We start from the raw sequence: 70,744 nt of genomic DNA on the forward strand, positions 1-70,744 counted from the left end.
TATGAGTATGCACACAGCTGTGTGCAATTTCACATGTTTCCTTATAATTTTTTTTTTTTTTTTTTTTTTTAATTTCCTTATACATCATCAGGCTTGACACAGACAGTGTGACATCATTCAACCCGGAAGTGGGGCCAACTGTCATAAACACTGACTCCATCTCTTGATATGATTTATCCTCAAACAGTGAGTGTGCAAATTACATTACAGTAAGTGCCCTGATGATGTGCGATGATGACATCACCGTCTGCCTACCTGACTCATATGTTTTCTCTCAGACACAGGCACACGCACTTATTGGCTGCTGTTGATGTTACGAGTCAGCAGGTTTTAGTAATTAGTTGGTAATCGACTAGTTGTGTTTGACTTTGATGAGAGTGTTATGTAATGTCAAAGTCTGACCCATAATGATAGAAGAACAGCTTTACTGTCCACATGTGATTCCAGCTTCACTTTCATTCATAAAACTGTGTTTACATACACATCCATTCCTTACTGGTGCAGTTAGCTGGAAGAAGGAAGTGGCTCTGTGGGACCGACCAATCACCATGCATATGTCACCAAATCGTAAAAGCTCTGATTGGTCGGGGACTCGACCTAGTCACAGCAAGAATATCTGACTCTACCAGCTCCTGATCTGACACAACGAGCATCACAAATAATGTGTATCTGATACCAGCATGACACCACTCGCATGTTTCCATATATACATACTTATAAAGTTTTAATATGAGAATATTGAAACAACTAGGCTGAAATAATATAGCTTTTAGGATTTTTTAAGTTTTAAGAGTACAATGAAAGTCTGATGCTGCTGGACACAATCAAATTGTTTGCAAGTTCAAACTACTCAGGGAAAGCCCCAGCACACACACACACACACACACACACACACACACACACACACACACACACACACACACACACACCTGACACTGAACAGTTAGTGAAGTTTAAATGAAACTCAATCACATTTGAACACTTTAAATTGCAGCTAACGTGTTTCCACCAAACACAGTCACTCATTCACTCATTCATTCATTCACTCATTCTCTCACTCTCAAACCGAGGCTAAAAATGAGAGTAAAGACCACGTGCAATAAAGCCCCCGTCCTCCATACACACACACACACACACACACACACACACACACACACACACACACACACACACTCTTCTAAACACACACACACACCTTCACTCACTCCCTAAAAGTATCATAAACAAACTTACATTTCATTTTTTCTGCTCCCGTTGTAGTAAACAAACCTCCTTCTGAGTCCAGTGTGTGCACTGTACGTGTGTGTGTTTGTGTGTGTGTGGACAAAATGTAAAAGTTCCCTTTTTATAGCATAGCAGCATGACACATCACCTGAGTCATCAGCCATCGTCGCCATTCAAGCATCAACGCCCACGCTGGACAGCCAAACCCCCCCTTCCCCCCCACCCCCCCCCACCCAACCCCCGACCCCACTCCACTAACCCTCCTCATCTCAAAACAAACTGTTGTGATTCTGAAAGAAATCCATTAGACATAAAATGCAAAAGAATAGTCAGAAAATACCAAATTGAGCAATTCCTCCTCCCCTCCTCCTTCTGTAGTCTGATGTCATCACCTCACTTTCTTCTTTTGTTTCACTTCCTGTGTCTCTTCTTCACACATAACATTGGGATAGATGCCAGAAAGTGAATAAAATAAAAACTTAACACGGTAGAAAGTGACAAGAAGAATAAAAGATATGATAGAGTTTTGTACACTAGAAAATCATAAAACTGAAAGGAAAAAAAGGAAAAGTCCAATGTGCTGAGGAAGTGATGACATCACAGCAGCACATTCCATTAATATGAAATGAAGGATAGATGATGAAATAAAGTAAACAAAGCTGCTTGCTCCTGTCAAGGGCATGAGAAAAACTCTCAACCACAATGAATGTGCTCTTGACCCCCAGCTGCTCCATCAGTTACAAGTCTGTGGTTACCCGTACACTTTCACTGTTAAAGTGAATGCAGTATAGAGGTGGATGAATAATGTCTTTGTCATCATGTATTTTTGTTTTGTTTTGTTTGTTTGTTTTGTCAATGTATTATCACCATTATGTGTACCTTTTTAATTTATAGTGAATGAATGCTGTATGACTGCTGGCTGTCTTTATATTAGTCCTATGTCACCTGCCTAGGGACTGCAGATGTTTTTTATACAACAATGTTCATAAATATGCATGGTCCCTCATCAAATAAACCAAAAAAATAAAAAATAATACTGCGCAGCTCCCAGGGTGGCTTACTGCCATGTAACAACACTAATAAAAACGATGACAGGAAATGAAACTCAATAAGACTGAAATTTTGTGATTTAATAACATCACTCACCAACTTTTTTGGCTCCTTAAGTGCATATTTGCACTTACGGAATTTCTGCAGTTTCGAAAAACAGTGATTTTTGAAAAGTGTTTTTACATTTTATAACTTAATGGCTTCACAATATCCTTGCCAAAGAATGAGAAAACATACAGGAAACAGCATAAATTATTAATCCTGTTTTTCTGGAAATTGAGGTTATACTTCTGCAGTTGATATTTTACTCATCAAAGTTTTTGCGTGTTGCATCTTTAGGATCACGTCAATTCCCCCAGTGAAAGTCATCTCTGTAGATGAGGGAAATGTTCTGTTCCAGTCATGTATTTGTTTTGGCTTGATTGTGGATGAAGCCAGATTAAAGTGGCTATAATCAATATTATTATACGAACAACGTATGAAATGACAATGTGAAAACATTACAATGTGAAAGATGTCGCTCATGTGAACCCGTCAGAGAGTTACCAGCTCTCCTCGGCTTTACAGACCGCAGTAGTGAGTTTCAGCTTGTTTAGCTGTCCATCCACAACTTTAAGCCATATTTATAAGACACCATGCGGGCCTCCACAGATGCTACAAAGGCGTTCATGCTCAACACGATTTTCTTTGCACTATTCTCCAAAACGCCACGAGGTGTTTAGTCTCGCATTGCCAGACCTACCTCTACAGCGCTGTGGAGGAAGGTCTGGCTAGTCCACACAGCTTTCTGGGATAGGGAGCGCTAAGCACTGGGCGCAATAACGATGGCTCTGCACATAGGCGGCGCTAGGCATTTTTTAGGAGTGCTGAATCATGAAATGAAAATCATCTCAGCACCCCATAAAAATAAAGTCCTTATCATTGTGATTTTGTGAAATTGTTTAGTGGTCAAACGTTATTACTTTTGCAAACCTCATTTTAGCGATGGAATAGGATAAATGACGACAGGCTCAGCTCAGTTGTAGCCTAAAGTCAACAGCCTATCTGCGATTCCCTGAACGAGCCTACTGTTCAGTCTGCGCAGATAACTTTGGGGAATTCGGTCGTCAGAGTATGGCTACTTTCAACCACTGAAAATGTATGGCTAATGGAGTGAAAATCTAAATCTAATCGAATGAACGATTTGATTCGATCTGTGATTCCCTGATCACTAATGATGGCAATCATATCTGAATTAGCCTAGCTTATTCACCACGGACTCCAATTTTTTTGTGCAACGTTAGACAAAATTGCTAACTGTAGGCAAATGTAGTTTAGAAGTAGCCTACAAGTTTTTAAAGTGTGCTATTAATAGCCTGCCGTAACGGCTTGAGCACCGCTAAAAATAGCCTAGCGCCGCCACTGCAGTTACCTCCCTACCAGACACTTTCTTATTTTTAACTGTCAATGCCAATGAAAAATAAATAATTCAACCTTACGGATCATCAGACTCATTCATATCAGAATTAAAACACTGGAAGAACAAACCCTGATTCACAGTCTGTTTCCCCATAGATGGATATACGTTTCTTTTTTTTAAAGAAAACAGCCAGGTTCAGGTGATAAAGTATAAGATAAGCCTTTAACATTATCCCACTGCACTGAACAGCAACCCCATATTCACATATGTTATAAATAGGTGATAACCTTTGGTAGCCTACACGATACATTCTCTGTTGATTAGTTGATTACATTTGCCTTCTGGTTGACAGCACAAAGGATTGAGGAGAATAGAGAGGGAGAAGGGCAGAGAGAGCAGGATGAACAAGGTGAGAAAATGGCTAGGTAGCCTATAAGACATATATATATATATATATATATATATATATATATATATATATATATATATATATATAGAAGGACTACTGTGTTTTGTTTTCTCTTTTATTTGAAGATTATTTTCTAGTTGATTACAAAATGTTTTGTATGTGATTGTCAGTGATATGACGGAGGAAGGGGGATAGATGGAGAGAGAATGATGGATAGAGAGAGAGAGAGCAGGATGGAGAGAGAGTGGACAAAGAGAGGGACCTGGAAGAACCAGGTGAGAAAGTGGACATATATTGTACAGGCAAAAACACTTAAAATATTCCATTCACATTATATTTACATATGCATTTCATGGATTTTTGCTATATACATCATATTCCTGTATTGCATAATATTGTTTTGTGGCTCATCATTAAAGTTGGTCTTCTCAGATTTATTGATGTCTTACTTATCATATAATGTAGTTGTTGTATTAGAGTAAATGTGTTTATTATCAGGCCCAGGCTCTTAAGAAAAAGAGATGTTGGATTTTCCCCATCTGGTTCAGAGGCATTATTAGATTAGATTATTCATCTTTTAGCTGTATAACCATATCAGTTTCTATCACTGATGTAAATGAAAAAGTTGAAAATTAACAGCAGAAAAAACATGCATAATCCTGTCTAAAAATATGTTAAGGCTTATTTTACCAGTTCAAGGTATGTGCAGGGGCGTGGCTCAAAATTCTGGGCCCTGTAGAAAGGCATTTTCTATGGGCCCCTCCCTGCATCCACAGCTATTCATTCTAGCATCTTTTTGGGCCCTCCTCACATGAGGGCCCTGGGTACTAAGTCCCCTTTCCCCCCCTAGTCCGACGCCCCTGGGTATGTGTGCTGCAATAATCATGCTTTGTAGTTGCCATCTTTTTTCACAGCAGATGCCTTGAATCTGTTGATAGTTTGTCATAATTGCATGTCTCAATCTGTCTATTTCTTTCCCCAAAACTCACCAGAAGTCATGATTTAAGGGTTTAAAACGTACGGGGGCATGCCCCGGACCACCCTAGCTTAACTGCTATCAACTGTTCATTAGGGGCTGAGCCCCCCCCAAAGGACAGATCCTAGAATCGCCCCTGGCTCTGCAAAATAGCCTCAGGAAGGAACTTATTTTGGTGGAACGTGCTAGTTCAAAAGTTGTGACGGACATCCAGCTAAAAATGAGGGACATCCGGCAGATCTTCTGGTGGCACCAAAGCAATCCCCTAAATGAATCGTCGTCAATATTTAGACTAGGGGGTGTGAAACCAAAATATTCTGTAAAAAGCAAGAAGTTAAAGGTGCCGTAGGTAGGATTGTGAAGATCCAGAACTTAGCCAAAGAATTTGAACATCGACAACTTCTCAGTCCCTCCCCCTTTGACGCTAAAGCCCAAAACAGTCTCCTAAGCCCTTCCCCCAACAAGGGAGAATGAATGCGTGTGCATGAGCAGTGATTGACACGCAGTTAGACACGCCCCCTGTCTAACTGGTGCATCTGAACAGGGAGCGGTGGATTTTTGCAAATCGCACTACAGGCTGTAGGTGGTGCCAGAGGAGCCGGATATTTTTTTTAAGTGACCTGCTTCATGTAGTTCTACCTGAACATAGGGTCAGTTTCAGCAAATATGACAGAAAGTTAGTTTTATAAGGCTTACCTACTGCATCTTTAACGAGTGTTACTGGAAAAAAGCCATAGATCAAACATACAACTTTTTCAATGTATGTAATGTCTTCACTGTTGTTTTTTTTTAATTGTTACCACCTCAGTCAAGGTCCCAATTGAGCTGAGCCGATACAAGAAGGTGGAGTTAATAAAACACTGCAGACCACTGATTGGTTAGAGAGACCTGTAACCAGCGTGACACAGGAAATCCTGCAAAATCCTGCCATTTTTAAATAGCCAAGATACCGTCAATAAATGGCAGACGGCAAAACTATGGCGCACTATGCTGTACACCATGTACACTATGATGTTCAAGTGCAGACATTCCTCTGTTTGGTTGCCAATGAAAGGATCCAATTACTGTCGCGTTGAAGATGATGCCATGGCAGTTTCACTAGGCGATCAGCTCAAGTCTGTTTCCACGGCAATTTGTCGCATTTTTCTTTTATCGAAACAGCAGTTTTTCCACCTCAGCCAAGCATTAAAACTTATTTGTGATATTTCAACTTTTATTTTTAAAATCACTCACATTACATTCAGGTTTTTTTTGTTTTGGCATTGTAATGAAACAATCCGATCAAGACTGTTTTGTGGTTCGTATCCTATCATCTACTGGCTTGACATCTGTGAGTTGATTCTGAAAGCAGTTACGAGATCTCGGAGAACAAAACGACACGAAGCAGGGTTCAGTTCACAATGTTCTAAAGGTTTACAAGAATACATATGTGTTCTTACAACTGCTACGTTCACGTGGGAGTGGATAGATAAGAAAGAGGCTTCATAGAAAAGGAGGATTGGTTCAAAGTAGCTTCACGCAGATAAATATCCAGAAAGGATAACAGTGTTATAATTCATAATACAAATTCATGACACCAATTAAAACAGATGAGAGAGGCTTTGTTCAGAGTTTTAAGAAAATACAATGTAAAAGGATTCACAAAAGGCATGCACATATTGGGACAAGATTGGGGTGGATGGTTGGATGCACCACAGGTTTTAGGCTATTTACACAAAGAAAGTCTTATTGTCTCATGCTTCAAGTCAGCGAAGACTCTTTCAATAATTAACCAAGATCACAATCTTTCCTTAACTCTAACCAAGTGCTTTAATTCCCTGAACATAAAAATGTTTTTAACATGGTTCAGTTACAGTACCTGTACCAAGTGTAGATATTGTAGGAAAACTACAAAAAATGTGTTGACAGTAATATTTTGCAGATGTATTCCATATGTAGGCTACATTTTGCAGTGGCAGTCATTCATGTCCTATGTTGAAACAAATCCATAATCCAGCTGGTGCTTTTCCTACTATTACGTTTGCTACTGCAAATTAGTTGTATGAATGGACATTTTTCAGAGACCAACTGCTGAATAAGTCACAATTTACTCACCCAGTTTAATCATCTCTGGGTGAAAGTGTCAGCTAAAAAAGCTAAATTGTAGCATCATTATGTTACTCACTTAACTTGGCTTGTTTCAATGCTGCATTGTCAGTGGTTTCAAATTGCATCCGAGGAATGACGTTGCAGAGTTTCCAAGAAGCTACTAGTTTCCTGCTTCTAATGAAATGTTTGTGTTAAATAAATTACCGCCCACCAGGATACAGAAACTTGAGAGCTGCATCCTGCATCCTCAAACCTCCCCAAAACCCACCCCCCATTTTTTGTTTTTAAATGTATACGTTACTGTTATCGGATCACAGATGGTGTTTGCCATCAAATGCTGAACTGCTGAACTTTGGGCCAGTGAAAGTGATGCACGGAAACCTACGTCATAACGGTTGCAGAGATGACTCGCTCGCCCTCCTTTTGTCATCAAAGATAATGCCATATGGGGTAGTGGAGCGGCCGTGTGTGTGTGTGTGTGTGTGTGTGTGTGTTGGGGGGGGGGAGCTTGTCTTCAATAGTGGTTTTCACAGGCCCACTAATCATTTCCCCAACCACCCACGTTCCGGATATCATCCACTTTGTATCAATGTTTTTTCTCTCTCTCTTTCCTGACCTCTGTTGAATGGAGGAATGTGAGGAATGCAGCAGTGAATGGGCGAGTGGGGGAGGCTGCATACAAATAACTGACGGATCAAGTTTTCCTTTTTTTTTTTTTTTTTGCTCTGTGAATCTGATATGAGCACACAGAAAGTTAAAAAAATATATATCTGATGGTGTTTCTTATTACATTTATTACTGGCAACAACGGAGCAAAAAAAAACATGAAATGATGCAAGCTGCCACTTGCATTACAACCTTTAGCGAAGGCATGAAAAGACACGTTTTGGCATTTGGCCTATGGACGCTTTGACACAGATTGTCTATTTTTAGGGATCAAACACACACACACACAGACTAAACTGCCACCAATTTAATCACATTAGGCAGGCATTCAGCATGACAGCCAGACAACAGTCAGACAGGCACCATAGAAAATAAATGAAGCGTGAATTGAAAGCAAAGATTGAAGTAACCGGCGTGGCAGTGCTTCCTGTGATATTTCTTGAGGATGTGGGAGTTTGGTGTGCTGTCGGAGACTCGGACATGACTCTGATCTCATTCTGGGTTCTGTGCGAGGGGGATTAGATCATCATATATGGACAGTTATGTTATGCAGCTGTTACATTTTCCAACCAAGACATACGTTTATGTTGTCACTGTGTGCTGCTTGTTACCAAGGTAGCTCAAAAAGCTACAGCTTCGCATCACACGGCTTCAAAGAATGTTAAAAAAAATAAGTAGAAGGAATATATATAGTAGATACATTTGACATGTACGGACACATAACCTGTTATGTTTATTTAAAACTAAAGCTTTAACATACACATTTAGACTCCTTTAAGGAACGTTTCAACCCAATTCTTCAGGTCAACTTAGGCAGCGGTTGATCTTTGAAATTTGCTTCCAGGGCGATGGTATTCTCATAGTCGGAAACGTCAGGAGAGGGCATCGTTTTAGGCTTTTGAGGCTAGTTGGTAAAAACAAAAACACGCACACATTAGAGTACAGGAACACACAGATAAGTATATACTGTTGCTAATTTAAATGTTCGTATAATGACAAAAAAAACTCCAAAACAAAACAAGAACTTTTAAAAGAAAATCAGTTGCAGTATTTATGCAGTTTATTTTATGACACTCATTGGTAATTAATGCCATGATTGCCATTATTAAGATCTGTATGTCAGAGAAGTTAATACAACTGAAAAAAAACATTTAAGCTCTAGTACAAGTATTGTGATATTATAGTAGGTGTGATGCATCTCTCGCGTTTCTCTTACTTCTACCTTTTTGACCATTTAACACAAGGACCTCATTAATTAAACACACTGCCAACCAATCAGAGCATTCATTGCTCATCAAGTCTTAAATTGCAAAGTAGAACAACAAACAAATATTGTGTCAAAATTTCAGCTAATTTCTAGCTTCACAATCTCCTTGGCTGTATTCAAAACCGCTTGCTACATACGACGAACGCAGTCATACTGCATACTGGGTTCGTCTGTAGTATGTGGTATAAAACGGTTAAATTGATCAATTTTTGCAGCGTGCTAGGCTACGCTTTGCCATTTTCCGGTTTTTGAAAGTGGAAGTAATGACGGGTTTTTGTGACCAGCACTTTGCATTGTGGGTTAGGGTTTGTACCGAGGTAGACTGGTTTGATGCATTTTGGAGATTTTTTTCAGAATCTGTATGACATCCTCTTTATTTTTTTGGCATACTGCCGATTTTTACTTTTTTTTGCATACTACATGCTACATTTTGGCCATCTCAGTAAGTACTGAGGGGGTTTTGAAAATGGTCCTTGTCTGCTTTTTCCCTGCCATGAACTAACTCACTGCCACCTGCAGTAACACCTGGAACCTGTTCCACTTCCCTATCGGCTCAGTAACACCAAGGTTGGGTTGGTAACACAGATACCGGCCCGCTTCCATTCATTGACTGGGTTTACATGCACATAATATTCCGGTTTTTGCCCTTATTCCAAAAAAGCCGATATTCTGACTGAGCTGTTTACATGGCTAATGAAAGTGACTATTCCACTAATATTCCCGTTTAAATGTAGCCGTGCAAAACAGGATTTTTTCAAAGTTTACCACTGGTAGCGGACTTGTTGGACCATGCGAACACAGCGTCCCTCTTTCATTCCTTCAACCAGCTGGAGCATGGAGCATGTTCACACATGTCACAACATGTTCCAACATGACTGGAGATGGATAAATATATGCTACATCACCCTGTTCTTCGGCTTTCTCTCAATTTATTTTTAAACTTAACTGTTGGTTAGATATCTCATAGTGTTGTCTGATTTTAACACAGGTGGAAAATAAGATGATTTATCACCATGAATATGTATATAAGGTTTGCAGATACCTGGAGACGGTCGTAGTCAGCGGTGACACTGCAGGTCCTCAGATCAGAGTAGGTTTGTTCCCCCTTCAGCTCAATCTGCTGAGAAAATGAAAGAAATCCTATTAATCCAGTTAACATCTGTCTTCATATTCATAAACACATTTAAACTTGCCTGGAAGCCAAAACTGATTTGACATCAACCACCCACATAGAGTGAAATGTATTTAAAGTTACATAAATGTTGACTCTAACTTTGGGAAAGTTGAAAAAAAAGTTCTTTGAACAACTCTAACTGCAGCATTGGATGTTTACATTGAGCATGTTTTCAGTATTTCAGGATGTGAGAGCAATACCACGACTGAATTTCACTACTCTGTATAATGTCGTTAGAGGAGCTATAAAAAGAGGAAGTAATCTTTAGCAATCTTACAATCTACTTTATGCATGCAACAGCATTGTGGTTGTCTGCCAGAAGCTGTCATAAACAGACTTTTTATCCAGTTTTTTAGATCTTGGTCATTTTTTACCTCTATATTTTCACCAGATGAAAGATTTAGTCTTCGAACATCTGGATCTTAAGTTATCAGAGAAACAAGATGAGCAAACGTTAGCGGCAGCTCGGCTCACAGCCTCTCCACTAATGAGCCCGGCAGCGTTGTTGTGTGTCTTTCATCATTGTTTTACTGGTTGTAATCACCAGGTCCATTTATTTTGGAGAGGAGGAGACCTCTGCGAATAATTTGGAGAATGAATTTGGAGAAGCTAACTGCAATGACAGCAACGGCTTAAGTGTGTTTTATGGTTCTGCGGAGGCTCCACGCAGAGCTTTCGCCGTAGCCTATATAAGTGGCCTGATGTTCATACTTGTGCGCTGGTGTGTGTGTCGAGCCGGCCTGTGTGTGTGTGTGGGGAGTGGGTGATAGAGTGAGGGAGAAGTGAGAGAGTGACGGCGATTAGCTTCGGAGCGAGTACTGACTCTAGAGTAGAGAAACAAAGTGTCTCCCCTGTGTTTTCTGACCAAGGTGGGAAATCTGTAGCAGGAAAAGTTAACCCTCTCCTTGAGGAGAACCAGGAAATGAGTCGGGGGAAATGCAACGCTACCAAGCCACGGCCGAGCTACATGCGTCGCTGCGACGTGTAGTTACATTTTTCGAGAGGTGCACGTCGTTTATCAACGGCGTACCCCCGCAGACTCCTCTGTGTCCATGCCGGAGCCTACGCCGTAGCCTGACGTGCACGCTCAGTGGTGTTTTAAGCCCCCAACGTCTCCTTCCAGGCAGCGCTGCCTGGAAGGCACTTGGATTAGGGTATGGTTATGGTTATGGTTATGGTTATGGTCAGGGTTAGGTGCCTTGAGGTCAACGGTTGCAGCGCTGCCTTGAAGTCGATTAGGCAATGGTTATGGTTATGGTTATGGTTATGGTTAGGGTTAAGGTTAGGTGCCTTGAGGTCAACGGTCGCAGCGCTGCCTTGAAGTCGATTAGGCAATGGTTATGGTTATGGTTATGGTTAGGGTTAAGGTTAAGGTTAGGTGCCTTGAAGTCAACGGTCGCAGCGCTGCCTGGAAGGAGACGTTGGGGGCTTAAAACACCATCAAGCGTGCACATCAGGCTACGGCGTAGGCTACGGTGTAGACGCAGAGGGGTCTGTGGGGGTACGCCGTTGATTTGACGCAGAAGCATAAAACGGCCTTTAGGGTTAGGGTTGTTAATAGAGCTGAAGATCTTTGCCCGAACCCGACGGGACCCGGCGGGACCCGACGGGTTTGGTCGGGTTCGGTCTTCATTTCTATCATGTTACACGGGCTCGGGCTGGGCTCGGGCTTGCGCTCCTGGTTGCGCAGTAAACGAGCGGTCAGGTGAAGCGTTTCGATTGGCGTGTAAATGGATGCTGAGGAGGTGAAACAGAGGCTGGCTTCTGGAGGACTTATTTTATTTCTTTGTTCCAACTTCCAACTGGCCGATAGCCTCCGTTAGTCATGAATAAATTATGTTAAAAAATGTATAAATTACTCTTTTTTACATTAAATTACATTCTTGACGGAAAACAGCTGTGTGCGTGCGGCGCAGTCTCTTTTTTCTTTCTCTCCCTTTTCTGCCGAGTGGTGCGTGTGCCTGCTTGCGGTGTGAAGAGCTATTTTTCGACATGCACTCTAATCAATGCTGATAGACGGCCTTTTGTACAGTCGGGCTGTAAACGGGTTCGGGCTTTTAAAAATCTGTCAATCAAAATGTACTGGTCGGGCTCGGGCCGAATTCTGTCGGGCTCGGGCCTTGTCGGGCCGAACTTTTAAGGCCCGATTACAGCTCTAGTTGTTAAGACAACAACTTGCATGATCCCACAATACTTCACGATGTCACCAAATTGCGTCTTTTGTTATTGTTTTGATTGAGAGACCTCTAACAGCATAAATGAAAGATTGTATGTTTATGACGTGGTACTCATATACTTGTATATTTTGAAAATGAATTAGACCAAGATTGTTTATTTTGTAAATGCTGCAGGGAAGAGACTCACTTTTTCAAAGGACAAAAAAAAAAACGTATTACATATTTGAAGATTAGTCACCCCGACTTCCTGCTTCGGTCAAACAGAGAGGGCGAAGGATGTCAGCTAGACGAGACAGTGACTAGATCTTGTTTTGCAGATGATGTCAAAACTCCTTATCAGATCTACTAGTATTAGTGCTGTGCGGGGGCTCATTTTTCACTGTCTCTTGTCTGGCTACCTGCCACTTTCTCTAATTAAGGTGAACAGTTTCTGCTTACCTTCAGCCTCCTGGAAATACTTGGGACGAGAAGAAAAACAAAATGAGAAGGAATGTTAACCCAAATTACTATAGTTATTACTATAGACAGATTTTTTTTTTGGCAGAGCACCAAGATGAACATAAATTGTGTAATAAATTACAGCATGTCTGATTTTCAAGAACTGGGAGTGCCTTATAATTCAACTACAACATCTTGATATAATATTACAGTAAGAAAACTCTAACCCTCTAAAACAGTGTTTCTGATATGGGGGTACATGTACCCATTGGGGTTCTTTCAGACTGATCTTATGAAGTGGCGTATCTATGACACGCCAATTTGTATGCCATTGTTGGCATGTTATCAAGACGCATACTTGCTTTTTAGCGTGTTTATCAACGCTGTTTAGCCTCCATTGACTTACATTACCTTGCGATTGCGTGTGAATTGACGCCGTAGCGGCCGTTAATCCGTGTAGGGAGGTTGGTCAGGGTCGAGGATGGGTAAAACACAGGACTTTCACCCAGGAGAGCGGGAATCGTGTCCTGCGTGTCACGTTTCCTTTCCACGTTTGTTCTTTTCCTAAACCCAACCAGTTCTGGCATGTGACGTTTCCTTTTCACATTTTTTCTTTTCCTAAACCCAACCCACGTGTGACGTTTCCTAAACCAAACCGTAGCCTCGCGATAACGCGTAGCCTCGTGATAACATGCCACGTGGCTTTAGCAAGTGGCGTGTATGTTTACTCTGTGACGTTGCAGATTGCCGTCCGCTGTATACAGCGTAGATATACACGCGGATAGCTCAAAATGCGTACAGATAACACGCCACTTGGCTTTAGGAAAGTGCTGTGTATGTTTACGCGAAGTCATGGTGTCATGTTGGTTCTTTGGAGTACTGCAGGGTAATTGAAATTTTTTTGAAAAATGGTAATTAAAAAAAAACAATCAGTCATGCATACTTCCCTGAAATAATTATACTATAATAATACATTTATTTAGTTATGGTTTCTAAACATTTATAGTAGCATTTAAGTGTTTTTCAGTTACAAGGTCTTTGTTTAGTAAATCAGACACTGATGGTGCAGCGACGTAATGTACCTCTTTACATATGCTTCTTTTTCTACCAAAAATGCTCTTCGCTCATCACGGGGTACTAAAAAAAATATTTCAAAGGGGTACATTATTGAAAAGGTTTGAGAACCACTGCTCTAAAACAGTGGAAGATGTGGAAGAGGGAAATGAGAAGGTGGAAATGGCAAACACTACATTCTTACCTTTGATACTTGTACACATCCACAGCGACAGTCATAATGCAGAGGACCAGCAACACTCCACATATAATGTAGGGAATCATCACAAGACTCTCGCTGCTGCCTGAACAACAGAATTAAAACACAACTGAACAACAAGACAACAGGTTATTAAGAGTTGGAAAAATAAAAATAAAAAATTTTTTTATCAGTAGAAATGAGGTGGAAGGGGGTAGCATAGGCCAAGGAATAACCCATTTAATTTTGGAGCGGATCCAAATCATGGGGCACTTTCACTTTTGTTAACATTGCGATTCATTTGGTGTCGGAATAATCTGAAAAATAAGTTCTAGACAGAACATTCTGTGAAATAGGGCATGCCTTGGCAGAGGTCTGCACTTCAGTTTAATATGCTTCTGTTCATGTTGCTTGTTGCTGTATCCATGTATTGAGTTAACCTGTTATGAAATGTGTTGTTTACTTTGTAGCTTTACTTTGCAGCTTTACTTTACTTTGTAGCTTTACTTAAAGGTGCAGTAGGTAAGACTTATAAAACTAACTTTCTGTCATATTTGCTGCAACTGACCGTATGTTCCAGTAGAACTACATGAAGCAGGTCATTTAAAACAAAATCCGGCTCCTCTGGCACCACCTACAGCCTGTAGTGAGATTTGCAAAAATCCACCGCTCCCTGTTCAGATGCACCAATCAGGGCCAGGGGGCGTGTCTAACTGCGTGTCAATCACTGCTCATGCACACACATTCATTCTCCCTTGTGGGGGGAGGGGCTTAGGAGACTGTTTTGGGCTTTTGCGGAAAGGGGAGAGGGACTGAGAAGTTGTCGATGTTCAAATTTTTTGGCTAAATCCTGGATCTTCACAATCCTACCTATAGCACCTTTAACTTTGTTGCTTTACTTTACGTTACTTTGTAGCTTTACTCTGTAGCTTTACTTCATCTCACTTCACTTTACTTTGTAACTTTACTTCATCTCACTTCACTTTACTTTGTAACTTTACTTTAACTCACTTCACTTTACTTTGTGGCTTTAATTTGTAGCCTTACTTTACTTCCCTTTACTTTGTAGCTTTACATTTCCTCACTTTACTTTGTAGCTTCACTTCACCTCACCTCACTTCACTTTACTTTTGTAGCTTTACTTTACCTTTCCTTACTTCACTTCACTTTACTACTCTTTACTAAGTAAATGCACTTTGTAGCTTTACTTTATGTCAGCCCACTTTACTTTACTAAGTGGCTTTACTTTGTAGCTTTGTCATGTAACGTCAAGTTTGTCTGTTATTGACAAAAATACTACCAAAAAAAAAAAAATGCTCTTTTGCCAGTTTGTGTGTATTTTACTGTAGATTTAATCTCGTTCACATTCTTTTTCCTTTATCAGCGGGTGGTGAATCCTTATCTAGTGAATTGGATTACGCTCACTTATGAATCAGTATTCACAAGATATTCCCTGATTCACTGGCTGCTGACTGAATCATAAGACACAATTCCAAGGCAGTGCTTGTGCCGATGAGCCAGAGTAAGAGCATTAGCATGATGAAGCAGTTATAGTGTTGCTTTGTGTCATGAATCTAACCTGTCGTGGCGTTGACCTCCAGAGACACAGGTCGGGACCTCTGAGAGCCCATCGGGCTTTGAGCTTCACACAGATACACCCCGCTGTCGTTCTGATGGACCTGCAGGACCAGCATTTCTCCTTCCCCCTTCTTAGTCAACTGATATGAGGAGAGATGATACATGTTTCAGTTACATGTCAAAGCTAGAGAGAGGCAATGTTTTTAGGGAAATCCAACAGGAAAACTAAAGTACAGCTTTTGAGAGAATCTGGATTTTATACTGCATACTGAATAGGATGTGCTGGGATCTCTTATTGAAGTATAACAATACTCTGACAGTATGTATGGCCAATTTCCAATATTACAAGAAATCAAACATGGACTAAAGAAATTCATAGGCTGCATCTCATAACCCTTATTTGATAGCTCCTCGACTCTTCGGTCCTCGGCTTGGAATTTGTTCTGTCACTCTTCGGTGAAGGTCGTCTCAAAGCTCTTATTTCTGCCCTGAGGACCGAGGAGGGATCACCGAGGAGCCATCAGCGAGGATGCACGAGAGCAGCCTTCCCGTAAGCCGTGCAGCTGAAGGAGTTGCTAACTCCGCCCATACAGCTGACTAATTCATTGACGCTTCAGAGGAAAGGACGTCTCATCACTCTAAAACACATTTGCCCGTTGCCTCTCTTCTCCCATGATGTCCTCGCGTCTCACCTGTGCCTTCTCTGTGGGAGGTTCTAAGACGCGAGGAAGGGAGGCAAGTGGAGGACTCGAGGAGGCAATTTAAGGGTTATGAGATGCAGCCTTAGTCGACTAACACACACATACGATTTTGTCGACTAATCAATTATCGACAGATCTGTAAAAATGAGTTTCTCCACAAAGAATCATGCAAAAGCACCACTTTAAATATTGTGTTCACCAGAGATGTGCTCATAAGTCTATTGGAAATAAGTAATTTAGGATGAAAAAAGCATAAAAAGTGACTTATCGACTAAAGAAATCTTAGTCAACTAAGACCAAAACCACAAGCCACACTTTTTCTGATGTTATTGTCCCTTTTTTCGACACTTGAGGTGCTTTTTTCAATGTTTTTGGCGTTTTTGTGTTGTTGCCGTTTTACACTTCTATTCACTACCATGTATAAACACCACTAACACCAATTTATTACTAGTTTTACACTTATTTTTGGAATTCATGGTCAATGAACCTCATTTATAGGAAATTATACCTAATCTAATTGAGTTAAAAAAAGCAGAAATTATGAACTATTTAGACTAATATTAAAGGAAGGATAATCACAGACTGGTATATGTCAACGTTCAGTTGGGATACTCTTTCGAAACGTTTCAATTTATTTTTCAAATGCTAAAAAATGTAACAAAACACCCCAAATTATGAATTTAATGAAATTAAGAGAGCCAATCTTTTGTTGTACTTGCGAAGCACATTGTATGGAATCATCCATGTTATTTTTGGTTAATTAAAATTAGGAAGTTAAAAAGAAACCCATATTTCTGATATAGACATTTAGAAAATGGGTCAAATTTGACCCGAAGACAACAACAAGGGTTAAAGATCCATGAAAGTATCAGAAGAGCATTGTCCACATACTTTTGTCCACATAGAGCAGGTGAAAAAAAATGAGTTTCTGAAAGATTGTCTCTTACCTTTCCACTGTCGGCCCTGTACCAGGTGTAGAGGCTCACGGGAGGGTTAGCATCACTCCAACATGTAAACGTCACAGCCCTGCCATCAGAAACAGGACCAGACGTCACCAGTGTTGCCACGGGGACTCTAGGTGCATCTGTTGGAAAACAGACAGTGATATCTGTTGTTAAATGGACTATATGCAGCATTCAGAACATTAATATTGCAGCAAACAAATATTTGCAATGTAAAGATATAATGGAGTAAAGGCATCAGAGCTTCTCGGTTCTTTGTTTTGGTAGCCGTGAGTGCATGTAAGTGCATGTGAGTGCATGTGAGTCTTTCCCTATTAAACTGTTAATTAATGATACAAAACACAACCAACAAATAAATTGTGACCTATTGTTACATTAAGATAAGACTTACACTACCCAGCAGTGTTTAAAGTAATTACAATTTTGGATCCACCTTGAGTGAGTGAAATCGATTAATGCATCGATAATTATAATTTATTTATTTAATTGTTTTCAAATAGTCCATTCTGCATAATAGGTACGTTTACTTTTTGGTACTTTAAGTACATTTTGATGTTAACGCTTTTGTAAATTTTTAATGCATGACTTTTACTTGTCAAAGAGTATTTCTACTTTTTCTTAAGTAAAAGATCTGAGTACTTCTTCCACCACTGTCACAAAGTATACAGTACCACTGCCTGCAATGCAGTAACAAAGGCACCTTGTGTCATGCAGCCATATACTTGAGTGGTTCATTACTTCTGTCAACACCAAGTTATGACAAGTTCAGCTCTTCAAAGACTGACTGGTTTAGGAAAAACTTCCGTCTGTTCAAGAAAAAGAAAAATCCCCTTCAGGTCAAGTGAGACGAAGTCATGTTGAAACACGTCAGCGTTGTTTTGTGTCTAACACATTTACATTACATTACATGTCATTTAGCTGACGCTTTTATCCAAAACAACCTACAATTGCTATATATGTCAGCAGTTGCACGCCTCTGGAGCAACTAGGGGTTAAGTGTCTTGCTCAGGGACACATTGATGTATCGCACCATCAAACTCGGGTCTCCCGCACCAAAGGCATGTGTCAAATCCATTGCGCCATCACCACCACCCCCTTTATCAACCTAATGGGCAATAAATCAGGATCATTGTGTTCTTCATAATGAAGGAAGAAGAAGTGTTGCTAAGTGAGTGACTTTTTAGAGTTACATTGTTTCCTCAATAAAGCGTTCAGTGATCATTTGGTCTAAGGAAGTGGTTACCAAACTTTTTTGACATTTAATCAAGTACTGTACTTCATTTTTACTTCTACTCTACTACAATTTAGTACTTGTAATTTATGTACGTTTTACACCACTACATTTATTTTGATAACTTTAGTTACTAGCTACTTTACAGATTCAGATTATTAATACAACATATATTCAACAAATACAAGCATGTATTATTATAGATTAAGCTACGCCGCAGTATATGAAGTAGTAGCGCCACGTTTTTATACATTGTTGAAATTGGCCATTCTGTGTAACGAGAGCTTTTACTTTTGGTACTTAAAGTACATTTTGATGCTAAGGAATTGTCAGCAATGGAGAGAAAACTTTTCAGAGGTCTTTAAACTCTTCTTTTACTTTCACTCTCTCCATATTTTAAATAAAAGCTATTGTAGTCGCTCAAACGTATTTGGATATCAGGGCTTTTGTTTCCACATGAGTAAAACATCCTGTACTACCGCAGCAGAGGCCACTGTGGTACTCTTTCTACCACTGCATGGTTCATACAAACACTGAGTGTCTCACACAGGACGTCGAGACTCTGAGTCGCTGAAGATAGCTGACTGCTGCCCCCTTTTGTCAGCGGGTAGGAGACAGAGCACGAGATGTTCTGCTTGTGATGCTCGGCTGAGGCGATGAAGGTCAGTGTGGATGTCATGATCATCTGTCCATCCTCCACACTCTGCTTTTGCAAAAAGAGATAGGAAAACAAATAAATTACTGAAAAGTTGATGAAATAAAGCGCAGTGTATATCACAAAGCTACCAAGAAAATAATGACAATGATACTCAAGAAACTATAATATGAATGAGTTAGGGAACAGTGGAGGAAGAAGTTTGTTTAAGTAAATGTGGCAATACAAATAGTGCATTAAATGTCCGACATCACAAAGTTAAGTGAAAGTATCATCAGCAAAATGTATATAAGATGTAAAAATAAAATTATGCTCTATCATACTATTAATGACATTATAAGACTCAGTGAAGCTCATTTGAAATCCGTTATAAAGTTGGGTAGTTTAATCTAAAATAATTCTATGTGATATGATATGATCATATGTCGTTAAAGCAACTTGTGACCATAGCTGTAAAATAAATGTAGTGAAGTAAAAACCATGCAATATTTCCTTCCTAAATGTAGTGGAGTAGAAGTATAAAGTAGCATAAAATGGAAGTAAATGACAAAAACCTCAAACTTGTACTCAAACAATACGGCTTACATGACTCTTTATTTTCCTTTTCTTTTTTAAAAACCCTGGTATATTTTATATTTCTGTTGCAGAATTTTTTTTTTTTTTTATACGAGAGACAAATAAGGGATTCAAAAATCATGATCCTTCCCCAGCTGAGCTGTCAGGACCTCGCTCCATGAATGATCCACACTACATGATGTTTCTCCATTACCATGAACACAACACACTGTAGTTTATGCATTTTATTATTATTCTGCAGCAGAAAATAGTACCCAATAAATGCACTATTTCGTCCAGTAACGTGTGGTAGTTTTAGGAGATGATTTAGCTATTTTAAAAATGAAATTATATATTTGTGAACTGTTTTTAAAGCTTTACATCTTCAGCCAATGGGCTCGAAGCTGAGAGCAATATGAAAAGGAGGGGACTCGGAAAACATTTCAAGGAATTTGTTGACGATGAGAAAAATCTAGAATGAAGTCAGCCTCATCATGAGTACAATAATTGAGTAACCTGCATCTATAACGTCCTCTGTAAATGAATGAAAAAATGAATTAATGAATGAATGAGTGATTTATCACCTGCTGCATTTGTGTCTGCTCCTGGCCGGAGTCTCGGGGGAGCCAGGTGACGGAGGGGGGCAGGGTGGAGCAAGGCACTGGGAGTGAACACTGCAGCCTGACCTGGGCCCCCTCTGACACCTGAGTCACAGCGGTCAGCAGGGGAGGAGGCAGCTCTGGTAAGGAGGAACCAGATATCACATCACAGAGATCACAAAGAGACATTCACAGACCTGATATTTAGCTCAGGTTTAAACTCCACCGACTCCTGAGAAAAAATATCTGTCTATTTAGCTGCTAAATGCTCCACATATGTTCCCCAGCTGGTCGCTAACTGTGTCTGTCTGCTGTTTGGTGCTGAGTAGACAGTGTTTTTCTTCTGCTGCTCAGCCAAACAAACACTCAAACAATCTAAGAGTTAGTGACAGATTGGTCTATATCCACGACGTTCCACTTCCTGTATTGCTCTGGTGCCGCTTGAAATTCTGCCGGATCACGCTCTTTTCACCCGGATGTCCGTTACTGTCTGCTTTCTTTGTGTTGATTTTATGAGGACTATGGTTAACTGCTCCTCAGATCTCTGCAGCGTAAATCCAGACAGCTAGCTAGACTATCTGTCCAATCTGAGTTTTCTGTTGCACTATTGAAACAACCTTTCAACGTATACACGTTCCACCAAAACAAGCTCCTTCCTGAGGCTATTTTTCCTCTGTTGGGCACTTAGTGACAATTGTGATTGGTTTAAAGTGGGCTGTCAATCGATTAAAAAAATTAATCTAATTAATTACATACTCTGTAATTAATTAATCGAAATTAATCGCAGACATAATTAACGGTGCCTGAACCGATACTTTTTAAGGAAGTAAAAAAAGAAAAGAAAAAAAAAGGGTACTAAACAACAGTTGGTGACATTAAAGAACGGCTTGTTTATTGCTAAGGCCATATGGTCAAAATTAAATGATTTAATAATAATGTATAAAAATAACAATAACTTATTTCACTAGTAAATTGCTGTTGAACGACAAAAACAACCACCAGGTGGGAAAAGGACATTTACAATAACTTAAACTGTAGTTTACCAGTTTCATTGAACGCACCGTCTGTGTTGTTTTTCCGACGGCTAAAACACAGTCAAACTTTACACCGTTTAGCGTTAGCTGTCAGCATTGTAACCGTGTTTAATCCAGCTACTAGCTAGCGGTAGGCTAACGTTAGCTGCTGTCTAGTATAGTGTTAACTAGCTAGCGGTAGGCTAACGTTAGCTGCTGTCTAGTATAATGTTAACTAGCTAGCGGTAGGCTAACGTTAGCTGCTGTCGAGTATAGTGTTGACTAGCGTCACATGCAGCGGAGTTTGTGTTGCCGTCTGTTTCAGAGCATCAGAGAGAAGTGCAGACATATCAGTGGCACCATATTTCGGTAGCCAGGGTTGGCAGGAAGAAGATTTTTACAAGTAAATGTTCCAGTTAATGATCCAGGCAGCGCATTCTCGTCTCCCTCCTTCATTTTACAGTCCAATGGTGGCTAGAATGGCTGGAATGGATGAATCTGCGTTATTATTTTTTTTTTATTTTGACAGCCCTAGTTTAAAGAAATGGCAATAAACCAGTGCACGTTTTTCTCCAATCCCAGAATGCTGTGTGGACTCGCCAGACCCTCCTCCGCAGCGCTGTGGAGGAAGGTCTGGTAAAGTGAGACTAGTGACAGATTAATAAGTTATGGTCAATCATTTTGCAATTAGTCATGAATATGAGACAGAATCAGTTACCTTTTTAAAAAAAATATATTTTTTGTCTTTGATCACTTCATCCATTCATACCTGGTAGGGAGGTAATGATGACTCCATCACCGAAATTGTACTTGACGTGGTTTGAACAGTCCAGCCTGAAGAAGTACACATCGCTGTAGTTTTTGGAGAAACTGTGGAACATTGTAGTGCAATCCTTCTTCGTTAAGTCCCCGAGTATTTGCCCCTAAAAGTATAAAACTTTTCATTTGAAGATCAGAAGTTTCCAAACATACAAAATATGTTGTAATTTCCTGTTTCTTAAACAATTAAACAAGTGAAATTACTAATGAAAACAGCACTGATGCCTTTCATAATTTAGGCCCAATAAATCTTTAGCAGTAAGCGAACATTTTTTTTATCTTTTTAATTGTAAAGATTGATAAAATTGATAAGATTGTAATTGTTTTGCTTAATCCGTACACAAACAGTCTCAGTTTTATCAGAAGTCACCAAAGTAAGACATTTTCAAACGCTACACATGGCGGCTTTAATGCGTGTCAAATTGCTTGAGTGTTGCTTCAGAGGTGGCGGTTCACTTAAATGATTACTCGTGAGTTTTGTGTCACAAAGGACCACCTACTTGTATGGTGTTAGAGTGAGGAGTGCGTGCATTGAAGACGAAAGGACCGGTCAGGCTTCCTTTCCTCCAAATCCCACCGTCTGAGCAGTTTAGGATGTTTGCTTCCTCATTGTTGGGGATCTTGAAGCGACATGGAACTGTGACACAGGAGTCACTGAGGCCCATGATGCTTTTGGGCAGCGTCACACCCCAAATTTGACAAAAGACACCTGAAGGGGCAACATTGAAGTATTTAAAATGCAGATGTATGTGACGAAACAACGGCAATACTCTCTCTACCACAATCCTTCTACTTTTACTGGAAAAAAACAACAACAAAACGACACTTCCACCTCTTGAAATACCCATTACATGTGCAATCGGGAACTACCGACCTTGCATCAGAGCGATGAGCAAAATGACAACTGCCAGACCAACACCCATCCCTGCTAGAGGAGATGAAGAGATTAAATCAAGATGTACCACTGAACATTTAAACAAAAATAAAGAGAGAGAAAAGGCAATAATTAAATCATTCACAAAATTATTTCTGCTAATGATGCAAAACAATTACAATTTATTTACTCAGACAATGGATCGAAGAGAATTGCCTTCAGGGAAGCAATTAAAATTTAATGTGGCATTTTGTGGATGCTGTTGTTTAATGTAACTAATAACTCTGCTTTAAGTGTAAAATAAGTCTGAGATAAATCAACACTAATTTCCCACGAGAGACTTCATTTTACGTTAATTTCCAAACCCAATATGTTGACTTAATCAACAGACGTTTAAGTTTACATGACAGAAAATATTAAAGTTAAATAAGTCATTTAGGAAACCCTCATTTTCACTTTTTCCTCATACAAAAACATTTCTGTGATTTTAGACAACACACACATTGATATACTTGATCTTACCTGTGAAATGATGATCAGCAGAGTTTAATGTGTTTGTTCAGTGAATGAGGAAGAAGAAAGTTAGCAGTGAGCTTCTGTTTTTTGTGTCTGTGGTGGAATCTTGACTCTCTGTGTGTGTGTGTGTGTGTGTGTGTGTGTGTGTGTGTGTGTGTGTGTGTGTGTGTGTTCTTGTCCCTAGTTTTTTTTTTCTTCTCCATTTTAAGCACTATACTTATTTATTATAATTTTTCTTCTAAAAACAAGAATCTACAGCCATAGCGTTTTTTACCAAATTGACCAAAAGCTAAATTCCATTAACCCCAATTGTTTTGGTGTCAATGCTAAAATCATGGAGACAGAAACAAAACTCTTTACAGGACTAAAGGTGAGTGAACAATTATGTTTTTATAGTTTAGGGGAGTTGATCCCTTAAATGTAATCAAACCTGATGTAGTGCTACACGTTGTCTTTCTGCGCACTTGTAAATATTTAGCAAGGCTTCAAAAACTGGGGAATGACAATGGAACTATTTCGCTTTCTGCCACCAGAGGGCAGCATAGCAGCAGAATCAGATGTTAGCACAGTGCACATTCCCAACCCATACCAAATGTTTGTGATTAAATACTTGTGAGGGCTATCGTTTACATCACATCAACCTTTACCGTAATCTTAATATAAACTTTAATCTAACGTTAATCCTAACCCTCAAACAGCCTATTGAAGAAGTGACTGATGTCCTCATTCTAAAGGTCTAAAACTCTATCGGTCCTGACAAAGTAGAAGGACGAGAACGCACACACACACACACACACACACACACACACACACACACACACACACACACACACACACACACACACACACACACACACACACACAGAGAGAGAGAGAATTGGTCTTTACTTGAATGTGTTTAAAGGAAATCTGAAATGTTGAATGACTGTGTGTGATGATATAGTGTCATGAGCCCTGTTTAGAGTGACCTGATTGGTCGATGGCGCCAACGAGAGAAGGAAGTGATTGCACATTGAAACATTTTTCAGAGGCAGTAGATAGTAAGAAGGGAAAAAAATATATGAACTGGCTGAACTTTGGGCTTTACATTGTCCACTGCAGGGCTTTATTATGTTATTTAACTTTTTTAACGTGCTATGTTCAACAGCTGAAGATTGGTGAAAAATAACCAAAATCCAGTTTGACAATAGAACAGACACTTTTACTTTTACCACCTATTTGTGTCTTTTTTTTTTATTCCCCAGCTCAGCAGCTCTTTTGCAGTTTCTTCTTTTTTTTCTTCTTTACTTTCTATTACAGGGATCCAACTGTGACCCTGTTTAATATCAACAGCAATGAACAGTTTATGATTAGAGGGAACATAAAATTATGTTGCAAAAAAGTTGAAATACTTCTACTTCAATTGCAATCACTTTGAAATCAGTGTGGAAACCCCCCTAAACTGTGAGAAGTTGTTTGTAAGAAAAATAAAAGTTTGTATAACTTAAAGTCCAACAACACCATGATGGATTATTTGCTTTTTCCTGTGAAATAATAACACAAGGTCATCGGCCCTGCTTAGAGGAATGTGATTGGCAGAGAAGACCGTCTGATTAACGCAAGACGAACATCCACTCTTTGTGTTTATGCGTGTGTGTTTATGCGTGTGTGTTTATGCATGTGTGTGTGTGTGTGTGTGTGTGTGTGTGTGTGTGTGTGTGTGTGTGTGTGTGTGACAGGGAGACAAAGTGAGTGTGACTCTGAGAAAAACAGAAGTAGTAACATTGGAAGACGCAGCCAGACACACATGACATAAAGCGAGAGAGAGAGAAAGAGGAAGGGTTTGTAAGTGCGTGTGTGTGTGTGTGTGTGTGTGTGTGTGTGTGTGTGTGTGTGTGTGTGTGTGTATGTGTATGTGTGCGCGCTTGCGCATGTGCATGTGTGGCAGACATGTCCAGCTTTGGGCAATAAAACCACTTGAGGAACAGTGACACAGGGGAACTTCACTGTGCATGAACACACACACACAGAGACAGCTCACAAATATACGTCTTCACTTCTGCCTCTGAACACTGACACTGAAGCAGCTGACCTCATCGCTTCAACATCAGTTAAACATCTGCAGGTAAGAAATAATGACATTTCCGGAGTGAGTTTTTCTAATTTTACAGATGTGCTATATATATATATATACACACACACACACACACACACAAAAACATTACCCATTGTCCTCAGATTGTTCTTATTATCAATTTTTATCAGCATAATATGGAAACGTTGCTGTGAGATATATATAGTGGCATCAACTGCACAATCGGATAATAAAACATGGTTCACTTTCCATTCTGATAATGGTGATGTAGCTAGGAATTAATAAATACACATGCTTTTGCATATAGCAGAAGAGTGGTGCAATTATTTTGATTAGTATCTGCAGCTAATGTGTATTCAGACTGAGCTCATCTCTGTGTTTGCTCTGACAGTGTGCAGCCACTGAAGAGTCCATCACTTTTACACTTCATCTAATCACTTAAAAGGGACCATGCACAACATGTAAAATCATAATCAAATGATTCACTGCAAATCTGACAGACTTAGCTAAAAGGTTATGGCCAGGTCAGGCAGATGCTGGAGAAAAGAAAATACCAAGGGAATGACAAAGTATTTGTGATGTATAAGTTTTATGTTGTGTTTTACTTTATTAAAAGATTGCTAAGGAAGTTGTTCCCTTCTCAGATTGGTTTAATATTGGACATTTTCAGTGGTATCTTCTGCATTTCAGAAAAGAAAAACAAAACAAGAAAGAAGTCTGACGAAATAAACCCAAACTGTGTAGCAGTGATGTTTTTGTTTCTTTCTTATATTATCTATCTCAGATTGGCCTTTAGGAGGTCCATACCCCCATGTTTGGAACCTCTGATTTATTGTATTGAGTGAAGTAGCCAGATAATGGCAAACAGAAAGCATCAGTTAGATTGATGTTTACTTAAATTCACTTAAAGCACTAATCTGGAGGTGGTTACAGGTAACTGTTCAGGCTGTTCTCATCCACTGTTCGCACTCATACCTCCAAAAAGTAACGCATCATTTCATTTGTATATAACCAACGTAATTAGGCGTCCAGGACTGCGTCAAGGAGAAAATCAGACGACGTAGACATTGCGCCTCATATTGACATTCTGCATACCTGGTAATTATCTCCTTTGTGATAGAGATAATTGTACACATTAGAGCTAAGAAACCAGAACTGGTTAGGGACTTGGATCTGGTCCACACAGTGTTTCATAACATCTTTCACATGTAGGCAACACATGCTGATCCAACCCATCATATACGCACGCTTGGTCAGGACCCCTCGGTGTCACTTTTTAAACGCACTGGGTAGCCTACCCCTTAAGCGCCCTATGCAGGGCAGGGCTGCCTCTAAGGAGGAAGTCAGGTGACGTAGTATAAAGAGCAACAAAGTACACTTAGGGACGAGGTCGGGGTGGATGGATGGGTCAAACAAACACATAACTTTCACCCAGAAGGCCGCTGTTTGTGTTCCATGTGAAAGAAAACGTCAACGTTAGCAAATTATAATTGACTTGTTATACTTAACTAACGTTGGGTACTTATGTTACGTAACAAATGCGCTTATTTTAACCCAAACCGCAATCTTTTTTTAAACCTAACCAAAGGGCTAAGGGAACTGTTAGCCCCTGGCTAAGAAAGCGTTGACACTGGCACAATCCTGGCCAGTCCAAGTGGGCTAACCCCGACTTTAGCCCAGGGCTTGCTGGCCCTGTTCTGATGCAGGGTTAGGCAAAACGTTGACAGTGTGAAACGGGGAAAAGTAAATGTGTTCGTGTTCCATCTGACATTTAACCTCGGGCTAGTAAAAGTGCAGTGTGAATCTTATAGCGCTGGGCTTAGGTTAACCCGTGGTTAACAATGTGTGTGTAAGCCCAGGGTCAAATCTTAGCCCAGGGCTAAAAGAGGCAGTGTGAAAAGCATTTAACAGGGTTTTTACAGCAGGGATCGCTCATGTTGCTGGAGATTCATACTTTGTAAAATATATCATACTAAAACTGTTTTAACAGCATTTAGATGGCTATATTTTCAACATGTAGTGAGGAGCTGCTTCACCAGAACAGTTATGTAACTTAGACTTCTAAAAGACTTTCACTTTTCAACCAAATCTAGCAGTTTTAATCTTAGATGCCTACCTGCAAATCACTAATATTTGGAAGCCAGAAACACTTAATGTAAAAAAAAGAAAGAAAAAGAAACAGCACTGTGTGTGTGTGTGTGTGTGTGTGTGTGTGTGTGTGTGTGTGTGTGTGTGTGTGTGTGTGTGTGTGTGTGTGCGTGTGTGTGTGTGTGTGTGCGTGTGTGTGTGTGTGTGTGTGTGTGTGTGTGTGTGGCTGAAGGTTTTTTCTGTACAAATATCGAAAAAGTCGGCCTTTTTAAAGCAGAAGCTGTGAGCAGCTCAGAGCAAAAGAAATCTGTGGCGTGTTGTTGCTCTGAAAAAGTTTAAATGGTTCACAACAGGAAATCTTTATTGGGCTCAGGTCATTTCTTCTTTCCACCGCTACAAAGACTGAAGCTGCTGTGTTTTGTCAGACTGTTGCGTGTGAGTGTGTCTGATATCATTTCCTTTTTTTTATTCGATAATTCTTTGACACAAACAATTCTTCATTATTTACTTGTGATACTTTTTACTGTTGATATGCAAACTTTTACATAATAGTGTTGTAATGCAGGCTAACACTGGGATAGTTATTCTAATGTTTAATCAGATAAGTTCCCACCGTATGTAGCTCACACAGCGGTTGGAGGTTTGTGGTTGTTTGACACAGATCTGGGGCCCGAGTTGATTTACCCTGAGATGGGCAACTCTGAGTTTTTGGGTTCCAGAACAACTAATTTGAGTTGGTTCAATCAGCTCAGAGTAGGTTCACTCAGAGTTAGTGCAAATGTCTTTGCACACCAGAAACGTGTCTTGACATGGCACTGCTGCTGTAGCCATACATGTATGTTTCCCATTGATAAACTGCACTCAAGCAGTAGTATAGGCCTACTTCATGATAAACATAAATATATACTGATTTGATTACAGAAAAGACAATGTCGGCAGTATTGACGGCAAAATCGGCTACAGAATATTTTGTTCTGTATTGACAGGTGCAATATTTTAAAATCGATAATTAGTTATTTTTTAAAATTACATTTATATCTGTATTTATGTTAAACTCTAGAGACTTTTAAACATCAAAATGTAATTTATTTAATGTATTCGTGACAAAATGACATAAACATCTTGTCCTATTCTATTTTGAATGGAAACGCTTCCATAAGGTAAGGTTATGTAGGCCACATAACTGATAGACTGGGAAGAAAAATGATACCGCTCAAATAGGTAGATCTGGAAATGAAAATGAATGAAACTCAAGGTTTCTTGAAGAAAACCTGCTCCTGACCAGGTTAGGTTCACAGACTCAGTTACCATAGTAACTGACTCTGAGGTTAAGTTACTTCGCTTTCTGAAACGGGCTGGAGTTACCCTTCTCTCTCAGGTTTAAATAACCTCCCTTTCTGAAACAGAAAACCCAGAGTTTCCCTCATCTCAGGGTTAACAAACTCAGAGTTTGTTAACCCTGGGATTAAAAATGTTTTTTTTCTGTGGTATTTTAATGCACTTCCTCTCAACGTGCATAGCACAGAACAATGTCCACAGATAACAGCTACAGTTTGTCTCTGTGTTTCTGACTTTCTGTTATTTTAAAATAGGGACCGATTATCGGCCCTGTATCGGTCGACCCCTATTCGACTCAGTCTCGTTCCTCTGTCCAGATAATTGAAACTTCCTCAAACAGATAGATTATGTCAGCGATGTTACGTATTCCATGTCTGAGCTGCAGCAGCTGCTTCAGAGAGCTGGCACCTTTTTTTTTGTTCTAACCCTTCTGTTGTCCTCGAGTTTCAAAATCTGTATCAGAAATATGGGTTTCTTTTTAACCAAATTACCCCAAATAACATGGATGGTTCCCTACAACGCTCTTCGCTAGTACAATTTTGAATGAATTGAATTTTGAGTGTTTTATTCAATTTTATAGCATTTAAAAAAATGTAAATGGTTTAAACAGTATCCTGACTAAAGTTCGACATACACCAGTCTCTAATTATCCATCAACATACATTGATTTAATTTTAGTCAAAATAATTCATAAGTTCAGCTTTTTTAACTAAAACATTAGGTATAATTTCATACAAACGAAGTTTATTGACCATGAATTCCAAAAATAAGTGTGAAACTATATTAGTTAGAAGTTGGTGGTAGTGAAAAAATGTGTCGAAAAAAGCGACAAAAACTTTGAAAAAAAGGGACAAACACGTCAGAAAAAGTGTCAAAGCCATCGAAAAAAGTGTTCATTTTCTATTTTGACCCAAGAGGACATGGTCGGCGGAAAGACAACACAAGGGCTAATTCATGCAACAACTTATTAACCAACTTATTTAAAAGAGCAATTATAAGAAAAATGATAGCTCAAACTTTCTTTAAATCTTAGTTAGATTTTACAGAGCGACATCCTGGTTTCAATTGGATACACACACTATTATCACTGACATTTTGGGTGTTTTCCCTTGTTTGACTTTAGACAGAACCTGTCTCAGGAATAAAGGGAGTTGGTACTGAAATGAAAAACACCTGTGGCTAATAAAAGGTGCAGGACATGATCTCAACAAGCTTCACAGAGCTTCTTTTCATGTCATGTCTCGAGAAGTCAAGCTTGTGGTTTATCGCTGGTACACCACATCACACGTGTGTGTGTGTGTGTGTGTGTGTGTGTGTGTGTGTGTGTGACGTATGAAAGAAAAAGAGTTTGATTCAAAATAAATTGAACTTTATTTTTTATTGTTTGCATGTGTCATGTGTTTTGCTTCAATTACAAATGCGCGGTTTTTAAATGTTGGACCTGCAGCTGATGTTGTGCAGCAGTTTTATTAGAATAGCAGTAGAAAAGTATTCAGTTCACCCCCTGGAACTGATGAGTATCTTTCACTCAAACATGGAAGAAAGATAAGACTACTCAGAAAAATGACCGAGAGTGGCCGAAAGTGATAAACAACAGAAGAGACCTGCGTAATGTTATCTAATGAATTATATTCTTTTCACATAAAAAAAACTTGTGTAGGAAATGTCTCCTGGGTGAAAAGTCCTGTGTTTGTTTTACTCATCCACCACCCCAACCTGCCTCTTTATATTTGTTACTTTATGTTAGACTTAAAGGCATACTATGTAACTTTTCTCTCTTCGGTCCCCCTACAGGTTGTCTCATTGAAACTACAGCTCGCGCAGCTGTACTTCTAATGAGACAACCTGTAGGGGGACTGAAGAGGGAAAAGATACATAGTATGCCTTTAAATACAATAAAACATTAGCTTAATACAAAAGAAATCACATAAAACTATATATAAGACACACAACATTTAACAGGAAACAGAGTGTAAACATGTCATTTTCACACCCATAATTGTATTTTAAGCCAACACCCATACCCACTCACACACACACACACACACACACACACACACACACACACACACGCACTCTGACATGTGCAATTGTATACAGACACCTTGGCACCTTCTCAGACACTGAAGCACAATGACTCATCTGACTCGTCACACACACACACACAGTTTATCCACAAACACAACATTCCTACCATTTACTAATGTCTATTTTCATAGCATCATATGCATATTAAAGCTAGTGATCGGAAAAGATTACTCGTTTGAGAGAGGTGTTTCTTGCCCCTCATGTTTCACTAAGACTTCTTGAGTGTTTTTTGCATGTCAGTAAAAGAGGAAGTAACCCAAAACCAGGCACTTTTAACCCTTGTGTTGTCCTCTGGGTCACCGAAGCTCAACGCCAGGCCAATACAAAACGTCAAATAAACTGGACGGGTCCCGGTGACCCGAAGGACAACACAAGGGTTAAACCGGCTTCGAAATTAGAGACTATCTATAGTTGACCAGGAACCTGGGTTTAGTCTCCTCACTGCTGCAAGATGAGAGAAAACAGGAAGGAAACACAGAGTTGTCTTTGTAATAAACAATTTGAATATTTTACTACATAAATATGATATTTTGTTTGACCTTTCTGACAGACCAGCATTCTACAGCTAGCTGGTATTAAAATACATTGTGTTAAAGTGCCCATATTATGAAAAAATCACTTTTTCTGGGATTTGGGGTGTTATTTTGTGTCTCTGGTGCTTCCACACACATACAAACTTTGAAAAAAATCCATCCATGCTGTTTAGAGTGAGATACGGTTCCTGAATGTGTCCTGCCTTCAGTCTCTGGGTGAGCTGTTCAAAATCGGCACGGCTTGTGACGTCACAAGCCGAAACGAGCAGGCTAACCGCAACCATTAGCTCGTAGCGTTAGCATACTAACACTATGGCTAACGCTAGCATGCTAACGCTAGCATGCTAACGCTAGCATGCTACCTCGTTCTCAATAGCAAAGCACTGCTACAACACACAAGTTCACCATAATCTACAAAAGAACTACTTACATGTGCGCCCTCATTTAGAAGTCTCCCAGCTAATCCTGCCTTGTAACTGACCGAAGTTGTAGAAACAGCCTTTCTTTTACTGTCTATGGAGCTAGCTAGCTGACATGATCTACATCTGAGCTACTGGGCATGTGCAGTGCAATCAAAGATAGTACAGAAGAAGAAGAAGACAAGAGGTCTCACTCTGTAGCTAAAACAGAGACCAGGTGAAAAGAGGATCTGCAGCAGTGAGAGAGAGCACTGCAGTACAACACAAATATGGTGTTTTTTGAAAATTAAACCATGTAAACCTATTCTGGTACAACCTTAAAATACAATTATGAACCTGAAAATGAGCATAATATGGCTGCTTTAAATTAATAAAGGCTGTGTAGATTATAACAGATGTTAACAGACCGTTCCCCAACTCGTCAAATACCAGTCCACAGTCCGCGCTTTGTGCGTACGGAGATTTGAAGCAGTGACCCTCCAGTTCCCAAACGTCCACACGGACTGAGCTATGCCGCCCCCAAAATAAACTCATTGTGGCATTTGAAGATGATCAGTACATTTCAAGAAGTTGATGCATGATTCTTGCACTTTTTGGGTTGGTTGAATGCATTTATTGTAAGTAGCTTTGATTCTGCTTTGACATAAAAATATAATATAATTTACAAATTAATAACTTCTCCAGTCAGATTAATAATGTGTGTCCTAAAACCACTTATCTTATTGCTTCAAATTACTGTAACTTATGTATTTTAAAAGGGGCAGTAATGATAATTGAAAAAAGTGGACTGGGATTGCCTCCACATGGCTCTCACAGACCAATCCCCAACTTGTCAAATACCGACATTTTGACTAGACTGTGCAAATGTTTTACCCCTTTTCAGGCTCTGCAGAAACAAAACTGTTCACAAACTGTATTTTCATATAGCTTTTAACTAATCCACTTTGACCCCCATATCCTCTTGTTGCATTTTATTCCTCGTTGTGTTAGAGCAGGAGTTATATGATGGGTTACATTTTGATTTCAGTGTATTCTCTGTTTTACAGCCAGACCATGTCTCGCAATGGCTCCCTTTCCATCCTTAAGCTTTCCAAGAATGACCAGGCGACAACTGTGGACGTCGACGCCATCATGGACAACGTCTCCATCGTCCTCTACACTCTGACCGTCGTGCTCGGCATCACAGGGAACTTCATGGTGATCTGGGTGGCCGGGTTCAAGCTCAAGGTGGATTTACAATAGAGTTCCAAATAGGAAAAATTAATGTTTTCCTGAAGCTGACTGTCCCATTAATGTGTTGCTAATCTCCATAAAAAGATATTATTAGCGTGTTCCATTTGTACTCAAAGTCTGAAACATTCCCCATGACCTCGGATTTTCAAGCTTGGAACTCAGGCAATCGCCGAAACCCTGTGCTAAAAATCCAACATGGCTGCTCCGTGCATCAACAGTTGTAAAAGCTGTAGTAACATACAATTATTAGCACTTCTGTCTTATTTGTGTCTCACTAAATCAGTCATACACGCAGCGCTGTCCAATTTCTATCTGTGGACATGTTGTTACGCTGTTTGCATGCACAAAAAAACAGTCTAACGCGTTGTTGTAAACTAGCATTGCTAGCAATGGCTAACCTAACTAGAGCTAATGAAAACAATGAAAATCCGACTTGTAAATGGAACGCATTCAACTCGGGTGTGACGTCGTTCCCAGCTTCGGCTTCCGAGTTCAGAGGTAAATGGAACGCACCATATGATTTATAAAAGACCAGACCACTGAACACTACATCTGTTTATTATGCTCCATAATTTTCTCTCCAACAAGCCAAAGTCAAGTCAAAGTTCATCTGTTATATGCCTAGTGCATGGGTAACTGAGAGTGATACATGGAGGAGGAAGTTTGCTGGGTGATAATCAGCTCGTGTTAAAAAATTAACAAAAAAACAGTGATTTCAAAAAAAATTAGGAGTGCGATATTTAAATATAAACTACTGAGCTCATTTCTGCATTCTGAAAACCAACTGTGTGTAACGCATACAGTATGTTATTAAAGCATTCAGCTTATGTACGCTGCCAAAAGTATTATCACACTGTTGGTTCAATGTTTTTACTTTAGTTAATGGTCACAATGGTTTTTGTGCTAACAAAACGAGAAATTCTCCTTTCTGTCTTGATTCCCCTTCCTAGTTTTTTACTTTTAATTTCTTCTGTTCTCCTTTCTCCTCAGCCAAAAGTCACAAACGTGTGGCTGGTGAATTTGGCGATTGCTGACCTAATCTTCAGCTTCACGCGGGTCTTCTCCCTCATTAAGAAGCTCTTCTTCGACCACTGGCCCTTCGGCATCTTCATCTGCAAGTTCAACGGCTTCTTCAAATACGCCAACATGTTCTGCTCCGTCTTCCTGTTGGCTGTGATCAGTCTGGACCGAGCGCTCTGCGTCTGGCAGCCCGTCTTCACCAAGCGACGGCGCACCCTGTGGGTGGCGAGGGTGGTGGCTGTCTGCGTCTGGAGCACCTCGATCCTCTTCAGCGCTCCGTACTTCGTCCACCGCCAAGTCTACCCGGGGAAGAACAACCTGAGCAAGTGCTCTTTGGAAGTGAAGGAGGCGAAGGGGGGGAGCAGCAGCACTAAACTGGCTCTCTATTTTATCCGCTTCCTGTGCGGCTTCATGTTGCCTTTCATGGTCATCCTCATCTGTTACATCCTGGCCGGATTTGGCATCCGACGCACCCGCCTGTCCGGGAAGTCCCGCCCCCTGCGCATATTAGCATCATTAGTTGTCGCCTTCTTCCTGTGCTGGGCGCCGTACCACTGCCTCCTGCTGGTGAAGATGGTGGACAGTAAGAATGCTGTGGTGAAGATCTGGCACCCGTTGGCGAAGGGCGTCGCCTACTTTAACAGCTGTGTGAACCCACTGTTGTACTTCTGCATGGGGCTGGATGTGAGGGGGCGCTTCAGGCAGAGTTTGGCGGGGGTGTACAAGAGAGCTCTGGCAGACGACGTGGATGGACAGACGACCCAGTCCAACGATCGCTCCTTGGATGACAGCAGCGGGTCGAAACACAGTACGGTCGTGGTGGCAGGAAGGAGTCAGACAATATTGGGTGTAGCTAAAGTCTGAGGTTCTCCCAGAGTTCCTTTGATCATTTATAAAAACCATAACAGCTAGAGAGTTCATTCTTTTTGAAGCAGAAAGCTAACCTTCTGTCTTTCGTGATATTATGTTGCACACTCGTGATGACGTCATCACATTTCGTGACGTCCGGTGCAAATCCGCGTGACACCATTCTTAAAACCATCAAAATGCCTTTTATATTCTGCTCATAGAAAATTAGCATATCTCAAAAATGTTTAAATAAGTTCTGGAGTGTTTAGAAATATTTAGTTTAGTTTCTACATTTAGAAATCTTTTGGGTCAATGTGTTTTGTGTGTTTGTTTAGTTAAATTAGATGAAAACAGATGTATTATTTATGACACAATTTCAATACTTGTATTCATTATAATGGCTTAGTGACTTGCATAACCTTTTAGCTCAGGTTGTACTGATTGTAGGGATATGAAGCACTCCAGTGTTAACTCAATGCACATCAACAGTACATGCAAATAACTTTAGTCTTGTGGAGAGAACCATCTGGAAGGGCTTTTGAAACTGAATTCTACAACTGCCATTCAAAAGAACCTTTTCTTTATCCATTCCAATTCATTTGTTGACATACTGATGTCAGAATCACATTTTTCTGTAAAGTTGTTTTGATGCATGTGATTAAAGTCACAGATGGAAAGTGGAAGTGTGGTGAGTGTGGAGGAATAGGAAAGAAGGCAGAGGGAAGTGAGACTATTACAAGGAAAGCCAGTAATAACTTGACGCTGTCTTGTGGTCAGGGGTCACATTGAAGGGCAGGTGAATTGAAATTGTACAGCGTTTGAGATAATCTATCACTTGGTTTATTATTTTGGTTTTCTACCATCAGAGATGCTCCAAAGGGTTTTATTGTAACAGTAAGCTCGGTTCAGAAGTGAGCAGAGCATTTATGGCTTTTATGGGACAAATGCATCTGGATAATAATAATAAAACGAAGCCTATAAGCTACACAATGAACATCAGTCCTTAGCAACCGACTCATAAAAAAAACTATGTACTTTCTCTGTGGATTACTTACACACGTCTGTGCAATCAGACTGTTTACCTTGAACTCAATGCTCTTTAGGTATCATGGTATTTCTGTTCTGCTGTTTGTTTTTTGTTTTTTTGTTGAACGTCATGAAGCTCACAGTGTTACATTTTGATTTAAATGTCACTGCAATTAGGGATTATGAACCCAGTTCTTCTTTATTTGTTGTACATTTCTGTAACATTTCTGTAACACATATTACTTGTAAATAATATAAGATCATAGAGAAACTGTTGCATGAAAATACATAAGAAATATGTTTAAACTGTTTAACTGTGCAAAAGTTGTCAACAGATGCCATAAGTGTTGGTGGTCCTTTATAAATAAAAGAGTGTTAACTGTAGTGTCTTTAATACGCTGTCTTTGGCCATCCAAGATTGTAATTTGCATGGTAATTGAAGATATAAAGAAAATACCACATTTCAAGTTTGTTCAAATTTGTCAGTTTTCAACCTTTTCTCCAAAAGAGCAATTTAAATTTTAAGTATTGATCAGTTCTTCAGGACATATAGTCGGTCCTCCAAGACTACTGTACAAAAGTCTGAAGGTGTGTGTGTGTGTGTGTGTGCGTCTGTCTCTTGGTTAGGTTCAAATAAGTATGTTTGTTACATAACTTATGTACGTACTTGAATACACTCTTAAAGGGAATTTCTAAATATTCAAGACAATGATGAGAAACAGAGACACGACAGATTTTAAAATGTAGCACTAACCTGTAAATATAATATAGCTTTTCACAAACCATTATTATTGATTATTATAAAAATGTACAGCAGAGTTAAACCATCTCTTGCTGTTCATTTTACTGAACAGCATAATTCTCCTTCTTTAAGAACTACTGGATTTTTTAACAGGCAACCGTCTAACACACTCAAGAATAACAAAAGGAAAATGAAAGGGAATTACAAAATCAGGATTAAAGTGATTAAAGTTGAAATGGACACAAAGTCAGGTAAAATATAAAATATTCCCCATTCACATTTTTATATGACCTTCACAAACTTGTAGTTTAATCATTATTATTATTATTATTATTATTATTATTATTATTATTATTATTATAGTGTTGATTGTGAGGTGAGGTGTCAATGCAAAAGCGTCATAGTAAAACAGATTTAAAGTTAAACGTAAGTTCAGATCTTTCAGATAAAATGACAGTGACATTATTTTCAGTTTTTGACTCCTTTTGTAAGAGGCCACAATGTTTTTTAAAACAACTTTCTTTTGTTATTTATCCACATCTGCTTTTTTTATATTCAAATCAAATATGCACACACGCACACACGCACATACACCTAGGGGTGAGCCTATTGAAGAAGTGATTAATGTCCTCATTCTAAAGTTCTAAAACTATATTGGTCCTGACAAAGATAGGACAAGAACAGACACACACACAAACACACACACACATACACACACAAACACACACACCGAAACAAACTGAAGTTGCTTGTTTTACAGTTTTCTTCGGTTTTTTTTTTTATTTATAAAGGACAACACACATTAATCAACATTTCTGTAAATGTGCCAGTGTTAGCCAGCCAGCTAATTTTCAACTGTAGTCCTTTTTAGATCAGAGTAGCAGGAAGCAGCAAGATATTAGTGCAGGTTAATCTATACAAACAGAAGTCAGAAGTTTCAGTGGAATCTATATTGTCAGTTTTATGAGAGGTCGTTAAAAATAATTTAAATATAAGACAGTTAGCTAAAAGTGCTAAAAACTAGTTTCGGTTATGGTGCGGTTCCTCGTCCTTTACACCAGAGTTCCACCGCCGTGGCTGTTGAGGACCCTTGAAAACACTAAATCTTCGCCGTCGTCGCTTTCGTCATCTTTGACCTGCAGGGAATTCAGATGATGAGTTCACAGCAGTACTACCACACCTAGAACACTTTAGAAAACAGACAACATTTTTTCCATGGTAATGAAAGGGTGAGGTTTAATGCTGCCCAGTTTCTGTAGCTGACACATTAATTGTCCCTTTTGAAATGGCTCTGCTCCCACTCATCATGCTTGCACATGCTAATAAAACCAAAAGCTTGACAAACATTTGGAAAACAACAACTTGACTTTGTGACTCAGTAGTTATGTTCTAATGTTGTTGTTATATGTGTTCAGAACATGAACAATAAGACTGAATCACAGCATGAACGCTATCTGAGAACTGTGCTTCATTTGATTTATAGATTTGTTATTATCAATATTAGCAGCAGTAGTAAGGGGTGAACATTTATTTCAAGTAACCTCATTGCTGCTTTTCCATCTACTATGATGTAAAATCTGCACTATAGTGTCACATAAATTGATTTTTTTGACAAAGTATTGTGCTTTGAGAAAGGTACGAGTTACACAGTATCTGTGTGGTTATAATGGTTATATTGTTGTGGCCCAAACAGGAGGGTTTTATATCTTAGATTGCTTTGTACTGTATTTTGAAAACCCTTTACTTCACCTGTGACTGAAGGCCCTGTGTATAATGTAACATGGGACAGCTCAGCCCTGTCTCAAAACTTATGTTCACATACAGTACAACTAAACTGCATTCTCAATTAGGTTTCGATGGAAACATATTTCATCCCAATTGCTTTGACGTATCACAAATACATTTCTAATCAAAGTCCATATTCATTAGCTGCGTAAATCAGTCAAACAAACACAGGACTTTCACCCAGGAGACCGGTGTTTGTGTCCTGTACAAATCCAATTGTCAACGTTGAGTTATTTTAACTTACGTACATAAGTTAGGATACATAATGTACTCAACTGATGTCACATACAGTACATAATGTACTTAACTGATGTCACATACAGTACATAATGTACATAACTTACGTACATAAGTTAGCATACATAATGTACTTGATGTCACATACAGTACAAAATGTACTTAACTTACGTATGTAACTTAAGTTACGTAGTAACAAAGACACTATTTGAACCCAAACCATTATCTTTTCCTAAACTTAACCAAGCAGTTTTGTTTCATTTCACAACGTTAACCACGGGCAACTTTTTCACATGTGCGAAACGTAGTAGAGAGTGTAGTATGGGTACCTAATAAGAAGACCGAGTTGGACAGCTCGAAACTATAGCAGTAGCAGCACTAGTAACGATGGTAGTAACTGGGGGTGGGGGAAAAAAGTAATCTAGCATGGTATCGAGATGTTTTCCATGGCAATACTGTATCGATACACAGACACCAAGTATCGATCTAAATTGCACATGACAATTTAACTCTTTGCTACGAGAAAAATAAATCAATTGCTTTTTCAGTCCACTAGATGGAACATTGAAATGAAATGATAAAACATGTTGACAAAGTTTTCCTTTGGGGACATAATTTCGAAGTTGGAAAAAGGAGATCAATTGCAACATATGGCAGAATATCGCAATATGTTTAAAATCGCAATAATATCACATCTTGACATAAGTATTGTGATAATATCGCATCATGGGGCCTCTGGTGATTCCCAACCCAGTAGTAACAGTAGTATTATAGCAGTTGTATGTACCTCCTTGAGTGACTGTTGCTCTTTTTGTTGTTCAGACATGGACTCTGTATCCAGGAAGGCCACATAATGGATCAGGGTGCACATTCTGAAAAGAAAACAACACAACAAGAACATTAATAACTGATCTTTCTAAATCCGTGAAAATCAAACACTGTTATATAAAATAAGTTACTCCTTTGCTTTGAGCTAACAGCAGGTGATTGGTTACCTGTGGTGCAGCATGGCTAAGAACTGGATGAGAACCAGGAAGATAAAGGTCAGGAGGAACATGAAGCCCACGGGCCCGATGGTGATGTACTCTCCAGTGTAGTGCAGGTTGATGTCGACCTTTGGCACTTGGATGAAGACAGGCGACTTTGAGAGCTGGAGAGTGAACGTTGCTAATAGCCAGAAGGTGTTAAAAATGAAGTAGACGAAGGTAATCTGTAAAAAAAGAAAGAAAAAAGGATTCATTTTATTTTTGTTGTTATTTACATCATCAGCATCATCAAAGCATCATCAGCATCATCAAAGCATTTTGCCAACATGTGGTTTAATTCTCCACTTAAACGCGCACATTGTTACCTTGTTTCTGAACTCCTTGAGTTTGTTAGCCATGTTTTTCTGTTCCTTTTTGTTCTCAGAAAGAGGCTCTAGGTATTTGGCTGTCAGCTCTCTGAAGAACTGCTCCTCATCCTGCAGATAAATATAGAACCTCTTTCAATAAAGTGTTCCATGTGTTCATCATGCTGCTTCAAAGTAGGGTTGGAAAAATATATTGCATTGTATCATATACCCTTGTTGTATTTTATGGTGTTTGCCAAAGTTAAGGTATTAAAATAAGGACAATAACTGCACAAATGTTAATGTGACTTTCCAGGTATTTGGAGAAAAAAACCTAATCATATAATATTTTGAAATTTGAAACAAATCTGACATAATTACTTCATAGGATTATGTTGGTTGACTTTTTCGCAGTGCTGTTTTAAACATCACTAGATTAAAAACTTAACATTTGGCCTGGTATCTTTGACCCCGATAATCACAGGATCACCAACTTTAATGTCCAGTGGCGGTTCTAGACCAGTTCAAACGGAGAGGCCAGGGTTGGGCCACATGCAATTTTAGGGGTACCAAATAAAAGCATTACATACCACCACACCAAACCTCCATAGGTTTGGTTCTACACAAAACATAAATAACAATTAACATAAGAATACTCATTTAGTGTTTATCACTACATTTTATTTATCACTGCACATAAGTAATATCCCCTCTTTGGGGATGAAGGTGGGGTTAAAAATGTATGTGTCGTGGCTTAATATTAAGTGGGCACCCTTGGCCCCCCCTAGAACCGCCACTGTTAGTCATCTTACTTAAGTGCAACAAATTTCTGTACAATATTGCAAAGGGAAGGACAGAAACGATCACACATAATTTTTAGCAGTGGTAATAAAGAGACAGAGGACAGTTACAATTAGACAATTACGGCAAGTGATAAAAAGAGAAATTCGCACCTCGTCGAGCGTATCCTCCCGCAGGCGTATGTCATCAGACAAACTCTGCAGTTGTGTGACCCAACCTGGACAAAAGAGTAAGACAACAAAATATTACACAACATGAACGAATGTGAGTCATAATTTCTTGCAACTGATTTTAAGCTTGATTTCTTCTTTCTAAATTTCCTCATATTAGGACTTACTCTGGTTAGGGCAAGTGAAAGCAGACTCCTGTTGCCCGGAACTAATTAAGAAATGACAGTCAGAAACACACCAGTGCAAACAATGTTGGGTTGAAAACTCATTATACAGTGAAGAGGTTTCACAAGATTAGTCACTCATAATATATGAGCCATTATCGTACATTTGATGGTAATGTTAATTCTAAAATATGTATTTTACACTGCAATTTGGCAGTGTGAATTTATCTAAAACATGCTGCACAGAATGTATCTCTATTGTAATTTTTACATAATTAAGTTAATGATTGCATTCTTTTTTTAGCTTTTTCTTTTCTCTTGTTCCCTCTTTTACTTTTGCTTTGTTTTGTGTAATGTTTATGATTATACTTGATTGAATTGTTTTGTATTGGGCCCTTGGGCTTCCTTTCTCCCCTGCACATATCCATTGATGCTCTATTAGTATGTCTTTTACCATAAAATAGGTTTTAATTGTGTGAACAAATAAAGACGAAAAAAATACCATTTAACCCTCCGATCAGTGTTCCACCATCAGATCTTACCTCCGCTCCTCCTCAGGCATCCTCACATCCTCCACAACAGTGTTTTGGGGTTGAGCGTCCATAGTCTGGATGTCTCGGCTGACGATGAGCTCTTCTGCACTGCCTATCCAACAGAGTTTTCTACAGCATTTGGCCCGCGAGAAGAACCATGTGAATGTGCTTTTGGCTGCAAGAGTAAATCATTAATTTCAATTCAACACGAACAAACGATGGAGCAGCTTAGTGTAACTGAATTTGTAGTAGTTTAGTCTATATCCACGATCTTCCACTTTCGGGATTGCTCTGTTGCCACTGGAAATTCCGCCGGATTTCACTATTTTCGGCTGGATGTCCGTTACCTTCCGCTTTCTTTGTGTTGGAATTTTAAACTCCAGTCGATTTATGAGGACTGTGGTTAACTGTTCCTCAGATCTCTGCAGGGTAAATCCAGACAGCTGTCGAATCTGAGTTTTCTGTTGCACATCTAAAACAACTTTTGAATTTACACATGTTCCACCAAAACAAGTTCCTTCCCGAGACTTTTTTTATTTTGCAGAGGCACTGGGGCTCTGCCCGGTTCTTAGCGCCGCTTTGGAGGAAGGTCTGGCAATGCAAGACCAGTAGTAGTTTAAATGAGGAAGAAATCAAAAGTAATAAGAAAGGGTTCTTTGTTTGCATCAAAATGTTAAAAAAAACAATGGCCTTAGTTAAGACCTTTAGCACTGACCGTGTAATTTAAAAACTGGTTATTGTTTTTTCCCTTTAATCAATCGCCAAAAACGTAACTTGTTTATAAGAAATGTTAATTCAGTATTTTTTGTCATACATTTTTATAAATGTTTTGTTTTTTGTATTTACATAAAATTATATAAGGTGAGATTACAAGTTAATGGATCGCCAATAAAGTACATTCACAAATGTACATGCATTGATCAATATAAAACTAGCAATCAACTACGTGAGAAAACAGAATAAAACAAAACAAATAACATTTATTTGATCGTAGATTCTATTTTGATGTTTACACTGAAATTCGGGTGAGTAAATTGTCATTGATAATGACAAGATTAATTAATTACACAGATTAATTATATTACAGATGTATGATAGTTTACCCATAAATAAATAAAAAGTTGCTATATTACCCACTAATCGTTCCAGTTCTCAACATGTAAAATTTTTAATTAACTGGCTGTAATATTTGGGGGTTTTATCGCTCTCAAAATGCATGCATGGACAATAATCTAATCTAGTTTCAACTACTATCTACCTTTCTGGGCTGTGGTTTGTGGAGCGCTGGCTGCCTGTGTTGCAGCTGCGGCAGCAGGAGGCGTCTCCCTGGTGCCCCAGGACACATTGTTCATGTTGACCATGGAGTAAATCGACAGCAGCAGGTAGGAGCTCGGGATGCAGAGGATGTAAAGCAAGCCGAAGCACACAAGGCCAATCTCCTGAGGATGCATGAGTGCAGTAATGACGTAAAAGCTGGCAAGGGCGATGAGGAACAAGCTGGAGGGAGTCAGGATGGTTTTGTCCTTCACCATGGTGCCTGATGAAGGAGAAACAGATGGAAAATGAGACTTAGAAGCCAAAAACCTTTTGGTTTTCAATAGGCTTTATTGGTTTTTGGGTTTGCGTACCTATTATGATAATGGCTGTTATCATCATGAGGAAGGCGTACAGGGTGCCCATGATTGCTGCGATAACAATCTGAGTGTCTGGCTTGATCTTGAAGCTGATGCCAAGGAAGATAGCAGGAGGTATCAAAGCCATGATCAGCGCACCGTTGGGTTGAATGTCAAGCAGCACAGTCAAACTACCTGAATGATTGACAGGAAGCAAACAAAAAAACTGGTTCTACAACCACATAGTAACCAAGTAAGAAACTATGAACTTATTTACTAAGCCACATACTCATTCATTTGCATTAACTTCTAATCATCTGCGCGATAAGTGCTGGTATTTTGCTTAACCCTTGTGTTGTCTTCCCGTCAACCATGCAACTTTTTGTTTTTCTGGGTCAGAATTTCAAATGCAAACTTTTTTTCAACCTTTTCGGCTTCCTTCGCGGTATTTTTTGTCGCTTTTTTATTTTTACGTTTTGTCACTTTTCCTGACGTTTTTGTTATATTTTTTCCGTGTTTTTTCTGACATTTTTGTGAGATTTTTAACGTTCTTTTATAAATTTTTCTTCAAATGCTATCACATTGAACAAAACATCCAAATTCAATGAAAGTAGTGACCTGATCATTTATTTTACTTGTGAAGAGCGTTGTATGGAACCATCCACGTTATTGACAATTTGGTTGAAAGAAACCCAAATTTCTGACCCAAGCACAACAGTAGGGTTAATCATATTTGTAACTGCAATTTAAATAATATTTTAACCTTCAAAATCACAACATATGGTTCTAAAGCATAGTGAGTGGATTACTGTGTTCCGTTGTGGAGTTTACTTGCTTGATTACTTGGAATGACATACAGAAAACATTCAAACTACAGTGTCTAATTTCCTTAAATGATTTTAAAGGTTATGTTAAAACCATAGAACATGAGTCCATACACATGTGCAAATGTTAATTAATGGCACTTTTATTTAATTGAAATGCACTTGAGTTGTCTTTGCCTCTTTTGTTTTAGATTGTAAATTGTTTTATATGTAATTAATTTGTTCTGCTATCTTGGGCAGGTCTCTCTTGAAAAAGAGATGTTATATCTCAATGAGACTAACCTGGTTAAATAAAGGTTAAATAAATATGTGTTCAGCTCGGTTTGTCTGTTTGTCTGTTTGTCTGTCTGTCAGCCAGCAGGATTACAGAAAAGCTACTGGCCTTATTTTATTTTACAAGCATTAAGTTACAAATTGCATGATTGAGAATTAAGCTCTTATGCTTACATTTGACACATGACACATAAAAAAACAGTCAAATCTTATTTCCATTGTGGTCCTGCTAAGTTTGTATATTTGGCAGAAAAACAACATAAACCAAGAAAAAGCCTGACCAGCAATCAAAAGGATAACGGTGGAAGGGGTCAGTATGGAAGAGGCCAAGTTGAAAAGCTGGTAGACCATGTAGGTTCTAGACATAGACGGGTTCCTCTGGGAAATCAGGGTGGCAGAGCCCAGCAAGTCCACAATGTTGGCCATGGTGGATGGTCCCCATCGCCGACGCTGAAAATAGCAAGTAAACATTAGCATAAATTATACAGTAAAATGTTAGACATGGTTGTTAGAATATTTCTGTATTTCTGCAGCTTGCTGTTGTTTCGGTTAAACCCGCATGTTTCTGGTTAAGTAAAAGTAGACTCAAGCCAGTAAACCATCACATTATGGAGACCCAATATTTTAGCAAAATACATTTCTTAACTATTCTTGCATTTTGCATACCAGCAAAACTATTAAAGGTTCCACTATTGTAACAGTGAGGTTTTCAGTCCTTCTTTGATAAAGCAGGTTGAGGTGCTATGTAAATACTGTAAAAGTATCAAAGTGCTCAATCCACAGAGAAATGGACACAGCCCGTATTCAGAAACTGTGCATTTAAACGAGCTGTCAGGAAGTCCGTATGGTTGTGATGTCACCACTATTCCATAAATGAGTATGAAGTGCAGCTACAGTGCCGTCATTCCCTGGTTGCAATGACTGCAGAGACGCCGAGAGCTCAGATGCTAAAGACCCGGAAACACTGACCAAACAGAGCCGACTGGGCTTTTTTCGAGAAGGGGGCTTAAAGAAACAGGCTCTAAAATGGAGCGTTTCAGACAGAGGGTGAATACGGGTAAATTGCGGACAGTATAAGAAAAATTAAATATATAAAAAAAAAATTGAACAAATAAAGCATGTAAGCATGTTCTAGTAGAAACCCAAAATACAAATATGAACCTGAAAATGAATGTAGTATGGGACCTTTAATATTGTTTCTCTTCATCTAAAATATATTTGTAATAACTACAGATAGGATATCTCGATATTACTGTAATGTTCATGATATAATATTGGCTAAGATAATTGCACTTGACCTCTTTCTTATTGGCATACACCTGGTAATTATGACAGTTAACAATTGAGCTAAATACTTCTCATGAAGCAGAACTGGTTAGGCATTTGGATCTGGTCCAAAGAGTGTTACAGGAATGATTTCACAAAATTCTTTTTTTCTTTCACATGTAAGTAACACCTGCTCATCCAACCAGTTCTTACTCCCACCATGTCAGATATGACCAATTGGTCAGGTCCCTCTAGAGTCATTTTTTGTAACGTGCATGGCTGCTTCTACGAAAAAAGTTAAGCGAGATAGTATCGCTAGTAAGAGCGACGAAGTCCAAGAAGCTAGGAGGTTTGGGGTGGATGGATGGGTCAAACAAACACAGGACTTTCACCCAGGAGACCGCTGTTTGTGTCCTGTGTGAAACCAAAAGTCAATGCTGATGCATTTTAAATTATGTACATGACTTAGGTTATGTAACAAATGTATTTATTTTAACCCAAACTACAATCTTTTCCTAAACCAACTAAAGAAGTGGGTAATTACACAACGTTAACCACATGTTAAAGTTGATCAGACTACCCTTCATGTTGAAAAATGGCGCTAATGGGGTACCCAGTGTGTTAAAAAGTGACACCAAGGGATTCTGACCATGCGGCCGTATGAGATGAGTCGGGAGTGAGAATGTGTTGGCTGATCAGTAGCAGGCTGAGCGGAGCACAAATCTCAATAACATACAATTCTGAGTGGCTTTTCTAATAACCTGGTTGTAAAACTCTTTAAACTCCTCGGGGGCATTGGTGTAGGCGTCGGAGGCCGCGTTGTATTCCACTCTCCATCCCTGCTTTAGCAGCAGAGTACACAGCCAGCGGTCCTCAGCTGCAGGGACCATGAGAGATTGTTAGTGTCAAATCTACCTTAACCACAACACCATTAGCTTTTATTAATGAGTTTGCCTTGTAAATCCACATTACTACAGTTTCTGTCAGGTAAACTAGCTCTGATTTTTTCAGACTTTTATATTTATTTAGTTCTAGAAATAGACGGGCTATCTGCTTTTTTGATTTTTCACGTACCTTGGTCGTATTGAATGTAGTGTTGAGCCTTCGAGGACTTGATGCTGTATCTTTTCATCACATTGTCGTCCATCAGCGCCGCTGCTCTGAACAGACTGAAGCAGCCGGGGCTGCAAAGCACACAGCCGAACACATGCTCAGCTGTCTTCTGAAGCCAGTGGCCCACAGCGTATTCAAACTTCTGGTACCAAACCATGGGACCTGCCAGCGAAATACACAACTGTTACTACAACTGCTATCCGCTATTGCAGTATTTGTCTGCGACAGATCTTTGATTTGTAAAGTGTTGATTGTCTTGAGAGGCAACTTTCTACAAAATGTGTTTTAAGTAAATTAGTTTGAAGTGATCAAGAAGATGGAAGCCACTAATTGAACTTTTTGTAATCATTATTCTTACTCTTATTTACTTACATATGTGCTCTATTTTAAACAACATCCATTACAAAATGTTGACAAAATAAACCCTTCCTACATGCAGTTAGACAATTAAATGCTGGGTTGCTGGTAGTAGCTGCCTCTGAATTTCAATCTGAAAAAAAGTATGCCAGCTTTTCTGAAAACTTCCACTAAGGGACTGTTCATTATTTATTTCAGGGGCCACCGGAGGAGTTTTGGGATCTTTAGTCAAAAAAAGACCTGACCCTCCCTTCACCAGCAACAAATTTTGGATGACCCTCCAAATTGATATGGAAAAAAAGGATAACCCTCCCAAACATTTTATTTCTTGCCTTCTGTACTGGGTTGCCCTTGGCAAAGACATACAGATAGCCATTGTTTTTTTTACAGCCATGACTTATGTGACGAAACCTCTGCATTCTCATCTTACGCATCACACTCCTCTGTTATGGTGTGGTGGCCATTTCAGTAGATTTACTCACTAACATTGTGGAAACACCATAAGCATTGAAACTAAATGCACACTTCATGCATTACGTCAAATACTAAGTTACTCATCTAGTAAACTAGTATTCACATGAAATAAAACAATAAAACATCGAGACCATTCAGCAAAGCACACTGGGTAATAACAAATTCAATGCTGGTTGCTATGGACTCGTCACTAGGCTTCCTCAGTCATTGTATATTTTAGCATATAGGTAAAGCTGCCAAAGCTGAACATTATCCAAAACTCCATTTCTCAGACGAGCGACAATTTGGGAGCTTGCATGCTACCACTCCTTCCTTCTCAAATGCCTTGAAAAGGCTGTCGTTATATATATATGTAGCTTTTATATATATATATATAGCTTTGACTTTTCAAAATAAATGCTTGCGTCTGGTCCATTATGTTTTCATACAGTATTTTGGATGTTTTTGAACTAATCAGTATGGCAATCATGCTAATGAATAAAATATTGTTTTCATCAGATGTCTTAGTTACAACACGATGGAGCTAGCAAAGCAGTTTTGTGTTTATATGTGCAAGCAGGATTTATTCAGTTTGGGAAATCCCACGGTCTCTAAAGCTACAGTTCAAATTGTCTGGCTGACTAAACAGGGAGGGACCCATCTGCTAGCGATAGGGGCCGAGACTGAGAGTGCTACATGGAGCTACATGGATAAATATGCACCAAACAAGCCACTTTGAAATGTTGCTGTTTTCATGAATAGAAAAGTTGGGTGAACCTCCCCCCTAGACTAAAAAAATTGGATGACCCTCCCCTCAACAAAGAATAAAAAGACATGACCCTCCCCTATTTTCCTCCATAGTCCATTCCATAAATACCAAACGGGCCCTAAACTAACATTCCATTTTTGTATATATTTTATCTTCTAAGATGTTTGCTGATATTAATCAACAATCAAACTCATTTTGTCCGGTTGTCATCCTGTCCCTGTCCTTTTGTTGCATTTGACCAACCTGATCCGGTGGGGTGAATCCTGCCACACGCCGCCCCGACACGTGGGTACATTTTCAGACGATCGATGAGCAGCATCACAGCAGCCGGCTGGAAGTCTGTGTCCCCATCTAAAGCCAGGATGTAGGTGTTGTGCTTCTCTTTCTGGAGGAGCAGACACAGTTTTGTATTATATTGTAACGTATGCACTTGGTCATATCATGTGTGTGCATGTGTTTTCTCTCATCTCACCTCAAACTCTTTATTCAGCTCACCGTCACCCCATCCTTTCTCCCACCTTTTGAAATACTTCGTTGAAACTTTCCAGCCCAGCAGATAGTACAGGTACATGACCTATAAAATATCAAAAGCTATTCAGCAAACACACTCCAACACAGCCACAAAAACATTTTAGCAACCCTATTTCCTTAAAGTTACATTTCACACTACTACATCTCACTGGCAGTAAAGGAAAGGCAATGATCGTAGGTGACGTGACATTTTAAAGCTACGAAAAGTTTCAAACTGGAACTCTTTGCATCATTCTTTATCACCTGAGACCATCTCTTCTTATGGCGGATGAGTTCTTTGTCCTTGAAGTGAACCATGATACTGTTTCCATGAGGCATGGTGACCACCAGACGTCCTCCGTACGGCGTGGTCACGATCTTCTGATCAGGGATCTGCTGCTGCTTTTTGAAGAGGCCTTTATTGATGTTTATGAAGATACTGATGACAGAGGATGAAAGCTTCAGCTTCATTTAAAGTGAGAAATTGTGAGACCCCTTAGCATTCTCAATATGAACTGTGATGTATCATTCCTTTATTTTACTATAAATAAAGATTGAGTTCACAGTTCTTACCCGTAAACTTCTCTGATAATTTCCACGAGCATCTCTGCATATTCGTTGACGTGGCGCCCCTGACTACCGGGAACATCTCTGAAGGCGTCGTCGAAGTAGATATGGGCTTAATAAGATAAGTTCACATCACTTTTTTCCCCTTCCTTCTTCGGCCTGTACTTGTCCAGTCTGGGGAGTTACAGGAATCACATAAAGCCACTGTGATGATGATGTTAATGTTACATTCAGGCTAAAATAATCAAAAGGGGTGTACATGTATATCACGATAAAATTGAGGTTGTCACACTGCAATAGAGAGATTATGCTAAAAAGTTGTTTACCATGAATTTTCTGAATTTTAAATCTCAGGAATATGGGGCAATCAAACTTTTGTACCTACTGTATATCAAGTTTTCAGCTCCCAAGATAACAAACACTGTTAGGTGTCCTTGTGCATAAAACCAAATTTATACTTCCTTTATATTGCTGCTCTACAGGTGACCACAGCGATCAAAACCATTGGAATAACAATGAGGCCAAAGACAGCCAGTAGCATTTTAGATTCTTCTTCTTCTTCTAATGCTATGTATCGGCTGGTTTCAGATTAATAACCTTACCTACCTACATGCAAGTAAGAAGGTGAAAAAAAAAGGGAACAAAATACAAACAGGTAAATTACCGCCATGTCTAGATGGTAACCCTAGATTTGCAAAAACTTGCGAAAACTCTCGCTAACTCGTAACCCTAACCCTAAGCCTGCCCTTAGACCTATCCTCTAACCATTACTATTCGAGGTCAATGCCTAACCTCATTCATCTTGCAAGACTTTTGCAAATGTTGGGTTGCCATCTACACATGACCTGCCTATTGATTGTTTATGTTTCCCATGAAGGCAACCATCGGTGAAACTTACCGAAATATTGAAATAAGCATCTTCATCATTTCGTCGTAGGTTTCATGCCACATGGTCGCACATAGGAATACCTTCACCGGGTCGAGTGGTGTGAATCTGGAAAAGACAAGATTCACATTTTTGACAAATGAGTTTTACATGACAACTGACAACAGTCCCACATACACACAAGCTGTCATGTAGTTTCGTTTTGCAGCACTGTTTTGTCTAAAGGCCAAGGCTATACTTATGTGAAATTAGTGGTTGTCAGTAAGTGTTATATAACATGTCAGTGTGCCTCAGAGCTACACAGGTGTATAATTAAAATCTTAAAGTTAAAATTAGAGAGAAACAATCATGCTTGATGGTATTTTGCTACACATTTGAAAGAAGTTGTATTCCAGTCATCTCTACCCCATTTATTGTCTTAAACAAGCCAGAAACAGAAACCTAGACTAATCATACAGGTACAAACTTAAAACATGCATTTACAAACCTCACTTTGTAGGGTATTCCTGATCTTCCTAACACACACACACACACACACACACACACACACACACACACACACACACACACACACACACACACACACAAACTTACTTCTTCTGCTTTGCAGTCGTCTGGATGTCAAATCGAGTGTTTAGAAGCAGTGATTGCTCTAAAAATCCTCCTTCATATAGCCTTCTCATGAACAGGTCCTGAGTCCTCTGGATGCGATACAGACTGAGGTACCAGAGGTGGAGAGTGGCCAACACAAGACCGAGCCACCAGGACAGTGCAGAGCCTGAGAAAAAAATCATTGAAAGGATTAAAGGAAAATAAATGCTCTAACTGAATTGCAGTCATTAATCTGTGACAGTCTAAATTATATGCTGACATTTAATTTTTTTATTTCCTTTTTCTATGAACTTGCCACACCAGCTTCTGTTTCCCCACAAGAGAATAGGTGAGCTAAACAGATAAATGTTTATGGTCGGTATCAAACCCCCCACAACTTATCATACATGCAATTTAAGTAAATAAAAACTTTACATCTTTTAAACTTTTACATCTGATAATGAACGTTTGGTGTCTCACTGTAGCTCCAGTTTTTTACCTGTCAGTAGTCCAATGTCAGCTATCTTGGACATGTCCAGGAAGCACAGAGTGTGTGTGACATCCAAAACCAGCTGTGGGAACACACTGCCATTCAGGCTTGGGTTTCTTCCATCCACAACTTGATTGCAGTAGCCTGAGAAGTTGATTGAAGTCCCGTTCAAACTAGTTCTGTAGTCTTGATAGTAAACGATAACGGGGACGACGAACAGAACTATGACGGCCAGGGAGGCCAGGTACAAAGGCAGGATGAAGCATCGGCGCAGGGCATGCATCTTGCAGGCTACCAAAGAAAACCAGTGGCAGAGTGCAGATGAGATCAGCTGGACCCCGATGATGATGGCTATAATTTTTGCCTCACGGCTCGGTAAGGAGGTCACAATGTTCCAGTCCATTTTGACCAGAGGGACGTAGGCTCCGATCACACAGGTGGTCACAGCAATCCTGAGCAGGCTGGTGAGGATGTTTAGCATGTTCTGGCACCTTCTCATGTCTCTACACAGCTCTCTCAGGAAGACAGAGCTGCTGCTCTTGCTGATAAGTCTCAAGTAGCCCTCCCACCAGTTGAAAGACACCAAGAAGGACGCACCAACAGCCAGACCCACCCAAATGATCATCTTAAAATCAGTAGGATCCTTCATGATGTATAGGAAGAGGAACAGGGCGTATCCCAGCAAAATAAGGACAAAGGCGATGATGGACGGCAGCAGGAAGCGGTTCCTTTCTTTGGCAGAGCACTGAGTGATCACTTGTAGGAGCGCGGAGATGACGGCTACACCATTCAGAATCGTCACGTTGGTCACGATGTCCAAGTGTGGCATTGCCACTATGGTGAGAATCGCTGCACCCATAGCCACCAGGAACTCAAAGAACAGGACCTGAAGAAGAAGCAGAAGTAGAACATTGACAATACATTTAAGAAGAATGTTTTGGTTAGTGATTTTCAAGGTGCAATTCTTTTTCTTTAAGCATCAGTTCAGCTTCACAATTAAAAGAGTTAGAAGGGTTTCTACAAGTTACAAAGTCTGATTCATGGCATTTGGTATAACTCAGACTGCATCCGTATCTGTTTAGTATGGAGTTTAGGGTTAGTTTGATAAGTTTGACGTGGCAACAATTAGGTGTTTTTCGCTGTGCAGTACATTAGAGGAGGCAATGAAGACATTTTATATGACATTTATAAGCTGTGTAATTAAAGGATTGTGTGTCAGGTTGGATGTTTGGTTAAAGAGTAGGGACAGTTATGAAATCTTTCTTACCAAAGCTACAGTTTTTTTGGCTGGTAGCTTTGAGGATTTGTAACACGCCTTCCAGAGACTCTTTTGTAAGAGGAGCACACTGGAGGTGATGAGAGCGCAGCCGATACACAGCAGAGTGACGGGTTTCTGCTCAGGTGGGAGGGTCTTGGTGCCTTCATTGGACAAGGTGATGAGGAGGAGGAAAGACGTCTGGAAACAGAAGAAAGTCGACGCAAGGCAAAAATATATAAGTGCTTCATAGAAATAGAAAGGGAGTCAATAATACTTAACATTTACCTCAAGATTTGAAAGTATTTTACACCCGTTAATTCATGAGAATGGCAGATTAATAGTTTTGGGAATAAGTGTCAGATGGACTTCAGTTTTACATAAATATTGAATTCCATTATAAAAATCTAGACTAGAAAGACAATCTTTAACCGTATAAAGTGGCTGATTGAAGGGAAGTATAGTTACTATGGTCCCTGGACAAAGTTGTCCATTTAAATGCGCTGGCCACAATCCTACAAAAAATTTGGATTAAATATAGATTATAATCTCCCATGCAAGACCAATGGTAGATAAGTGAAAAAATGTGTGTTTCTGCAATATACACATATATTTATAAAAAACAAACCTTGCTACAAACAGCCAACCCAAACACAATCAAGGCAACCACACAGAGAGTAATGATCTTTAGCAGTTTGATCATCTTCCATGGCGTCTGCTCATCTTCAATGACGGGAACCTCGCGGCAGGTATCCCACGGCCTCCTAAATAAAGACACTAAATGTCAAACTCTGAGATGACTGTAGGTAGAACATTATTTTTGGTAGGAAGTAATCATCTGCATGTTTGTTGGAGGATAACTTGTTGGGTAAGTAGGAGGGTAAGAAAGGTGGGTTTGGTAATTACATGTTGATAGGTAGAGTGAAAGAATACATAACACAATTTTAGGAGTCATGACAAAAGAGATAAAAAATGAACAAGGAAGCTTAAACAGGAAATTTAGTGTAAATATGATAAACACATAAGTTACTTATTTATTTATTTATCTCATATAATATACACATATACATAAAGATAAGACCTTATTGATCCAAAGAGGGGAAATGCTGATGTTGCAGTAGCACAAATACGGAGATAAGTACAGATAAATAGAGAAGTAAACATAAAATAAAAAAGAATAAATAAAAAAAGGTGTATGTACAACTATTATGAGAGTAGAAGTTAAAAAAGAACTATACAAGAGCAATTAAAGTGTTAATTACAGCATTACATATATACGTATATATGTAAAAAAAAAATTGTAATTTTCATTTGAAGCAGCTCTGTTTGTAGCCACAGGATATCTAAAACTGCAAAAAACTTTCAAGCACAAATAGAAGATATTTCTTTCAAAGAAAAACCAACTGAATAATAAGTAAAAAAAATAATAAAATCAATTCTTTCATAAAGTTTTTCTTCCATACCCTCAATCAGTTTATAAAAGCAGTTCCTCTCTTTTAAGATACATTTCAATGAATCAACATATGGAAAAATAATGACTAATGAAATAAATGTTTTCTAATTTTCAGCTTGAAGAAGTAAGATATTAGTAATTTAAAAGGTTAACATGTTCACCTAATAAAATATAATTTAGAAATAATGCTTCATAAGAAACAAATGGGTGGTTAGTATACTTTGACTAAATAATTGATTCCTACCTTGAGTATTTAATAACAAATAATATAAATGTTATAACAGTTGTATAAAATTATATATGAGATGAGTTTTTTCAGTTAAGAAAGTCTCTACTCACTTAGGTAAGCTCCTGCCTTCATCCATGTTTCTGACCACTGTGAACACTTTACTTGACAGTAAATATCTAGGTAACAATCCACTGAACACAATGCTTTTCTACACCACCTAGATGTCATCAACAGACAGCGGAATCACAATCAGGGATACAATTAAATGGCCACACCCAAAAGCGTGTATGTGTTGCTGCAGGTGTTCGGGGTCAAATGAATCCAGACGTGTTAGGAACACGTGAGGGCTGTAACCTTGTTTATCCTGTCACTTTCATGCAAAATAACAATTGACATGTTTCTTTAAATGCGCTTTTATTTATTTTTTACTCGTGGCTAACAGCAACTTTTCATTACAAAATTTGTTTTGCAATGAATACTCTGGCTTGACAAGAGTTAAGAAGAAAATAAGACATTAAGCATGCTTGTTGTTTTTACTGAGCTGTTATGTCACATTCATCCTCATTGTCGTTAAAAGGCATTTCACATGAAACTAAAACAGAACAACAACAGCAAATGTAAACAAACTCAATGCCATATTTTGTTGGGAATGAAAAGTGTCTGAAACTTTAAATGCATTATGTGCACTTTCAGCATAATGTACAGCTCAACCCCTTTATCCCCCACGAACAATAGACAAGTCATAAAAGTTGCTTTTCATTTCCAAAATAATGAAAAAGTCATCTAAACAAAAAAAGAATAAAACAATAAAAGGAAAGACCACAAAATGCAGGTAAAAAAAATACAAGACAACTAGTTTAACTTTGAATATGGTAAGGTTGGGGATGTCCTTTGCAAATGTGTCACATAGACAAGCAGCTGTGACGCAATGGCCATTGTTCACTTTCTGTACATGGTTGAGTGGTAACCTTTATGAGCATGAAAAGGAATAATTAGTATATCAGAGGCTTGTCAAGGTTTGACAGGATCAATGGGTTAGAGTTGGTTTAGTGTGAATGAATGTTTCAGTACTGTTATGTATAGACAGTATACATATCGCATCCTGTTGTAGCAGTATGAGTTTAACTCCTAACTACCTGGTGCTCTGTTGGCCAATCACTGCTGCAGGGCCCCGTATAAAAACATCTCGTTGTCCCCCTTGCGCCCTCTCTTGCTCATTGGTGACGGAAGTGTGTCATACCTCCGCGTCGCTCTCGTGCCGCCACAATCTGCCGTCGTCGGCAGGATTTACAATTTAAAGCCAATTTTGTTGTGTGTTTGTTTTTCTTGTTTGCTCCTCTGTGGCCCAAGGTGCATCTTGTTGTGTGTGCAGGAGTGTGTTCATATTTTTGTTCTGTGTCATAGGCAAAACAGCAGCTGGTGTTCTTTCTCCACCTTCCTATCTCCTAACGGTAGAGTTTCCCTTTATTGGGCAGCATAAGTATGGAGGGAGAGTTACAGGAGTTGAGGGACTTAGTTGAGCAGTTAAGAGCAGATAATGAGAGGCTGCGCGTGGAACAGGCTGCGGCTGTGCCTGGACCTAGTTCCGCACCCCTTCTTGTGCCACCTACTGCTCCCCCCGAGCCCCTACAACCGAGAGACTGGTTTTTGTGCCCCGTGACCGAAAATGTCCTATGTTTAGGAGAAGATCAGGAGTAGGGTTAACAGAATGGATTGAGGAAGTGCAAGCTTGTATGAGGGCGCGCCATTTGTCAACATCCGATCAGGCATTCTTTTTGTTCGATCACCTAAAAGGGGAAGCCCACGATGAAGTAAAGTTTCGTCCCAGTGCAGAACGTGAGGACCCAGCTAAGATAATTGCTGTTTTACAGGAACTTTACGGTTGTTGTGAGTCCTACGTAGCCTTGCAAGAAGCGTTTTTCTCCCGCCGGCAGCAGGAGGGGGAAACCTTGCAAGAGTTTTCCCTCGCGTTGATGAGTCTTATGACGTCGGTAAAGCAGCGCGCCCCTAGTGATATACCAAACGCCGAAGTTTTGCTACGCGATCAATTTGTTGAACATGTACTTGACAGCGCCCTCCGTCGCAAGTTGAAACAGTGTGTGCGCAGGCAGCCGGCCGCTACTTTGCTGGAGGTAAGAGCAGAGGCTATCCGGTGGGAGCGAGAGGGTTTGCCAGGGGGCGCTAGGGGCCGGATTCACTCTGTCCCTTCAGCCCTTGGTTTTCAGCTTGGCATTCAGAGTGATCCCCGGTCGGTTGTTAATTCACCCCAAGTATCTGAGCTGAGTGAAATGCGAGAGATGCTAAAGCTGCAGCAAGGGCAGCTCAATCAGCTTACTCAAAGCATGGCCCACTTGCAGAGCTCTAACCACAGAAGCCGTTCATCTCATAATGGCCCCATAATATGTAGGCGGTGCCAGCAGCCTGGCCATTTTGCCAGGGAGTGTGAAGGAGAACTTCACACACTTCCTTTCACCTGCCCCTCCACCTTTTAATAGGCAGTTTCGCCCTGCTCTGGCGTCGGAAAACTAGCACCCGCCGAACTGCAGAACCACAGTTCGGAGGGGGCAACCACTGGTTCAGTTGTTTTTAATTATCTGTCAGAAACTTCAAAGCTGATGTCATCTTGCCCACATTTAGATGTGTGTATGGGTGGGGTTGAGGTCCCCTGCTTGGTAGACACTGGTTCAATGGTTTCTACAGTCACAGAGAGTTTCTTTCTCCAGCAGTTCGAGCCATGGGGTCAAGAGAGGCTCCAGTCTTGTCACTGGCTGCAGCTCAGGCAGCCAATGGGCTACATTGGCTATTTGGAGCTCGACATTGAGCTTTGTGGTAAATTAATGCAGCAGTGTGGGTTGCTGGTAGTTAAAGATCCCCCTGGTGGTGTGTCCTCTCAGGTCCCTGGTGTTTTGGGAATGAACGTGATTCGCAGATGCTACAGAGAGCTTTTCAGTCGGCATGGTTTGGCCATGTTTGACTTACCTGTGGTTGCCAACAGTCCAGAATCTGAATCTGTTGTGAAGGCGTTGCAAACGTGCCAGCAGGCTAGCACTCATTCCCCTGATGATGCAACTGGTAAGGTAAGAATGCGAGGCAGGAAGGCTTGTCGGATTCCTGGAGGTGTGATGAAAATTGTCACCACCACATGTTCAGCACAGTACTCTGAGAATACTGTGCTGTTTGAACCTCTGAGCTCTGGCCTACCAGTTGGACTTCTTGCATCTCCTGCCTTGGTTCGGGTAGTAAGGGGTACCACCTACATCCCAGTTGTAAATGTAGGTACCACTGATGTGCTGCTTTATCCACATACGGTTGTAGATACATTGGATGAGGTTCGTGTTGTCAGCCTGCCCACAGGAGTCACAGAGGTGCCTTCAGGTGTGGCCACAGTGGCATCTCAGACTGCTGCTCCCACGGTGCAGGATCAGATAGATGCCATGGACCTGTCCTCATTGTCTGCTAAAGAACACGGTCCAGTGATGTCCCTTCTTGGGAGATACAACTCTGTCTTTTCTGCCCATGATGGAGACCTTGGTTGCACCAACCTGATCGCCCATGACATCCCTCTCTTGGACGACATTCCAGTCAGGCAACGCCACAGGCGTATTCCTCCGTCCGTGTACGAGGTAGTTAAAGAGCATATTCACCAACTGCTCAAGGCACAGGTAATCAGGGAGAGTAGCAGTCCTTACGCCAGCCCCATTGTCCTGGTTAAGAAGAAAGATGGAACTCTGAGAATGTGTGTTGATTACAGGCAGCTCAATGGTAAAACACGGAAAGATGCCTCTTCCTCGCATCGAGGAATCTTTGGATGCACTCACAGGTGCCCGCTGGTTTTCTACCTTGGACCTGGCCAGTGGGTATAACCAGGTCCCAGTTACTGAAGCTGATTGGTCCAAGACTGCTTTTTGCACTCCCTTTGGGCTTTCCGAATGGAATCGCATGCCCCTTTGGACTCTGTAATGCCCCCGGCACCTTTTTTGGTGATCAACAAAACCAGTCCTTGTTGCTTTACCTTGATGACATTGTGGTTTTCTCCTCCACAGTCCAGCAGCATTTGGAGAGGTTGGAAGTGGTGCTGGGCTGGCTTCAACGGGAGAATCTCAAGGCAAAGCTCACTAAATGTGTCTTTTTCCAGCAGAAGGTGCGTTACTTGGGGCATGTGATTTCCAGTAAAGGGGTGGCCACAGATCCCAGCAAGGTAAAGGTGGTAGCCAACTGGCAGTCCCCCACTACAGTTTCAGAGCTGCGGTCATTTCTTGGGTTCTCCAGCTATTATCGCCGCTTTGTGGAGAGTTTTGCTTAGTTGGCGGCCCCTCTACACAAGCTGGTGGCGAATCTGGGGGCCACAAAGTCCAGGAGGAGGGCAGAGCGAGTGGTCGGTGACAACTGGACGGAGGAGTGCCATCATAGCTTTGAATCGCTGAAAGCCAAGCTCACCACTGCCCCGGTGCTTGCTTATGCTGACTTTTCCCTTCCCTTCATTTTGGAGGTGAACGCGAGTCATGGTGGCCTTGGGGTTGTGTTATCACAAGAACAAGATGGTAAAGTTAGGCCCATAGCCTATGCTTTTACTGACAATAATCCACTTAGTCACTTGTCATCTGCTAAACTGGGTGCAACTGAGTACGTTGGGCAGCCCAGCTTGCTTCATTTCATTTTGAGGTAAAATACCACTCAGGCAGAAGTAACAAGAATGCAGATGCTCTATCCCGTCAGTACCCCCCTGGCCCAACAAATATGGAAGCTATGCTTCCTGGTACATCACTCCCCAAACCTTTGCAGCAGGCCCTCCAGGGAACACGGGTTGAAGCAACTCAAACGGCTGTCATAGCCCTGCCTCATCACACAACTTTTGATATCTGTGCCCTCCAGCAGGCTGATTCAGTTATTCAGGAGTTTTTTGTGTTCTGGAGACGTGGGCAGCGTCCCAGCTTTGAAGAGCGTCAAAGGACTTTTCCGGCTTGCCTTGGCATTACTCCAACAGTGGGACAGGTTGGTTGAGAGGAGTGGTGTCCTGTATCGTCAGGTGTTTCGTCCTGACGGCGCAGAAGTAGTCTTGCAGGTTGTAGTGCCTGCTTCCCTAAAGGAAGAGGTGCTGACTAAGGTCCACCAGGAGCATGGCCATCAGGGCGTAGAAAGGACGTTAGAGCTCCTACGCCAGCGCTGTTATTGGCCAGGTATGTCCTTGGACGTGTCTCAGTGGTGTCAGACTTGTGAGAGGTGCCAAGTCGTTAAGGACTCTCGACCTGCCAAGTCTAGTTTTATGGGGCACCTGTTGGCCTCGCGGCCTAACGAGATTGTAGCCATTGACTACACTGTGCTAGAACCCACCCAGAGTGGTTTGGAGAACGTCCTGGTCATGACTGATGTTTTTAGTAAATACACACTTGCTGTTTCCACCCGTGACCAATGAGCCCCCACTGTGGCTCAAGCTTTAGTGGTGGAGTGGTTCTCCAAGTTTGGTGCCCCGGCCCGCATCCACTCTGATCAGGGCCGCAACTTTGAGAGCTCCCTTATCCAACAGCTTTGTCATCTTTATGGCATTGAAAAGTCTCACACCACGCCATACCATCCGGCTGGTAAAGGCCAATGCGAACGGTTTAACAGGACGCTCCATAACTTGCTCTGCCAGTGTCTCGGAAGGAGTTCCTGCTTGCCACAGGTCCTCTTCTCCTATAACACTACTCCCCATCAGGTGACTGGTGAATCTCCATTCTTCTTAATGTTCGGGCAGGAACCCAGATTACCGGTGGACTTCCTGTTGGGCAGAGTTCAGGATCCTGTGGGTGGACATCAGGAACACCAGACCCACTTACAGCTGGCCGTTGAAGGTGCTACTGAGCGGTTGCGGGTTGCCGCAGAGCGTCGTAAGAATAACTACGATCAGCTGGTGAGAGCTGTGCCTCTTAATTTAGGCCAGCTAGTGTGGCTTCATGATTTTACTGCACGGGGGCGTCATAAGCTCTGTGACCTCTACGGTCCTATGCAGTACAGAGTCCTCAGAGTGCCCAGAGAGAGAGGGTCAGTGTATACAATTCCACCAGTGGACGAACCGACAAAGGCCAGGCATGTCAGTCGGGCACTGCTGAAGGCCGTGGTTGGAGCGTATCCTTCAAGTGATTCTGCTGTGGGATATTTTAGTTGCAGCACTGTGTTGCCGTTGTATGGAGAAGGAACTTCGTAGACACTGCTCTTGGTATAAAAAGATTTATTACATCAGAGTTTTCAGCATCAATTTACAGACCCATGGATATCTGGAAAGACGACCACACTGCCTCACCTTGTTCACCTCTTGTTGACCCACCTCAGTCAGAGGACGAGTTGTCAGGGGATGATCTGTGGGCCCCTTAACTCAAAATCTATGGCAGTGTCATGGAATCACCGTTCAATTCCGTGAAATGAACACGGCCCCTTAAGTTAAGAAAAAGGTCGTGGGTGGGCGGGACAACAACGGGTTGCATTTAGGAAAAGAAGAACGGGACAGCCGTATACAGCAGACAGATTGACTTTAGGAAAAGAACAACGGGTTGGGTTTAGGAAAAAAAACAACGGGACGGTTGGGTTTAGGAATCTTGACACGCGGGACACAAACCCCAGTCTCCTGGGTGGAAGTCCTGTGTTGTTTGACCCATCCACCACCCCAACCAACCTCCTTACGCAGATTTTCGGACTTTCATACTACTCGCTACCGTTGTCGCTCTTAATGCTACGTCATCTTCTCATTGACTTTACTTTGGCATTTTTTTCCGTGGTGGCCACACGGAATTTTCACACATTCTGTCCCACCACCACGTAATGCGCTGTTAAGAGTTCGTGATCATTTCACGAAATTCTGTGAGACCAGGCTGGATGCGCAGAAATAAAAAGCCATAAAAAGGTATTAGCTGTGATTTACAGAGTAGACTTCCTTTTGTCCAGTTTGTTTCAGATTGTTTCAGATTTGTGGTGTATGAAAAATGGAAGCTTGTTCTCTGTAAGCAAGCTGACCCAGATGACCTGAGCTGTTTGGAGGTTTTGCAGAGAAGCAGATTAGAGATGTTATTCACCTCCGAACCATTTACTGCCTTGCGAAGAAATAATCTAAGGTTTTGTTGTGATCTTTTTCTAAACTGGATTTGATTCAGTTTATGGTAACTTAACAAGCTCTGCAAGGTTAAAACTGATGTTCTGGTGTTTTTGATGGCACACGGTGTCCGTATGAATGCATCATTTTGATTTGTTGTGGCATAGTGAAGACAAACAACTTACAACCCGAGGCACCTTCAGTTTGATTGTATGTTAATGTATCAGTGCATAAAAACAGAAATGTCTTGTCGGGTTCTCTAAGACACCGACATCTGTGTGTGTCAGTCTTGTGCATGGGGCTGTAATGAAAGTGTTTCTAGAAATGTGAAACACATCCTTTCTCTTGTGTGCTGTTGCCGCTCTCTAGTGGCATCTTTCAGTTATTCAGCTCCATTTATCTTTAATATACATTCAGCTTGATGCACGCATGACAACACCCTCAGTTGAGTGATTCGCCAATTATTGTATTGTTATATAAAGTTCAAGAATGCCGCCCACCCAAAAGGCCAAGTTAATGGTTGTGCATGTAAGAGTCTTAGTTAGGATTAGGAGACGTGCTATATTAGGGTGTGGGACACTGCAGAGGCACGCGCTAAAATGACTGTGACACATATTAAGGAATTTGCAGCTTAGCCCACTTTTTGGAAATGCTCAATGGGCGTACATTATACATCTTCCTGTTGTGTGATACGCCGTTTATGTGTTATATAAAGTTCACTCACACAAAACCTAAAGTATTAGCTAAAGTGTCTCCCGAAGATAATAGATTACAAGGCATCAGTTTGTCCTTACATGGTGTGGTTTACCAGCTTTGTGTGGTTTGTAAAGACAATGTCACCTAACCAAAATCAGGCAACAGCTTATAGCAAGCAGTGTTTCCCACCTTTAGTCTCAACCATATGTCACCAAACCTCATCTTTCATCTGGCATCTTAATAAGTTGTATGCAGATTCTTACTGTATGTAATCTTTAAAAATAATATCAGCTATACCACTGAGACTGGGTCAGGAAAGTGGTTACCACCTATACTACCACATAATAAGGTAAATGTAAATGACATTGAGCTTTTAAAATGTATCCCTTTCTAGGCAGAGTACAGCCCCTCTGCACCAACTAACAAACTGACTCTGTGAGAATTACAGGCAGCCCTTGCCATAGTCTTGTTTATGTCCTACTTCAGATTATGATTTGCATAGCCTCACCTCTATATATATCTTAACCACCAATTCACAATGTTCTCAAAAACTGCATCAGAACAGGAGTTGATACATTGTTTGCATTATGAATTCAAACAAAACGACATGGTTAAGTTTAGGAAAAGATTGTGGTTTGGGTTAAAATAAGTAGTTTGTTACGTAAATTAAGTTACGGACGTAAGTAAACTAATCAATGTAAAAAAGTCACAAAAGCTGACTTTCATGCATGGGACACAAACACAGGTCTGCCTGAGTGAACCACCCTGCCCTCCTAAATAGGGTCCATGTCTTCTTAAATGTAGCTGTTACCCACCTTTAGTCTGAACCAAACGTCATCTTTCATCCGTCATCTTAAAGAGTTTTATGCAGCTTTTTACTGTAAATAATCTTTCAACTGTTAAACGTTTGTGTTAAAATAAAAATCCACTTTTTTTTTTATTTGCATAGGACAGCTGAAGACATGAAGGGAGAGAGAGGGGGAATGACATCCAGCAAAGGGCCACAGGTTGGAGTCAAACCCGCGGTCGCTGCGTCGAGGACTAAACCTCTATTTAAGCTCTACCAGGTGACCTACCCAGGCACCTCAGCTAATTAATCTTAACCAAAAGATTCCCTGCTTTAGTTTCATTTATGAGGGTTTGATCTTTTATCACAAAATCAAACAGACCAAACTGGTATTCAATTATCCAACCAAATCTGAAATGTCACTGGTTACTCCATCTTACTTAATAACAGGCCATCTGCTTATGAACGTAGATATAAAGGTAATATATTAAGCGTTCCTCCACACCAACAGTCCAACAAAACACAGCAACAAAAAGTTGAAAAATGCCGTGTTTTTTTATGAATGGGTGATGAATTAAAGACAGGCAAATTATTCTGGGGAGGATACACAGCAGCCAAAGAAATATTCATAACATGGTTACCCAAAACTTCTCATAAAATTCTTAAATCTGATCTAAAAGCAGCTTTTATTAGCTCTTACTAAAGTCTTTAGTTACAACTTTTTAACACTGTGTTAGAGTATGCCTTACGAGAAAGTGGCACTGTGAAGAGATTCCAGCAGCACGTGTAGTAACGTTATTGTGAGACCAACAATGCTTCATGCCTTCATTAGGGACAAAATACAACACATTACAAAGAACATTTACTGTGAATAAAATACAAATATATCCAGATGTCAATCCAATAGATCACCTTTGGATGTGGTGGAACGGGAGATTCGCATCATGGATGTGCAGCCGACAAATCTGCAGCAACTGTGTGATGCTTTCATGTCAGTATGAACGAATATCTCTGAGGAATCCAGCAATCTATGACACGAAGAATGAAAGCAGTTCTGAAGGCAAAAGGGCCTCCAACCAGATAAGGTGAATTAAATAAACTGGTAAAAACAAAACAAAAATCACATATAAATTAATTTATTTACTGAAAATAATAAAGTCAAAATAGATAAATAGAATAGGCTAACACACATTTGCAGCTTTTTTACTACATGATCTTTTATTTGCAGATCATAAAATTTTAGAATTAAAGCTCTAGTGTGCAACTTTTGGATATTAATGAACGTCCGGTACATTCAAGCCATTGCCAAATGAGTTGCTACAAAGCTAATTAAGACTATCAGGCGACAGAAACTATGCACTATAGCTTTAAATAAACTATTTCTGAATTCACATTTAGTTGGGCCAAACATTTTCAAACAAGTACAAATGGGTGTGTGTGAGAAACAAAAACTCAATACATCACATTTTAACTATATGTACTGTGTGTTCTTCTGAATTATTACTACATATAGGCGTAGTCATGAACAGTCGTGAATAGACAAGCTACACCTGTATTTGTAGGTGTTTTTCTGTTGTTGTTTTGCTTTTTTTATAGAGTAATTAAAGATAATAGGCACCTTGAAGTGGCTGGACTAGAAAGCAGTAACATAACATGTTTGTATCTAATTAACTTAACTTATTCCTGTCTCACAAGTTACACAGCCACATGAAGTTAGAATTAGAGCGTGCCCATAATGTGAGTCTAATGTGAAAAAATACCAACCCAAACCCATGAATCCAACATGTCGATAATACGAGTCAAAGTGCTTTATTGAGAAACCGGAATAAAAACAAAAAAAAACACAAACAGACAACTCTAAAATTACACAGCATTTTTCTTTAGTTAGGCATAACTTATTTCTACTACATTCAAAAATAAATATAAATAAAAATCATGATCATCAGTTTTTATGGCCACATACTGTATCTTCACCAGCAGCTTATTTTATTATCCCTCAGAGAAAAAACGTTTTTAGTTATTTATTATATCTAGTGCAATTAAGATAAAATTCCAGTAAAACTGAAAAAAGTAAATTAAAAGTTTAATTTTCTTCTGTCTTTGTAGTTAAGTGATGATCTCCCCAACTTCTGACCAGATTTTTTTTTAACCATTAAAAGAATTAAAAGAACACTAGTTTGCCTATAACAGCAGATGCAGTGTCATTCCTCTTCACATAACCCGTACTGTGTCTAAACCTCATTCATTCCTCTTCACATTACAGTGTATTAAACACTGAGGTTACACACTCCAAAAATACCTTCATAAATAGCACGTACAATGTTACATTTACCGAACTGATGCTGTCTGGTGCTTTCATTTGCACACAACACACATACTCACACACACTATTTCAACTAGAATATGCATCAGTTGGTTTTCAGCAAAGCACTGTGTGACAAACTTGTTTAATAACAGCTTTTAATAAATAAATTGCACATTCCTGGATGTAAACATAAATTAATATACATAATAAAGACATTTTTGGTAAAAGCTCACATACATTGGATATTTCAAAGTGCTAAAAAGTGTTGTGCACAGATTCTATGTTTACACCGTAATCCCTCCATCATGACGTCTGTTACATATAGATAGAATCCTCCCAATCACTGTCATCAAATTCGTCAGATTCAGAGTCGTCCAGGCAGTTGGATTCGATGATGGAGTCGCCGTTGGAGACAGGTTCGACCTGGGAGGAGATAAAAGGAACATCAGCTCACTGAAATGCCACCAAACCTGGGACACTCCTGACAGGTGACTAAACGATTTGTTTTATTCTTAACGACAGCAGCAGAAGGTGTGTGGTTAGTGTGTCAGTACATACAGCATCTACTCGCTTCATCAATTAAAGGAATGCAATTTTAGGGCAATTAAGTGTTCTCTTCTGTTAGCATACTCTACGTAGCGATCCTACTCATCAATGCCGTTTGGACTTGTCATGATGTTAAAATGCTGTTCACGATATTTATTGCTGTGCACAACCACACAGTTTCCTCAATTAGTTTTGTCCCAACCTCACAAAGTGTTCTCAACTAAGTTTTGTCCTATGTAGTAGGCTACTTTGTACATTTCCAATAAACAAAGAATAAAGAAATATTGATTGAATATTGATAATTGTAGTATTATTGCAAGTTAGCAGCAGCAGCAGCAGGTGTATTAAAAGAGGCAACGCTAGTAGAAGAAAAAGCAGTCTGAGTAGCTGCTGTAGTATTAGTAGTTACAGTAGTAGATCTAACAACAATAATAGTTTTAATACCTTTTTGCCTGAAAGGTATGCTTCTTTTGGTTCATTTTTTTCCTCTTTGGGCTCTGTGTCCAGAAAGGCCACATAATGGATCAGAGTGTAGATTCTACATAAAAAACAGAACAAGTTAGATTTTATATTGAAAAAAGATGAATGGACATTATGAACAACATTAAAATCCAAATCCTGTGGACGAGAAACTAAATAATTTGATGTAGGAGCTCACCTGTGGTAGAACATTGTAAGAAACTGGATTCCAACCAATGTCGCAAATCCCGTAATGAACATGAAGCCAATGGGGTCGATTTGTATGTTTTTTCCGGTGGGCTTGAGGTTGAAGTCGAGTATGGGGATCGTGATAGAGACGGCCGCAGAGAGCTGGAGGGTAAATGTTGCCACCAGCCACAGGGCATTCAACATGAAGTAGGCAAAGGTTACCTGTGTGTATTAAGAAATATAGGATTAATTTAAGATAAATTGCACAGTTGTTTCCTGTTAGATATGTACCGTAGTTCAGCTCCCCACACCTACCTTGTTTCTCAGCTCTCGCAGGTCATTCCCAATCTTTTGCTGTCTCTCTTTATCGTCCTGCAGAGGTTCCAAGTACTTCTTCTGAAGATCTATCCAGAACTCCTCCTCCTCCTGCAGAAAAACACAGAAACCCATTTCAATTAATTAATCTGTTATTTGTGCATGTTTAGACACAACACATAACAAAAACTACTAAAAACTGCAAATGCTTCAATGTCATGTTGAGGTCTCTTTTACCGGCATTGGGAAACTGAATATGCTGAGCATCACTTTGATAATGTGATTCAGACGCAGTTGATCATGCTAACCTGATAAAATGAGACATACACACACCTTGTCGAGTGAGTCCTCCTGCAGCTGCATGTCATTGGACACATCCTTTAGTTGTGTGACCCAACCTGGAGTGAAGAGCAAGACAGAAGGGTATTAGATAACCTCACATATGAAGTGAGCTGGAATTTCCTTGCAAAGAAACATGCAGACATTTAGATTTTTGCTAAATAGTTTGGACTCACATTGGGTAGGAATGTCGAAAACAGGCTCCGCTTGCCTTAAAGCACAATCAGAAAAATCATTAGTATAATATCACACTTTGTAAAACTGGCACATTATATTTCAATCGATGTTCCACCTTCAGGACTTACCTCTGTTGTTCCTCTGCAAAACTTATGCTCTCAACAATAGTGTTTTGGGGCTGGAGTTCTGGCTGTTCAGCCTGCGCGGACTCTGGGCTCAGGACCAGCTGGCTGACAGCGTAATGCCCGTCTCCAGATCTCTGGTTGGAGTTTTTACAACATTTGGCCCACGAGAAGAACCGCTGGCATGCGCTTTTGGCTGTAAAGGTGAAGATCAACTTCAGTTCAGTCAGCACACACAATAATACATATCTTGTGTTGCACTCGGAGTGGCATTACAATAAACTCTTTTTAGTGTCAACCTGGTATCTACCTTTCTGGGTTCTTGTTTGCGGGGTGGAAGGCTCTGGTGTGACAGCTCCAGCAGCAGGTTTTGTCTCCCGGGTGCCCCAGGAAACGTTGTTCATGTTGACCATGGAGTAGATGGAGAGCAGGAGGTAGGCGCTTGGGATGGCGAGGATGTAGATTAAGCCGTGGAAGATCAGTTGGATTTCCTGAGGATGCATTATCGCTGTGATGATGTAAATGGAGGAAATGGCAATGACGAAAATGCTGCTGGGTGTCAGGATAGTGTTTTCCTTCACCATTGAGCCTGAAGAAAGATAAAGGTAACAAGACTTATTAGGACTGAATCGTCAAAGCAGTTCTTCTAAAAAGTATTTTACAAAGTCCAAATACAGTCACTGCACATATGTCTGCATAAAGTTATACCTATGTTACTGGAACTTACCGATAATGGACAACGTCACCACCAACATGAGGAATGCATACATGATACTCAGGAGTCCTGCAATTTTAATCTGAGTTTCGGACTTGAGTTTAAAGCAAAGAACAAGGTAGATGATAGGAGGTATCACAGCCAGGACCAGGGCAATGCTGGCATCCATTTGAAAGAGGAAGGTAAAACTACCTGGAGGCACATACACATTTTTGCATTTATTCAAACATAATTGAAACATTCTTAAAATTATCATAAATCCAGTGAAGTCCAGTCCAATCTCAAAAGTATAAAGAGATTATGTCCTAAAACACCAAACACCAACCTGCAATCATAAGGCAGATGGTGGCAGGGGCCAGGATGGATGAGGCGATGGCAAAGAGCTGGTACAACATGAAAGGTTTGGACATGCTACGGTTTCTCTTGGAAATTGTGCTGGTTGAGCCCAAGAGATCCACCACGTTGGCCATTGTGGACGGTCCCCAACGGCGACGCTGAAGATAGTAATCATTAGCATGTGGTGTGATTTTTGGCTTAATGACAACTTGTACGCAAAGAGATTCACATTTGTAGATGAATTGCCTAATCATTGTGGGTATTTCTTGGCCCTTATAATATTAGTGTAAAGGTTATGAACAGCTGCAGCACTCACCTGGTTGTAGAGTTCACCGAAGTCCTCCGGTGCGTTGGTGTAAGCATCAGCTGCTGCGTTGTACTCCACTCTCCATCCTTGTTTCAGCAGCAGAGTACACAGCCAGCGGTCTTCACCTGCAGGAAACAGAACGTGTGTTTATACGTGAGAGGAGGAGGGGAGACTGATTGTGAAAGATATCACCAAGACTTATTGAAAGCAGGAAGTCCAAATCAAACAACATGTTACCTTGATCGTACTGGATGTATTGGCTCGCCTCCGTGGACTTGGTGGAGTATTTCTTCATCACGTTGTCGTCCATCAGCGCCGCTGCTCTGAATAGACTGAAGCAGCCGGGGCTGCAAAGCACACAGCCAATGACATGCTCCGCTGTCTTTTGCAGCCAATGACTAACAGCGTACTCAAACTTCTGGAACCACACCGCGGGACCTGCAAAGGAAAAACAGAGGGATTGTAAATCTCAAAACAAATGTTTGTTCAATGCTAGTCACTGTTGGCTTCCAGCTTCAGTGGTGGATCGTAGAGCTCAACAACACAAATAAATGATACTTTGTCTCCTTTATCTTAATTGTGCAATGTGCTAACCTGAGCCGGTGGGATGAATCCTGCCACACGCTGCTCCGACACCTGGGTACATTTTCAGACGATCGATGAGCAGCATCACAGCAGCAGGCTGGAAGTCTGTGTCCCCATCTAAAGCCAGGATGTAGGTGTTGTGCTTTTCTTTCTGGAGGAACATGCACAATTTCTTTTGCCTTTACATTTAGGTTGTATTTAATAATACTGTGGAAACACATTTGAGCTCATTAGAAAAAAATCCACAAAAGTTTTAGATGTTTCTCTTATCTCACCTCAATTTCTGCTCTCAACTCAGCCTCGTCTTCTCCCTTCTGCCAGCGTGTGTAATATTTTTTCATGAGTTTCCAGCCCAGAAGATAGTAAAGGTACATCACCTGGAAAATAAGAAATAATAATTAAATAAACTATAGTAAGTGTCGTAAAAATGTTCCAATTTGACCCAATGTGAACCGTATAAGGTCCATGTGACTGACCCTTCTGGGGTCTACAAGTCGTTATTTTCCTACCTGTGACCATCTCTTTTTTTGGCGGATGAGTTCTTTATCCTTGAAGTGAACCAAGATAATGTTCCCATGAGGCATGATGACCACCAGACGTCCTCCGTACGGCGTTCTTATTATCTTCTGATCAGGGATCTGCTGCTTCTTATTGAAGAAATTGTCGTCAATATTTGTGAAGATGCTGACGACAGAGAACGGGAGGACTTTTAGAGTAATTTTTACTAGGCTGATGTTTTTAAATACTTAACACTAAAATACACCGTAACTGTAGTAGACCATCTGTAAACATGGTTCTTACCCATAAACTTCTGTGAGGATTTCCACAAGGTGCTGTGCGTATATGTTGAGGTGACGACCCCTTCCGTTCCCCTTGACATCTTTGAACGCGTCATCAAAGTAGATATGGGTTTCAAAGGTGAAATCAGTGTACTTTTGATCTGTCTTTGGTCTGTACTTGTCCAGTCTGCAGTGTTCAAAGAGACATAAAGAGGAAATGTGAGGAAATCCACTGTGATGCAGTAAATGTTGCAGTTGTTAAAAGTACACTGCTAAAACTGTCTAGGCCAAGAACACTAACTAAACTAAACTAAAATTCTGT

General features: G+C 40.1%; 6 protein-coding genes and 1 long non-coding RNA gene across 12 annotated transcripts in view; 2 read left to right on the forward strand and 5 right to left on the reverse strand.

Annotated features, from left to right (window-relative positions):
• Positions 1 to 8,104: 8,104 nt before the first annotated feature.
• si:ch211-171h4.5 (myelin-associated glycoprotein) lies at positions 8,105 to 23,718 on the reverse strand. 6 transcript variants are annotated; one of them, XM_031294698.2, is made up of 12 exons: positions 23,630 to 23,718; positions 23,108 to 23,158; positions 22,734 to 22,942; positions 22,184 to 22,337; positions 20,387 to 20,541; positions 19,139 to 19,295; positions 17,347 to 17,483; positions 15,700 to 15,799; positions 14,127 to 14,226; positions 12,869 to 12,887; positions 10,122 to 10,199; positions 8,105 to 8,716 (listed from the first exon to the last, which is right to left on the reverse strand). In XM_031294698.2, the coding sequence occupies exons 2-12, from the start codon at positions 23,154 to 23,156 to the stop codon at positions 8,612 to 8,614; spliced, it is 1,263 nt and encodes a 420-aa protein (XP_031150558.1). In that variant the 5' UTR covers positions 23,157 to 23,158; positions 23,630 to 23,718; the 3' UTR covers positions 8,105 to 8,611. The 6 variants fall into 6 exon arrangements, with proteins under 6 accessions (XP_031150558.1, XP_031150555.1, XP_031150556.1 ...); XM_031294695.2 differs by having other exon boundaries at positions 15,700 to 15,838; XM_031294696.2 differs by having other exon boundaries at positions 15,700 to 15,838; positions 23,108 to 23,161; positions 23,630 to 23,690.
• A 1,799-nt stretch (positions 23,719 to 25,517) lies between these two features.
• LOC116046360 (C3a anaphylatoxin chemotactic receptor-like) lies at positions 25,518 to 36,674 on the forward strand. Its single transcript, XM_031294694.2, has 3 exons — positions 25,518 to 25,727; positions 33,210 to 33,390; positions 34,387 to 36,674. Exons 2-3 carry the CDS (start codon positions 33,217 to 33,219, stop codon positions 35,278 to 35,280), a joined length of 1,068 nt encoding a protein of 355 aa, XP_031150554.1. The 5' UTR covers positions 25,518 to 25,727; positions 33,210 to 33,216; the 3' UTR covers positions 35,281 to 36,674.
• Positions 33,410 to 34,378, forward strand: LOC118493462. Its single transcript, XR_004895432.1, has 3 exons — positions 33,410 to 33,625; positions 33,680 to 33,989; positions 34,129 to 34,378. It is a non-coding gene; the product is annotated as an uncharacterized LOC118493462 (long non-coding RNA).
• A 1,332-nt stretch (positions 36,675 to 38,006) lies between the features above and the next one.
• Positions 38,007 to 51,455, reverse strand: LOC116046449 (chitin synthase chs-2-like). The gene is given in 17 exon segments (XM_031294795.2): positions 38,007 to 38,169; positions 39,843 to 39,927; positions 40,051 to 40,265; positions 40,407 to 40,517; positions 41,339 to 41,403; positions 41,524 to 41,564; positions 42,063 to 42,228; positions 43,312 to 43,590; positions 43,682 to 43,861; positions 45,045 to 45,213; positions 46,791 to 46,906; positions 47,104 to 47,304; positions 48,965 to 49,295; positions 49,496 to 49,670; positions 49,805 to 49,972; positions 50,697 to 50,792; positions 51,279 to 51,455. Coding segments are annotated over 15 exon segments (2,250 nt in total). The 5' UTR covers positions 49,837 to 49,972; positions 50,697 to 50,792; positions 51,279 to 51,455; the 3' UTR covers positions 38,007 to 38,085.
• Positions 49,912 to 54,838, reverse strand: LOC118493404. Its single transcript, XM_035993053.1, has 7 exons — positions 54,813 to 54,838; positions 53,649 to 53,784; positions 53,033 to 53,221; positions 51,775 to 52,651; positions 51,279 to 51,462; positions 50,697 to 50,792; positions 49,912 to 49,972 (listed from the first exon to the last, which is right to left on the reverse strand). Exons 1-7 carry the CDS (start codon positions 54,836 to 54,838, stop codon positions 49,912 to 49,914), a joined length of 1,569 nt encoding a protein of 522 aa, XP_035848946.1.
• Positions 54,839 to 65,570: 10,732 nt separating this feature from the next.
• On the reverse strand, positions 65,571 to 70,497 carry LOC116046447 (chitin synthase chs-2-like). Its single transcript, XM_031294792.2, has 16 exons — positions 70,445 to 70,497; positions 70,153 to 70,327; positions 69,919 to 70,020; positions 69,653 to 69,794; positions 69,296 to 69,496; positions 69,068 to 69,183; positions 68,741 to 68,909; positions 68,428 to 68,607; positions 68,011 to 68,289; positions 67,707 to 67,896; positions 67,578 to 67,612; positions 67,396 to 67,460; positions 67,063 to 67,173; positions 66,758 to 66,969; positions 66,544 to 66,637; positions 65,571 to 65,976 (listed from the first exon to the last, which is right to left on the reverse strand). The coding sequence occupies exons 2-16, from the start codon at positions 70,225 to 70,227 to the stop codon at positions 65,869 to 65,871; spliced, it is 2,079 nt and encodes a 692-aa protein (XP_031150652.1). The 5' UTR covers positions 70,228 to 70,327; positions 70,445 to 70,497; the 3' UTR covers positions 65,571 to 65,868.
• LOC116046446 (chitin synthase chs-1-like) overlaps positions 70,441 to 70,744 on the reverse strand; it is a 3,512-nt gene continuing 3,208 nt past the window's right edge. The window contains exon 7 of the mRNA XM_031294791.2: positions 70,441 to 70,609. Coding sequence (XP_031150651.2) covers positions 70,441 to 70,609 — 169 coding nt within the window. The remainder of the gene's footprint in view (positions 70,610 to 70,744) is intronic.

This window comes from Sander lucioperca, chromosome 16 (genome assembly GCF_008315115.2).
Source record: "Sander lucioperca isolate FBNREF2018 chromosome 16, SLUC_FBN_1.2, whole genome shotgun sequence".
Classification (NCBI taxonomy): domain Eukaryota; kingdom Metazoa; phylum Chordata; class Actinopteri; order Perciformes; family Percidae; genus Sander; species Sander lucioperca.

What these genes read in the sequence shown, in the direction of transcription:
- si:ch211-171h4.5 (XM_031294695.2), bottom strand. Translation starts at nt 23,156, where the DNA reads ATGGGTGTTGGTCTGGCAGTTGTCATTTTGCTCATCGCTCTGATGCAA. An exon ending in CATCATTACCTCCCTACCAG is followed by an intron (nt 20,542 to 22,183) that starts GTATGAATGGAT and finishes CCTCCTTACCAG; the next exon opens with AGCTGCCTCCTCCCCTGCTG. An exon ending in CTGACTACGACCGTCTCCAG is followed by an intron (nt 8,717 to 10,121) that starts GTATCTGCAAAC and finishes TTTACCAACTAG; the next exon opens with CCTCAAAAGCCTAAAACGAT.
- LOC116046360 (XM_031294694.2), top strand. Translation starts at nt 33,217, where the DNA reads ATGTCTCGCAATGGCTCCCTTTCCATCCTTAAGCTTTCCAAGAATGAC. An exon ending in TGGCCGGGTTCAAGCTCAAG is followed by an intron (nt 33,391 to 34,386) that starts GTGGATTTACAA and finishes CTTTCTCCTCAG; the next exon opens with CCAAAAGTCACAAACGTGTG.
- LOC118493404 (XM_035993053.1), bottom strand. Translation starts at nt 54,838, where the DNA reads ATGGATGAAGGCAGGAGCTTACCTAA. An exon ending in TGACATTGGACTACTGACAG is followed by an intron (nt 51,463 to 51,774) that starts GTAAAAAACTGG and finishes TTTTTTTCTCAG; the next exon opens with GCTCTGCACTGTCCTGGTGG. An exon ending in ATGCTTATTTCAATATTTCG is followed by an intron (nt 49,973 to 50,696) that starts GTAAGTTTCACC and finishes GTAACTCCCCAG; the next exon opens with ACTGGACAAGTACAGGCCGA.
- LOC116046447 (XM_031294792.2), bottom strand. Translation starts at nt 70,227, where the DNA reads ATGCCTCATGGGAACATTATCTTGGTTCACTTCAAGGATAAAGAACTC. An exon ending in AAAAAAAGAGATGGTCACAG is followed by an intron (nt 70,021 to 70,152) that starts GTAGGAAAATAA and finishes CTTATTTTCCAG; the next exon opens with GTGATGTACCTTTACTATCT. An exon ending in TGCGAGAGCTGAGAAACAAG is followed by an intron (nt 66,970 to 67,062) that starts GTAGGTGTGGGG and finishes TAATACACACAG; the next exon opens with GTAACCTTTGCCTACTTCAT.